A 53361-nucleotide genomic window follows, 5' to 3' on the forward strand; every position below is an offset into this window, starting at 1 on the left:
ATTGGATGGCTCCTGGTTCCTCTGAAAAGTAGAGGACTACCATATCTGCTAGAGGCCAGGAGAAAGAGAAGTTGAGGAAAGTAAAGGTTTGAATTTATTTTGAGTAGGATGGGAGAGTTTACTAAGGAATAAATGATGTAACTAACCACTGGACCACCAGGGAATTCCCAGGAAGCTTTGCCTGTTTTGATCACCCATGTATCCCAAACACTTAGAACAGTGCCTAGCGCATAGCAGGCACTTAATAAATGGAATGCATAAATAAATGTATTTCAAGTGATGATGGAGTTGCCCATTAGTTGTAGACCGTAAGTTTATGGTGGCCACCAACTTACCTATAAGTGTGATTTTATCCAATAATGCTGACCTCTGCCTTCCTAGAGGGCAGTTCTGGCAGAGGCAGAGTTGGGATTTTGCCAGGTGGAAATGATGAAAGGAGAATGAATTGATAGATGTTGATTAGGTGATGAACCATGAAGTCTATCTTGGAGAGGGAGGAAATAAAGGCAAGAGGTTTCTTATGGACAGGGAAAAAAATGGAAAGAGCAATGGGCTAGACTCCTGACAAGGTTGAAGAGTTGGCATTTTAGGACAAGTCTGGAGGTTGAAATCAGAGGGTGATGCAAGACAGAAGGCAGAGTGGTTCCTGATGATGCTGCTTCAGATATGGCCATAGCTGGATTGGAGCAGAGGTAAAGGACTCTGAGATGAAAAGGTCTAGGAATTGAGAGTCTAGGTCATTTAATAGGTTATCCACACAGATGTTTGGGTTTCCCATAGATTTCCCTCCTTCAAGATCTCTGCCCTAGGCCCCATCCAGCCCCTCCACCAACCTTCATAGGATCTGCATTCACATTTTAACTTAAGCCTCAGATCCCAAAAGATCTGGCATGGCTCTGGGCCAGAAAACAGAATGGGCTAGTTAGAGCTATAATGGACATCTCTATTATTTTGTTTTGATACCAGCATGCATACACCTTTCTGGAAACAGGACGTCTATGTTTTCTGGAGGAACGACCAGACCCCCGCTTCTTCAGTCTCAGGCCATGTGCAGATAGTGTTCTTCCCTCCATACCCTTACTCCAAGCATGTGTATGTGACCCAGACCTGCCAGAGGAAGCATCCTGTTCCCCCGTGTACAGTTCAGTGAGTAGTTCAATGATGTATGCATGACCAGCTGGAACCCATAAGCACAATATTGTCATAGCAACACCACATTTTCAGCTTCACTTGAACTTGCTACCACACAATACCTAAAAATAAAGTCAGCACAGAAGACAGAGAGTCAGGGACTTCCCTGGTGGTCCAGTGGCTAAGACTCTGTGCTCCCAGGGACTTCCCTGGTGGTGCAGTGGTTAATAATCTGCCTGCCAATGCAGGGGACACAGGTTCGAGCCCTGGTCCAGGAAGATCCCACATGCCGCGGAGCAACTAAGCCCATGCGCCACAACTACTGAGCCTGCGCTCTAGAGCCCGCGAGCCACAACTACTGAGCCCACATGCCACAACTACTGAGGCCCACATGCCTAGAGCCCGTGCTCCGCAACAAGAGAAGCCACCACAATGAGAAGCCCGTGCACCGCAACAAAGAGTAGCCCCTGCTTGCCACAACTAGAGAAAGCCTGCACGCAGCAACTAAGACCCAACACAGCCAAAAATTAATTAATTTTTTAAAAAAAGATATTACTTTAAAAAAAAAAGGCTCTGTGCTCCCAAGGCAGGGGGCCCAGATTCGATCCCTGGTCAGAGAACTAGATCCCACATGCATGCCCCAACTAAGAGTTCGCATGCCGCAAATAAAGATTCCGCATGCTGCAACGGAGATCCCATGTGCCACAACTAAGACCTGCCACAGCCTAAGTAAATAGATTAATTAATTAATAAATTAAGAAAATAAATCTTAAAAAAAAAAAGAAAGAAAAAGAAATGAAAACTGAATCCCGATGACATCGAATTGAATCTCTGCATCAATCCAATTGCCTGAAGCCAACCCTACCCCTGGATTGTTCAGATATGAGTCAATACATTCCCATTTGTTTACACCAGATTTTTATTTGGATTAAATTGGATTTTAATTTCTTTTTTTAAAATTATTTATTTATTTAGGCTGCACCAGGTCTTAGTTGCGGCACACAGGATCTTTAGTTGCGGCATGCAGGCTTCTTAGTTGCAGCATGCGAACCCTTAGTTGCAGCATGCATGCAAGATCTAGTTCCCCAACAAGAGATCGAATCTGGGCCCCCTGCATTGGGAGCACCAACCTGACCACCAGGGAAGTCCCTGGATTTTAATTTCTGTCACATACAAATGATTCCTCACAATACAAGGGGGTTCTCAATCCCTAACTCTGCCTTCTGGGATATCTACATATCTATGGATATATAGATATAATAATAATGATAATAGTTAACATATGTTAATTTCTTTGTGTCTCAGTTTCCCCTATGTGAAAGAATATAACAATACCTACTTCAAAGAGTTGTAAAGATTAAATGAGATAAATGTTAGAGTATAAATTTGTTCCACAACACTGAAACACAAGAAACATCACATTACTTAATTTTTCTAAATTAAATTAAACCTGGTTCGAAACTCTCATTTACCAGGGTTGGAAGACATCTAATATTAATCATGATTTGGGTTGGGGAAGGGGGCTTTTCCCCTCTTTAATGTGATATACATTGACCAAAAAAAAACCACTTAGGAAAGAAACTTGGGTCTTGATCCTGTCATGGTTGCCACTGGGATGTGCATTATCTAAACTCATACAGTCCATTCAAAGGCAATGGCTCCACAGCATCTCTACCAAGTATATATATCAGCATCTTTTGCTGCAGTTCCCAAGACTATGTACTAGATGTTTAGTGCCCTATTAAATCAGCTCTCCCCATCAGAAGCCCTGCTGCCTCCTAATTGACTTCTGTCACTCATGGAGCCTATTGCAATATCTCTTTTTTCCCAAGTCCCTGAACCCACTGCTATCCTTGGGCAACTTCTCTTCTTTCCACCCAGCATCTCCTCCATCTTCTCCTTCTGAAGAGCACCCAGCTAAATTAAATTCTCCTCCCACACAAGAGCCTGGATAAGGTTGTAGAACAGGTGTATTGCAACTTTAGTTTGGGACTAATAAACTCAAAATCCATTAACTATTCCATGAGACAAGAAACCTAGAATTCCTGGAAGAGAGGAGAGCAAAGTTACCTTTTTATCCTACTGAATGTCTCTTTTGGCAATGAGTAGCAGACAGCAACTTAGTAGATTATCCTGCCATAAATGTAAATTAGCTAGCACAGAATTCAGCATTGCCTTCTCTATTTCCTATCAGAACTCAACTTACTTTGTTCATCCAGAGGTAGGAAACTCAGATACCAGGCAGGTAATGCAAATGACTAAAAATAGGCAAGTGTAAGAAAACAACAAAACCATAGGCACAATGATAAACAGCAACTAGCCCTCAGCCTCGGCTTTAACAAAGAGAACATGGTGAACTGGAAAGCACATGGCCACTAAGGGAGCCCCTGCTCCTTAGCTCTCAATGGTCTTTACTGGGCTTCCCTGGTAGCATAGTGTTTAAGAATCCGCCTGCCAATGCAGGGGACACAGCTTCGATCCCTGGTCTGGGAAGATCCCACATGCTGCGGAGCAACTAAGCCCGTGCGCCACAACTACTGAGCCTGCGCCTAGAGCCCATGCTCTGCAACAAGAGAAGCCACCACAATGAGAAGCCCGCGCACCGCAACGAAGAGTGGCCCCCGCTCACTGCAACTAGAGAAAGCCCACGCATAGCAACGAAGACCCAACGTGGCCAAAAATAAATAAATAAAATTAATTAATTAATTAATGGTTATTACTTTGTGGGAATGAGAGCCCTATGTTGCCAGATTTTAAGCCAAAAATATTATTACGTACAATCTACTAATCTTATAATGTTGACCATTCAAGTTTAAAAAAAAAAACAAAAAACTGCTGGCCACATTGTCTGGGCCAAATGTTAAATATCAGTATGTACCTTTAAGCCGTTTTATGGTTTCAGCTGCTACATATATACTGGTGGCTGTCAAATTTATATCTCCCCCACAGACTACTTTCCCAAGCTTCAGATACATGTATCTATCTGCCTCCTGCCTGACATTTCCTTGTCACAGGAACCTCAAATGCAAATGTCTAAAATGGAACACATTGTCCCCTCACCCTAAATTGGTTACCAGGTTTGTGTTACTTACCTCAGTAAAATGTCACTAACATACACACCCAGTTCCCCAAGTCAGAATCCCTAGAGTCATTCTCAACTCCCTCCCTACTCCACCCTATCCCACTGGTAACTAAGTCTAATCAACTATAACTTTAGAATTCTACTTGAACCTGTTATTCTCCATTCCCACCATCACTGCCTTGGTTCAGGCCTCATCTTTCATTTTGCCTAAACTAAAGCAAAGTTTCCCTAACCAATCTCTTGCCTTCAATCTCTTTGCCCTCAATATAGCCAGAGTGTTCTTTCCAAGACACAAACTTGATCTTGTCTCTTCCCTGCTCAAAAAGTTTCAATTATTTCCCATCACCTTCAGGATAAATTTCCAACTTCTTAGTCCGGTATTCAGGGCCCTTTGTGATCTTGTCTATCCTACTGCTTCCCCAACCCTCAACTAATACTACAGCTGCACTGCAGCACCTTCAATTTCCCTAATGGGACATGGTTTCTCTGACCCACCACCTTTACACAGGCTGTTTCTACTGCTTGGATTGTCCTCTCTTCCCTACACTCTCATTTTCTTGATTCCTCAAACCAAGCACTGGTCATTTCTTCTGGGAAGCACCCCCTGACAAGCAACCCCCTACCCCAAGGTGGTTAGATGTCCTCCACACCCCTTAATACCCTGTACATATCTCTATTTTAATTGTCTATTATTTGACTGTTTCCCTCACTGAAATGGGACCTACTTTAGCACAGAGACCCTGTCTTACTTCTGCCTCCTCAAGCCTGAGCACGATACCTGATCCATAGTAAGCACTTAATAAATATTCTCTGAATGAATAAATCTAGTCCAAATCATGGTAGCCATGGAGAAAACTTTCTTGCCCAAGATTACATGGCCAAACAGTGACAGAGCTAGAAAATCCAAGTCTCCTCAACTTCAGCTCAGCGCTCTTCTACCAGACTAAGCGGGCAGTTGATGGGGGATGGGGTGAGAAGAGAGGCATTGAATTGGACTGCAAAGGCAGATGTTGAAGTTTGACCCTAAAAAGAGGAGTTGACGTGAAACAGATTGGTGGTTTTAGGGAAAAGAGGGGCAAATGAAAAAAAAAAAGGGTCAAGCATGTTTGATTTGTCATCCTTAACATGAATATTTGTGAAAAAGGTCTCGGGCAACCTAAAGACATGAGATGTAAAAGAGGAAACAGACTCCATCTATTAAAGATGGAATGAGGTGTGTAATCAGGAACCTTAAAAGTGATGGAAGAAATTTTCATATACCGAGGTATAGGGAAGTCATTCTGGCTTATATATGATTTGACTTGAACTTTATACTAACTACAAGCCTGTCTTGTGGTCTATCAAACATACATTGCACATCTGCTTTAACCATTAAAGAAAAGCGTGCAAAAAAAAAAAAAAAAAGAAAAGGGTGCATTGTCCAGAAGTAAAGAATATCTGTTATGAAATTAGAGATAAATGCCTTCCTTCCTGGGATGTCAACACTAGTACTCCTTTGACGATAAGGCTCCCTTCCCAGGCACCAAGGTCATACTGACTTGCTGTGTACGAGCTAATCTGTCTTTTTTGAAACGTTGAAGGAATGTACCCCTGTCATGTTTGATGTCCTTTGTTCTGACAAGATATAAAGCTGTGCTGGAAAACAGGCTTCTTGGGAGCAGTTCCTCAGAGCTATCTGAGAGGCTGTCTCCTGGGCTACAGTCTTCAGCTTGGCTCAAATAAAACTCTCCTCTATTCTATTCTTGTTATAGATTGGTTATTGATCATTTATGGCAAAAAAAGAAATAACGTTTTAACATAGCATATACTATGTACTACTCTAAGCATATACATGTTTTCATTTAACCCTCAAAACAACCCTATGTGGTAAGTAATAATATTATCCCCATTTTACAGATGAGATGACTGAGGCACTGAAAGATAAAGTAGTTTGAGATTTCACAGGTAGGAAGTGGCAGAGCTAGGATTTGAATAAGGTAGTTTGATGCTAGAATCCATGTCCTCAACCACAATGCCTGAAGATAATTCTGACCTTGGTAATCAAGACAAAAGGGGAGCACTAAGCTTTCACTGAATAAAGTATGAGTTGTCTGGTGGGCGCAATTTTTGGGCTGTAAATTCACAGAGACTGCTGTTAGGTATGTGGGGGATGGGAGTTCTTTGTTCTGTGATGCAGTGATGACCTCAGGGTAAACTGCCACTAGGCTGAGGAAAATGGAATGGCTGCCAGAGGGCCTGCTTGGGGCTGAGGGGGACGTGGGGCTTCTCTGGGGCCAGTTGACCCATGCCCTGGCCTGCAGACACTGTGGCAGCAGCTGCCTTCTGAGTCCAGGGAACCTGGTAACACTATTCTTGTTCGTGGTTTGGCAGATCCAGAGGTGGTGGCAGCTTGGGAGATGGCGACAGCTTCAGCCCTGGTACTCTGGGGACAAGATGCAAGGCAAGGTGGGTGACATAGGTGTGCAGCTGGGTAAATGACTCACCACATGAGTTCAGGTAAGGAATCATTGACATCAATGTGGGCTCAAAAGAGTGACTATAAGCCTTAAATGTGAGGCTGGGTGAGTGACCATTAACACTAGATTTCAAGCCAGCTGAATGATCATTGACCCTAGATGTGGGGTTATGTAAGGGAATGCCGATCTCCAAATGTAGTTGGGTAATGGCCATTAACACCAGATGGGTAAGTGACTATTGTCCACAGATGTGGGCCCCAGTGAGCAACTGTTCACTCACTGTAGAACAAAGACTGAGGGCTTAACGGTACATCTTGTGTCTCTGACAAAGGCTTCATGCCTGATTGTGTCTTTCTCCACTCCCCAGAAAGATTGTATCTTTCTCCACTCCCCAGGGCCTACCACTTCTGTACCGCGTGGCTTTCCTTGATCGCCTGTGGAAGCAGAAGTCAGGGGAGGAAGAAGAAGAGAAGGTATCTCTGGATCCACTGAAGCCATGTTCTCTTCCCAAAGAGGCTCCTATTGGAGAACAACCCACCACAGCCCCATCCCAGCCATCCTGTGATTCTGAGGGCCTCCACAAGGCCATAGGGACACTAGAGCAAGTACTCACGCAGACCCCAGACCCTTCCAGATCCTTCCCCACCTTTCAGATCTTGACCAACCTGCCTGTGAGGCACAAGACAGCATCAGGGAGCCACCTACAGCAGAGAGAAAGCCAGCTCTTCTGGGGTCTCCCCTCTCTGCACAGTGAGTCCTTGGAGGCCATCTTCCTGAGCTCAGGTGGCCTCTCTCCCCTGAAGTTGTCTGTCAGTCCTTCTGTCTTCTTTAACAAGTTTGCCTTCCTGCCTAGAACCCCAGTATTGCTGCTTCCCCAGTATTGCTCCCCAACCCCACTTCCTACACATGAAGTCCATACTACAGAAGATTTGGAAGGAACGGCCTCTGACCCTCAGCAACTTCCCTCCCCATCTTCCCCTCCTGTCCCATCACTTCCCCTCCAACTTAAATTCTTTCCCATGGACCATAAGAGAGTCCTATCTGGCACTGAGGCAAACACACAGTGGCTTACACAGCAGAGAGAGGTCCCTTGGGTCTCTGAGGATCAAGCCCTGCACCCACAGCCTAACCTCCAAAGAACCAGGCCCTCCAAACTCTTCCATTCATCTGAGGTCTGGTGGAAGGTGCCATGGGATCCTGGCCTCCAACAACACATTCCAGACTCACTCTGTGCCTCCCTAGCAGAAAATCCTGCTAGCCTTCTGGGAGACCTAACTAGGTCTGAGGCCCCATGGAGGACCACGGGGCAAAATGAGGACCCCAAAACCCCTGAGCCAGCAGTGCCAGCTCCCAGCCTAACCCCAACTTCTCTGCCAGAATGCCAAGGAGTCAGCCCTATAGGAGGCCTCTCTGGACCTGAAGCCCTCTGGGAAACCACAAGGCGAAGAGAGAATCCTCAGATCTCTGAGCCTCCGACCTCAGTCCCTTGCCAATCTGTAGCCCCCATGACAGAGCCTCAAGGAACAAGCACCCTGGAAGTTCCACCTGTATATGAGACTCAGTGGGGAACCACAGGACATAAAGAGAGTACTCAAGCCTTTCAGCCCCCAACGCCAGCCCCCTGCCCTCCCCCACATCCCCTGCCAGAACTCCAGGGAGGCAGTCCCCTGGGAGATCCATCTGGATATGAGCCCCAGTGGAGATGCAGAGAAAATTCAACAAACCTTTGGGCCTTTGAGCCCCCAGCCTTGGACGTCGACCCAGGACTCCATGGAACCATGCCTGCATGTGTCCCATCAGGATCTGAGACTCCGTGGAAGGGCACACAGAGTAGAGAAAATCTTTGGGTCTCTGCAGACCCAGTTTCATCTCCCAGCCTTCCCTCAGCCTCTCTGCTGGAGTCCCTAGGAACGGGTGCCCAGGCAGTCTTGTCTGAGTCCAAAGCTTCGTGGGAGGCCGTGAGGCAGACAGACAACCTCTGGACCTCAGAATCTCCAGGCCCTGGCCACAGCCCATCTCTAGCTCCTATTCTAGAACCCCACAGAATCAATCCTGTGGGAGGGGTCACTGGGTCAGAAACTGCATGGAAGGACACTGATCATTCCCAGAATTCCTGGGCTTTTCAATTGCCATCTCTGGCCTTCAGCCCACCCGCAGTTCTTGTACTGGATTCCCTCAGAGTTAGCCCTACGGGGGTCCTGTTTGATTCTGAAGCTACATGTGGGGACATAGAAAGGAGAAAGAACTCCTGGGCCTCTGAGCTCCCGGCTTGCAGCTTACCCCAAGACCCACGTGGAGCCAACGCCTTGGGAGTCCAATCTGACTCTGAGCCTACTGTGGGGCACATGGAGCAGAAAGAAACCTGTTGTGTTCCTGTGTCCCCATTGTGGGGCCCCAGCCCATGCCCAAACTCTATGTCAAAGTCTCACACAAGTGAGCCTACTGGAGACCAATGCAACTGTAAACCTGAGGGGGAAACAGTGGAGCAGAGAGGGAACTGCTGGACCACTGAACTCCCAGCCCCAATCCCCAGGTCACTCTCTGCTCCTCTACCAGATCCACACATTGACCTTGAGTTTGTGTGGAGGAATGTGCAACAAAGAGGGATCCCCCAGGACCCCAGCCTTCCAGCAGTGGATCCCCTCCAGCCAATACCCTGGCCTTCCACCCAAGCTGAAGCTCTAAAGATTGAGTCCAACCAGCCTGGCCTACCCAAGGGAGAGCTGTTCCCAGGGGCTAAGGCAGAGACTCCATCCTCCCAGGGTGAGGCTGTCCCAAAGTTGCCCACACACTCTGGGATCCAGGCCTGGCACTGGAGTAAAGAGTTGGAACTCAGGCTGAAGAAACTACAGCAGAGCCCTGCTTCCAGATCTCTTGGCCCAAGTCAATCATTTGGCAGCTCCCCTGCCCTGAGCTCCACAACTCAAGCCACCCGGAGACTCTCTTCTTGCCCCCCACAGCAGATTCATCCCCTCAGTCTGTGCCCCAACTCTTCAAGCTGTCATCCCCCTAAACCTCAGAGCACAGTAACTCAGCCTGTCCAGGTCCCCCACTCTTATCACTCCCACTCCTCTATCCAACCTCAGCTATGGAAGTCTGGCAGGGCAGAACAAGAGTCTCAGAAAGAGCAAAGAATGAATGTGAAGATGTCATCCCAGGGGTCATGTGTTCACTGCCCAGGCCTGGAAGAGCCCTCATACCCGGAGGTTCCAGCCTCAGGGAAGAGACAGGACAAGGCTTCAGCTCTATCTTCAGCCAAAAAGAGAGAGAGCCCCAGGAAACCCAAAGAAGGAGACCACGGAGAAGGGGATGCAAAATTGGGGTCAACCACAGTTACAGGGAAAAGCCACCTAGCCCAGGCCAGACTAGCAGAGGTCCCTGTAAGCAGACTTTTGCAAAGATCTCAGCACAGGGACCAGAGCTCTCGACACACTGCTCCCTCCCCGCAGCCTCACTCCAAGGCTTCAGGTTCCCAAGATCAGAGAGGGGCAAGGCTGGGAGCTGGTGACATCCTGGCCCCTCGGCACTGTAAGCACTGCCCTTGGGCCCAGAAGCGTCTTTCCTCCCCCACACCTCAGGCTCCCCTTACCAGGGGTCTCCAAAGGATGTTAGCCAAATTTCTGGGTACCCATGGACCCCTGCCCACCAAATCCAGTCAGCAGAGAAAAGGCTGGTAGTACTGGCACCCAATATAAGTACCCCAAGACCTGAAGCCAAACCAGTTGGGGGGTGGAGACCCAAAGGAAATCCTAATAAACTAGCTGAACTAGACAAACCCCACTCATGTCTTTTTTGGAGTCTGGGGTACTGGAAATGACGGTTCCCTATTCTGCTGCAGCTGTATCTCCTCAGGATCAGGTCCCAGAAGTAGAGAGCTCAGGATTCTATAGGCTTAACTTTCTTTTCAAGCTGTTCACAGATGATCAACCTGGAGTCTATAACCTGGAGTCCTCACTCTACAGGGTGAAGCTGTTAAGGCCAGGGGAGCACAGACCAATGCTGCCCTTGAGAAATACTTCACAGCAAGTCAACAGAAGAAAAATTGGTCTGGGTCTAGGCAGCTGCTCTTGGTCCTGGGTATGGTCCCCTTCTTCACATACTTGATACACAAGTTCCCCACATATGTTTCTAGCCAATTCTTGTCAGCCCTCTGCTCTTTTCTCTCTCTAGTTTAGCTCATGCATCTCCAAGGCCACAAAAACAAGTCCCTTTTCATATGTTTAGCGATCGCTGGATTTCTTCTATAATTGCCTGTTCATATCATATACCCATTTTTCTACTGCACTGTTTGCTGGGTATTTTATTACTTTTCTACTGCTGCCATAACAAATTATCACAAAACAACATAAATTAATTTTATTAGAAGTCTCACAGGGCTAAAATCAAGAGGTTGGCAGGGCCGCATTCCTTTCTGTAGGCACTGGGTAGGATTCATTCCTGGTCTTTCCCAGCTTCTAGAAGCTGCCCACATTCCTTGGCTATTGGCCCTCCTCCTCCATCTTCAAAGCTAGCAAAGGCAAGTCAAGTTCTTCTCACATCACTTTTTCCTCCCTCTCCCACTTTTCAGGACACTTTTAATTACATTGGACCCACCTCAGTAATCCAAGATACTCTTCCTATCTTAAAGTAAGTTGGCTAGCAACCTTAATTCCATCTGCAACTTTAATTCCCTTTTGCCATGTAGCACAATATATTCACAGGTGCCAAGGATTAGGACGTGGGCATTGGTCAGGGGGTTTGGGAATGGCATTATCCTGTCTGTCACAGATATTAACTCAACCTGTTAATATGCTGCAAATAGTTTCTCCCAATCTGTAGCTTATTTTCTAATTTTAAAGCGATTTTACCATGCCAAAGTTTAAATCTACCAACATGTTCCCTTATGGATTCTAAAACACTTTCTTCTAGCACCCTCATGGACGTTTGTTTGTTTATTTATTTTTGGCCATGCCGTGCAGCATGTGGGATTTTAGTTCCCCAACCAGGGACTGAACCCGTGTCCCCTGCAGTGGAAGGGCAGAGCACTAACCACTGGACCACCACGGAATTCCCATAGATGTTATGTTTAGATTGTTAATCTAATTTCTGAGTACAGTATGAGGAGAGAATCTAACTCCCCCAACCCCCAAAAAAGATATCCAATTTTACCAATACCATTAAAAACATAGTGTCTTGAACCCATTCCATTAAGTGCCATATTTCAAAACATGGGTCATTTTTTAACCATCTCTAGGCTTCAGGATCCACCTATCTTACCACCTACTAGTATTGTCTCATATACAACCTGTCTAAAACTTACTCATTTTCCCTTTAACCCTGTCCTCCAATGTGCGAATTCCTATTGAAGGGGTGTACAACATCCACCCCAGTACTGAAGCCAGAAGCCTGCTCCTGACTCCTCCTTTAACCTCACGCCCCAATCTAAAAAAGAAAAAAAAAAATGATTATCTCTGGTTATTGGGAATACTATATAATTTTTGGCTGCATTACAGATCTTAGTTCCCCAATCAGGGATTGAACCCGAGCCCACGGCAGTGAAAGCACCAAGTCCTAACCACTGGGCCACCAGGAAATTCCCCCAAATAAAAGTTTTTTAAAAAGTGAATTGTTGGGCTTCCCTGGTGGCGCAGTGGTTGAGAATCCGCCTGCCGATGCAGGGGACACGGGTTCGTGCCCCGGTCTGGGAAGATCCCACATGCCGCAGAGCGGCTAGGCCCGTGAGCCATGGCCGCTGAGCCTGCGCGTCCGGAGCCTGTGCTCCGCAACGGGAGAGGCCACAACAGTGAGAGGCCTGTGTACCGAAGGAAAAAAAAAAACAACAAAAACATGAATTGTTGGAAACTCCCTGGCGGTCCAGCAGATAGGATTCAGTGCTTTCACTGCGGGGGCCTGGGTTCAATCCCTGGTTGGAGAACTAAGATCCCACAAGCCGCACTGTGAGGCAAAAAAAAAAAAAAAAAAAAAGTGAACTGTCAATGAAAAAGAAGTGAATTGTCTATACACAACAATGCACATGTGGTTGACAATACTGTACTGTACACTTGGAAATTTTTGCATGAATTTTACGTTATTTTGCCACAACAAAAAAAAAGTTCTCTAGCCCTGAGATCTGACGGTTACTTTCCTGCCTAAACCCCCAGAGGACCCACAAGATCATTAGAATAAAGTTCACACCTGGCATTTGAGGTTCTTCACAATGTGGTTTGGCCTCTCAGAATTCACCCCCTTGCTAGTCAACCTGATGCTTCTTAAGCATGCTCTGACCCCATGTCAAGCCTCCCATCTTCCTTTAACCCCCAGCTCAGACTGCCTCCACAGCCTTCTCAGATTCTCCTATCTTGGTACGGTTTCCCCTTCTTTGCAGCCCCATAACAATTTATGTCTTGTTGATAGCACTGCTTTCCTGATATTATGGCTATCAAGCCTTTCAAAGACAGTGAGGTTCTGTGAGGTCAAGTTCACACTCCCAAACCAGTGTTCTTCCCAATCTATAACATTCGCTCTACTCTGTATATTTGGTTGAGAAAAACAGTCAGAAGGTACATGCTTCCCTCTGCCTCCTCTCACTAATGTTACTATTCTGTTCCAAAGTTTTATTTAGCCCTAACTTGTCTATAGGGTCTGAGCCCAACTTACCACCTGCTGGCCAGGAGTGGAACTGAAGGTACTTTCCTTCTCCCCACCTATCTACCCCCAGAAAAATAGTCTCATAGTCTCAAAGACAATGCAATTCTTAATTTCCACTTGACATAGGGCCATTTAATGAGTCTATGCAACTCTGAATAGCTTTATGAAACATCCAAGTCCTATATTCTTAAGTCTTTTTAAGCCCTCAGTAGGTTGTAGGGCTGGGCAAGATTAACAAACCATTTAACATTTGTTCAGTTCGGTCAAACTAATGACTGGCATCCTGGGCACTATGTAACCACTACTCTCAGGGCTACTTGCAGGATCAAGATTTTAGATTTATAGTTCCATCTTTGCTTTCGCCTCTGTGGTGAACTGTTGGTCCTCCATGATCTAATTTGATGCCATATTTTTGGTTAGAAACCCATCTTCTAATCACAGCACTTATCCTGTGGGAAGATGGCTACAGTAAGATCACATTCCAATTTCTTTCTGGAAACCCTGTGGGGAGAAAGATGAACTGCCTATACAATTTGCCTCTTGGTTTAAGTATGCAGGCTCCTGCAGGTGCATTTTGACAATAAACAGTCCCTCACACTGCTTTCTACAGTTTACAAAGCACTGTCAATCATTTTATCAGACTAAGAAATCTCGAGGCCCCAGAAGAGCTCCGTGCCTTGTGTGACGCCACACTGCTATAAGCACAAGTGCGAGAAGCAAAACCAGGCCTCTCACAAGTCTGCTCTTATTTTTTTCCTAAAGAATCTATAAAGCTCCAACCATCTTCCCTATAGACACACTTCGTGTTATAAGGGAGTGCAAAGCAATCATTCCAACACAAATTTCTATCACATATCAACCAGTACCTCTACCTATTTTGTGGGATCTTGCCTTCTGTTCTGTTCCCATAGCTTGATGCAGAGGTACCAAATGTCTTTACCACAAAAGACCTTGTCTTTGGTCTTACTGAGGTTAGGTTGCCACAGGGATGAGATAGAGTGACAATGTCCAGAGTAGGAAGACTGAAAGCTAAGCCGTCAGGATACCTAAAATAGCAGGAAAACCAAAGGAGGACCAAAGACAGGATCCAGTGTAGGAAGTGTCACAAGGGACAGTCAATGCAAATCACAAAAGTGCAAGAATATCTATTTCACAGCACATGAGTTCAAGATGCCCTAGTTTAATCACCCCTAGTTTAATCAGACTATCTTGAGTCCTTGTAATTTACCTACCTATGTAGATCAAACCAGAGGCTGGTATAAGTACTAGAATGACTAATTTGACTCAGTGGATTATTTTCTCTGCACCATACTCCTTCTTCGATAAGGCATCGAGGTACTGATCCCAGAAGCACAAAGTGATTACGTTAGTACTTGCTGAACGAAGAGGATACTCTATACCTGGACAAAACTATGCAAGCAATCATCTGAAAAACGAGGAGCAGGGGAGGATGTTTCGTTTAGAAAGAAACACATCCAATACTAGAATTTTATATTAGAAAAAAAGCTATGTTTTCATAATACAAATTACATAAAGGTGGACATAACTGTAAGTGATCCTCAACCAGAACATGAATATATGAAATTTTTAGATGCATCAAGAGAACATCCATCTCCAGACAGAAACTGTATCTTTCTACAACTTTTATATTTTTGGAGGGCACCCCAATTCAGCCTTGGTCAGGAAAAGGGGACTCTGCAGGCCTAATCTCCCCATCCACATCAAATACAGGTAGAGGATCCCACATTCACCACATCTGGAGCTCCATCAGGCTGCTCTCCCTCCACCACAGTCCTATCCAGTGATACTGCAGACACTGGGCGAGGCAGCAGTATACCAATGTTTTATCAGTAGGGGAAGAGGGTGCAATCTTAATTCTAGAATTTCACATTTGGAAGAGTGCCTTGGCACTCTTGGAGTAGCCCAAGGCCCTTCCCAGGAAAAGAAGCAGGCACAGGGGCCAGGACTCAGGCTCCATTTTGACCCAATGTTTATTGTCCTTTTACAACATGTCATTTTGGTTTAGAAACTGCTTGTGATTAGTTTTCCAACATTAACTCAAAAGCATGTAAAATAAGAACCAACCTACTCTCTATATAAACACCCAGCAACTGTAGCCCTTCACCCTCCTACCCAGGTTGGGTAGGGGGAAGAAGGGAGGGCTTGGGCAGCACTGAGTGAAGTGCAGATGCTTTACCGTGGGGAATGGCGATAATGCCTTTGTTCACACCCATAGAGGTCCCCTGCACTGCCCCAAACTACAACAGAAACAGCATGGGCCCAAGGCCCAATTTCTTGATGGTAATTCATTCTCCGCCGCCCAAATGGAAAATCACTTTTATTTTATCGCTTTTGTTTTGTATTTTTTTGCAACAGCAAGCCCCGGTCCAGAATCTGGCTGCGGCTGAACTGTTCAGACCGAGGAGCGGAACAGGCCGTGGGCGCACCCTGGTCCCTCCTGGGCGAGCGCCCCCACCCTCAGGGAACAAGGTCCAGCCAGGCCAGCTCACTGCGCGCTGGCCACCACCACTTAGCCATACAGGTCATCGTCGTTATCTTCCGTGTACACACTGCCACCTGTGCCAGCACCACTGCCCTGACTGGGGCCAGCTCCACCTTGGTTTCCTGAAGGGAATCTGCACGAGAACAGAGGCAAAAAGGAGGGTTAGGGCAGGGCTTGTGTAGGATTTTCACAACTACCCATTCTAGCCCCCTTAGGGCTCCAACTACCTTGGCTGTAGAGTTCCCCAAGACAAATTAAGCACTGCCCACTGAAACCTAGGTACCTGAAGCTGCCAAAGCCCCGACTCTGTTGAAGGGTCTGAGCAAACATCTCATACTTCCTGATGTCATTATCACTGACAGAACGGCGGGCAAAGCGCATGGCTTCCTCAAAGTGATCTCGGCGGATCTCAGGCACTGGATCATCCTCTTCTACCTCCTGCAGGAAAGGTAAACACAGACCACCGGGGCTAGTTAAGGCTCAGCCTGCATTCCTTCCCTGGCCTTCCTGACTCCATTACTGCAGTAGCTTATGGCAGAGGCTTAGAGGATTGGGCCTCTCCAATAAGTTGGGCCTCTCCTGAATAGGTTGCCAGGCCAATCTTCCTAAAACCGAGTCACTGCCCTGCTTAAAAACCTGTCAATGCATTCTGGAAAAGGTAAAACTGTAGGGACAGAATTCTTATCAGTGGTTACCAAGGGCTTAGGGTGGGAAAAAGAAGCTGATTAAAGTGGTATGAGAGGGACTCCCCTGGCGGTCCAGTGGTTGAGACTCTGTGCTTCCACTGCAGGGGTTTGACCCCTGGTTGGAGAACTAAGACTCCGTGTGCTACAAGGCATGGCCAAAAAATTTTTAAAAATTTAAAAAGTGGCACGAGGGAACTTTTGGGGATGATGGAAATTTGTCTATCTCAACTGTAGTTATAGAACTTATATATTTTGTCAAAAAGCACAGAAATAGTACACCTAAAAAGGGCGAATTTTACAATATGTAAATTATACCTCAAAAACATAAACTTTTAAAAAGAAAATGTCAAAGTGCTTATCACATCTAGATTACACCTTACCTACTGGCCTCACTTCCAGCAACATATGATGTCTTCAATTCTACCCAGGTTTTCCCAGTTCCTGTAATCCTACTTCTCAAGCGGGTTATTTGGGTGCCTTATTTCCTTTACCCAAATTCTCTCTCTTCACAGCCCAGGCTCACACCCTATCTCTTCTACTGAGAAGCCACTCAATTGCTATGATTTATGAGACTGCCCTCGGATCAGTGTATCAGTAGTTTATAAGCTTTTTTTTTTTTTTTTTTTGTGGTACGCGGGCCTCTCACTGTTGTGGCCTCTCCCGTTGCGGAGCACAGGCTCCGGACGCACAGGCTCCGGACGCACAGGCTCCGGACGCACAGGCTCAGCGGCCATGGCTCACGGGCCTAGCCGCTCCGCGGCACGTGGGATCTTCCCGGACCGGGGCACGAACCCGTGTCCCCTGCATTGGCAGGCGGACTCTCAACCACTGTGCCACCAGGGAAGCCCTAGTTTATAAGCTTTGATGAGAGGAAGGAGAGATGTCACAGGCCCCCTCTAAAAGGTAAAGAAAGCCATTTATTTCTTTAGTCGCGAAGTCAGTCTCTAACACTGTGCCATGATACAATGGGAAACAAGCAAGATGATATAGAGTCCCTATCTTTATTGAGCTTACACACACACTCCACCAAACTGTGCATTTAATTCAAGGGGTCCATGGAACACCAGGATAGGTCCACAGACACTAGGTTCTTAGCCCTGCTCTATGTGTTTCTCTGCTGATCTCTTCTCAGCCTTTATAATTCCTGATTGAAGGGGTTATATGCTCAGCATTTTCTCTTTGATGCCCTGCTAAACATCTCAGTCAGGTGATCTTTCCAAAATCTTATACTCTTAACTCTAGGGCATTGTGGAGACTGTCCCCTGGCTTCCCACAACTGGCACATCTGGGGAAAGGATGCAGACCCACCATGGCTGATGGGTTGGTCTGCCTCTCCCGTTCTCGCCTGATCTCACTCTCGATCGATTCACGGATGGCCAGCTTGCAAGCACGTTGGCAAATCTCTGTCAAGTCAGCTCCAGAGAAGCCATTAGTCATCTTAGCCAGGAACTCCAAATCCACATCCTAAAAGAAGCAACATATCTATCTTAGCATTCAGTCTCTCCTCCCCTGTGATACATGGATCTTTGGCCATCCAAACATTCCCAATTCCAGTCTGTCCCATCTTCTGCCACCCCGTTTTGTTCCTTATTCTAGATTACCCTAATACCCTCAAACCTTCCATATTCCCTTTTCAACCATAACCCCAGAAATCCCCAACGGAATCTTGTCCAGGAACCAAACACCACTCCACACAGCCTGCAGATTCACAGAAGTCACCACAACCCCAAGACCTTGCACCTGCCTTGGCAACTGGGGACTTGCGCAGGTTGGCCTTGAGAATGGCAACACGGGACTTCTCATCAGGAAGTGGGATGTAGATGAGCTGATCAAGGCGGCCAGGTCGCAGAATGGCAGGATCAATGATGTCAGGCCGGTTGGTAGCGCCAATGATAAACACATTTTTTTTTGTGGACATGCCATCCATTTCTGTCAGGATCTGGTTGATGACTCGGTCAGCAGCCCCACCACCATCTCCAATGTTGCCACCACGGGCCTTGGCAATCGAATCCAGCTCATCAAAGAACAGTACACAGGGGGCAGCTTGGCGGGCCTGTGTGAGGGGACAGATGGACTCAAGCATTAGCACAATCGGATCTCTCAGATGGGAGAAGGAACGGAAGATAAAGTGACCTTCACTGCCCTAGCTGAGCTGCCAGAATGAGATGGTTTTTACTCTCCCAAAGAACAGCCTCCACCCTTAACTTGTCCCCAAGCAAGTGAATTGATAGCCCAGCCACCTATAGCTCACCTTGTCAAAGATTTCTCTGACGTTGGCCTCAGACTCCCCAAACCACATGGTGAGCAGCTCGGGACCCTTGATAGAGATGAAGTTGGCCTGGCACTCATTAGCAATGGCTTTGGCCAGCAAGGTTTTCCCACAACCAGGAGGTCCATAGAACAGTACTCCCTTGGAAGGTGTCATACCAAACTTGAGGAATTTGTCTGGGTGCTCCACAGGATACTAGAAGGAAAAGCAAAGAGGGTTCAGGGATACCTCCATAGTTTGAAAGAAACCTAACCAAACAGAAGCATCCTCCCACACCATCCCATGGTGAAGACCCAGGTTCCCTAAAAGCAGGCTCCTTAGTGCCTCCAACCAGAGAATAGCAGGTTCCTGAATTATGCTCACAATTTCTGCAATGAATGTGACAACACCCCAATATCACCCAGCTCAATTACAACGTACTGACGCAGTGACTCACCCTGGACCAAGCACCCTACCTGGACCAGCTCCTGAAGCTCACGTTTGACATCCTCCAGGCCCCCAATGTCCTCCCAGGTCACCTGTGGTACCTCTACCACAGTTTCCCGCAGTGCTGACGGGTTGCTCTGGCTCAGGGCCCACTAAAAAGGGAAGAAAAACTGGGGATGAGACTTGCCAGGGGAGATCAAAGTGCATGTGTGTGTACCTGAGATATGGGAGAGGCCCTTACTCGGAAGTCATCCATAGTAACTGCCAGGGAGTTCATGACCTCAGCATCGATGGTCTCGTCCTCTAGGTCAATGAGGTCCATCTTCTTGCGGATGGCTTGCAGAGCAGCCTCCGAGCACAGGGCTGCTAAGTCAGCGCCCACATGCCCATGAGTTTCATTGGCTACCTGCAGAGAGAAGATCTTCTTACTATGCTGTCTCTGAGACCTAGCTGCCTTAGGAAGCTCAGAGACAACAGAATCCTGGTCCCTTCCCCTGACTTCTATCTCTGGGTCCTTCCATTTCCCTGAACACATACTAGTGGCCCTTTCATCGGCTGGGTTTTAAGTATTCAAGCCTGGACTCGGGGTCTGGAAATAAAGCTGCCCCCCAAATTCTGGTTCACTCTAATTCAGTGTCAACCAAGAAACATGCCAACCCTAGTTTCCTGGATTCAATCTGAGATCACTTCCCTTCCCCTGCACAAGAATCAAAATCAACTGCCTCACATCTGAAGCTCATGTCCCTAGTCAGTTCCCTTCAACTGCCTGGAAAGAGATATCCTAACTTCTGGCCAGCCCTCATCATCACTCCACCTGCTCAAGGTCCACATCATCTGCCAGCTTCATGTTCTTGGTGTGGATCTGAAGAATTTCCAAGCGTCCTGTAGCATCAGGGATTCCAATATCCACCTCCCTGTCAAAGCGACCTGTGAGACAGTGCGTAAACATAGACAGGAATCATTTCTGGTGCAGAGGGAAGAAAGGGCAGGCCTAAGGTGACCACCCATCCCAGTTTGCCCAGGAATGTCCTGGAGTTAGCACTGAAAGCCCCATATTCTGGGAAATCCCTTGGTCTCAGGCAAACCAGGATGGGTGGTTACCCCAGACATGACATGGAATAAGGGAAAGGAACCCTGGGCCCTAACACTGCAAAGAGCTTCAAGAAATCCTCAGGAATAGGTGACTTAGATGAAGGACAGATGTGGGATCAATGGGATTAAGGCCAGTAGAGCCACAATCTCCCCAAGAGCAAGGACAGCAAAAAAAGAAATTTGGGGTCCTTACCAAATCGTCGTAGGGCTGGGTCAATGCTGTTGGGTCTATTGGTTGCTGCCATAACAATGACATGGGCTCTCTGCTTTAGGCCATCCATGAGGGTCAACAACTGTGATACGATACGCCGCTCCACCTCCCCATGGGTCTGTCGGGACAGAATGTCTGGTCAGAAGTGAAGTCAGGACCTTTCAACACCCCACTATCCCCTCGGGTAAGTTCCTACTTTCTCTCTTTTGGGAGCAATGGCATCCAACTCATCAATGAAAATAATAGCAGGAGCATTCTTCTCAGCCTCTTCAAAGGCTTTACGAAGGTTGCTCTCAGACTCACCAGCCAACTTGCTCATGATCTCAGGACCTGAAAGCATATAGAATGGATACAATGACAAAACTATATCCTTTCTCAATCTCAAAAGAAATCAGCTATCTTGTTCGCCCAGTCCAGAGACAGGTCCTAGGTGAGAATATGGTAATAACCTCTACTTACTTTCTCACAGCCCCTACCAACCATTATCCCAGGGTAGCCACCAAGCCAGGATAAAAAGTCAAGGAGCTCAATACACTTATCGAACAGTTGAGCTGGAAGTATGAAATGATCACAGCAGATGCTATGAGACCTCTGGCCAGAGCAGAAGCAGCACACCAGTTGGACCTCTACCAGCTAAATATCATTTTCAAAGAGATAGCTGATCTCAGCCAGTCTTCCCCCAAACCCTCTCAAATAAGTAAGCATGGACATTTTGAGTTCTCATTCTAACTTACTCCTCTTAAATGTCTTCAGTCTGTCCACAATCTTTCTCAAGGTGGGGACAGATCAGGCGGCACCAGAGTAGAATACCATCCCCTTGATCCTTATCTGTCTGCAATGTACTTTAGAATAAAGTTACTGAAGTATACACAAGCATAGGTATACAAATGAACATGTCCATGAGTTCTCCAGCTCATGAGACTGGGTCACGCTCAGCTCAGAGTTGAGTCCAGCCAAACACAAAGTGAACCAAGGCTCCTACCATTGATCAAAAAGAAGAAGGCGCCAGTCTCATTTGCCACAGCTCGAGCAATCAGGGTCTTTCCAGTCCCTGGAGGTCCATAGAGCAGGATTCCCCGAGGAGGCTGAGGACCAGTACAGAAGGTGTGATTAGGTTCAGACTCCCGCCTTCTCCCAACCCCAGCCACCCTAAAATGGCTTGACAAGGGCTCCATCTAGAGAGGGTGAGTATCAGAGCTCAACTCTGACACCAGTAAGAGTGAGCCCTCAAGCAGCAACTGCTAGGAAGACAGTTTACTTCAGACCATACTCACTTCTCTTAGCAGCAGAGAAAATACTGCTAGAAAGCTGACAATACTTATGAATGCATAGGAGACAAAGAGCAGAGAAACCACACCAAGAGACTCTTAGTGTGACTGAGTCTGAAGTCTGAAGGGACTAGGAAAAGCAAGAGGCCATTAGGCCAAGGGCCTGAATTTAGACAGACAAGAACCAAGGACTAGCTTAGGCATTTAAGAGTGTTGGCCAGAGGCTCACTCACTCCAGTTATCCCAACCCTCCAGGATTTATTATCATGTTGGAGTGCCTTCCCTTACCAACTACCACAAGTATTCCTCTTTGAAGTTGTCTTTCATTTTCAGGGTGTCCCATGATATGGGAATGATTGGGATGTTACATTTCAGACCAGCAGTTCTCAAATATTTTGGACTCAGGAGCCTTCACACTCTGCAAATTTCCTTAACTTCTACTTCTACTGGGCAGCACTGTTCTAGACAGGTTGGCAAACTATGGTGAGATTTTATTTACAGGGTGCATTAGTTGAAAATGGTTTTTACCTTTCGAAGGGTTGTAATTAAGAAAAAAAAAAGCAACAGAGAACTTAACTGGCCCACTCTGTTGTAGATCATTAGCAGCATGAATGAATTTAGAGCCCTCTATGAACTCAAATACAGTACTTCCTCTCTAATCCAAGGCAATGATGAAACACATATATGAAGACATCCTAGAATTAGACAGCAAGTAGCTGTTAATCACCACCCTAGACTATATCCTACAGAGCCCAGGATGCTCACCTTCACACCAATTGCCTTAAAGAGAGCAGGATGTCTCAGGGGCAGCTCCACCATCTCCTTTATCTGAGCTAGCTGCTTCCGGCAGCCACCAATGTCATCATAGCCCACTTCATTCAAAGACTCTTCCTCATCCTGAATATGGAAGAGACAAAGAAAAGGAGAAGGCAGGAATACTACTATCAGCAAAAGGTGAGTTTCTCCAAATCTGATGTAGAGAAATCTGCTGTACGAGAAGATTCTCCTCTAAGGGGATCATGCCTCAAAGGAAAACTCTAAAAATCCCAAAGAAAAGATTTCTTTTGTTTTGTTTTTGTTTTTATTTATTTGGCCGTGCTGTGCAGCTTGTGGGACCTTAAGTTCCCTGACCAGGGATCGAACCTGCACCCTCAGCAGTGAGAGTGCAGAGTCCTAACCACTGGACCGCCAGGGAATTCCCAATTTTTGCTTTTGTTTTATTTTAATTATTTACTTACTTAATTATTTATTTATGCCAAGGCAAAGATTTCTAGCATAGCCTTTCCCTATCACACTGTCCTTAGTCTTACTGGGATGGGCTTCCCTAAGACCTGAAGCTAGAAACTGGGGGAAATGCACAGGGGTCTAGATGCCAGCATCAGCACCACTTCCTCAAAAATTATTCCAACCACTTAGACCTTTTAGGTTCAATCTAGGTTTTTAAAAATTATTGGTATCAGATACTTCCAAGAAACACCTAGGCCCAGAAATGAATAGCTAGGTTTTCCACCTCTGGGAAGAAGCTTAGCTATCAAGTCTGGATATTCTTTGGAACTACCACACAACTGTCCCACTAAGTAATCACAAAGTAGGGTACCGGGATCAGGGAGAGAACTCACCTCTCGTTTGATAGGCTCCCCTTCACAGTGAATCACTGTGTCTGGAGCAACAATACAGTAAGGACTGGGATCTGTCTCCACTACTTTGAACTCTACGGCACGCATTCCACCCCGGACAAGGAAAATATCTCCTGTGAGAGCAATCAGCACAAGAGCAGTTAGAGGTATCTATTACCAGACCAAGTGAGAATTCCTCATCAAAACCTAGAATCTAGAATGCCAAGTTCACTAGATATTGCCCTTTCTCCTTCCCATCCACATCTTATTAAGCATTAGGCAAAAAGAGAAAGTAAACTGTGAAGAGTCCCTCTGCCACTCAAGACAGTGAACAAAACCTGACGTGTCAGAAAGAAGCCCATAAGGTTTTTGACTTCTGGGGTATAGATAACCCAGGCTTTCACGACAACCACCAATGGCAGAACTGTGCTAAATATCAAGTACACTTTGGACAGCCAAAATGGCCCACCTCTTCCTTCAGAGATAAAAGAGAAGACAGCTTACTCTACTGGAGCAAGGAGTGGGAATGGGGAAATGGGGGAGTGGAAGGAAGGGGGGAAGGAGAGAGTACCCATGAGCATGTGTACAGAATGTGTGTGTATAGACACACATATGAGAATGAGACAAAGATATCCCAAGGTTTACTCTTGGGTATCCCTACAAACAATCACCCTTAAGTTCAGTCCCTAGAATTATTTCTCACCTTTCCGGATCGGTCGATAAGCTTCCAGGAAGTACGGCTTAAGGTAAACCTCAAAGAGATTGCCAGTGATGCCTTCCACCGTGTCATCGATGGGTAGTACATGGATACGTTTGCCGTACTTCACATCAGGGCATGGCTGGATGCTGAGGATGACAAGCAGACTCCACGTTACCAACCAAACTGCAGCCCCAAGCACTGGGTGTCCAAAAGGGCCTGGCATAGAGAGCCGATGGCAAGCGAAAGAGAAAAGGCAGGGAATGGCTTTAGGTGAAGAGAGGCAGGAGGGTAGGGTGGGAGTGAGGGAAAAGAAACAGCCAAGCAGAACAGGTCACACGCAGGGTGGGGTAGTAGGGGGAGCCTCTAGAAGAAGATGCTGGGGTGGCCCACTCCCAATCAGTGAGCCAAAAGGAAGACCCACACATCTGGAACCCTCACAAAGACACAAGAGGGAAGGTCTTCAGTGAGAGATATCCAACGATGACCCATTCTGGTCAGTATTGGTAACCCAATGTTACAAAGGGAGACCTTAGTCTGACAAGTGTCAGGGTCAGAGAAATAGAAGTGAAAAAATAATCTCAGTCAAGTGGTCAGAGCACCTTGAGAAAGTGACTAAGCACCTCCAGGAAGAAGGCTACATGAAACCTAGAATCCATGGAAAAGAATCAGAAGCCTGAGATGCTCCTGGCCAAGTGACAGATGGCTGGGTAGCAGTGGCTAGAGATGACTCCAAGATGGGGAAGCCTCTTGCCTAAAGTTAAGTCTAAAATCACTCAGACTGGTGCTATCCTAGGTGTGGCTCAAACTATGCCTCTCTCCTAGATTAACTTGGATCTTTATACAAACCTGCTACGAGTCCACCTCGTAGCCCATACTCCCATCTCATTCCAGCCCCAACAAAAGCCATTAATGCAACCCAGCTGTAAGGTTACTTGGCAGATACAAACACTCAAATGGCACCCTAAACCAGGGTCTAAGGTGTGATAAGTTATACCTCTGGTAGAAAAATATAAAGGTACCAAGAAAGTCATAGAAATGCCAACTTGTCCCAAGGGTCATGCAAAGGCAGGTTTTGAAATCTCAGAGGCAGAACCAAAGCCTAAAGACAACCTACAAACATAAGTCTTCCCATGGCCTGCAAGCTCCCAATATCTGCAGCTGCCAAGGCCTTGGTGGGGGTACTGCCTGTAATGCAGGCTGTCTCTGGCCTCCCATCCCTGAGGGGCCAAGAACCCCACACACACCTGATGACATCCCCCAGGTGTACGCGAAGGTTATTCCGAACAACTCTATTCATTCGAATCTTCTCATCAGAACATGTGTCATCAGAAAGCACAATGCACACAGCTTCCCGCCTCTTCTTTCCTTTCAGCAACACTGTGTCACCTCGGAACAACTGCAGCTCATCCATCTTGGGCTGAGGAAAGAAGGTTAAGGCCTTTGGGTCACTGGGCCAGGGGGTAAGCAGCAGCCCTGGAGGTTGGGATTCCCAGTAAACCCCACTCTATCTGTGGTCACTGCAAGAAAAATGAGAAAAGAAACCTGGGAAAAGCCCTCAGGTTAAGTGCAATAAGCAAAGATTGGACTGTGGACCCAACTTACCTGGGACAAGGATACCACACTGTTGTCCTCATTGATGGCTTCATCAACAATTAACCGATTGGGACGGTTCTTCTGTTTAAGGATGGCTGTTGATAAATCATCACCTTTTGAACTAGAAACAGAAAATGAAGTCAGTTCCAAAACATATTCCAGCAAGGGCCCCACCAGTCTCTACCAGCAATTCTTGGTATTCTGAGTACTGGTATCCTAGCTGTAAGGCCCCAGGTGATCTTGCCCCAGGGTCAGGAAACTAAGAAAACAAAATAAAAGTGGAGACTGAGCAGTATTTAGCAAAATGAAAATAGTCTCAGACAGTATAGAATAGTGATTAAGAGAAGGGGCTCTGTAGTCAGACCTGTTGGGTCTGAATCCCAACCCTGCCACTTAACTGTGATCTTGGGCATGTTATTTAACCTCTCTGGAGGTTGGTGTCCTCTTCTGTAAAATGGGGACTATAGTAGCACCCATCTCAGAGGATTACTGTCTTAAGCAAGATACTGTATACAAGTTCAAAACAATGCCTGACATATGGTATCAACGGCCAGAATGATTAGCACTGCAGAACATAGCACAAGCTCTTTCCTTGCTAACCTTCCTGCAGAAGGAAGCAAGCAAGACAGTCTCCCATAGGGCTCAGGGAGGCCCCAAGCCCCACAGAGCAATCCTGGAACAATGAAGAATCATTAGAATTACCCTTCTTACTGGCTAAACCTGCTGAACGCCAGAGCATTCTATGTACCACAGGAATGCAAAGTATAAAGACAATCATATTTGGAAAAAAAAAAAAACACACAAAACACTAACACATCTGGAACCTTCATCAGAAAGAAGCTCAAGCTCAAAAGGAATCTCAGAAACCTCTGCAAAGACACACAACTCCATGGGGTTGGTTCAAAAAGTTAAAACCAAGAAATGCTGAGACATGGGGCAAAGCCAAATCCCTCTCACCCAAATCAAGGTTGCCTGAGTCTGAACTGAATTTAAACTACCTAAATAGTTTCTACCATTTCCTAGAAGCTAAGATCATTCATCTGACACCAATTTCTCACTTAGCTCATCTCCAGCCTTCACTAACTAGACACAGTGGGCTCTCCCTCTGAAGAGCTACCTCCTCTTAGTAAGGCTCAGGAAAACATGAGCATTAACCAAAATAAGAGGGCCAGACAATGGAAGAAGCCAAGAAATAAATAAAAAGGAACCTTTTCCACGGATTATTTCTTCACTCAACAAATTCACGTGTGTGTGTGTGTGTGTGTGTGTGTGTATACATATACATAAAAAATACATCAGGCATCGTTCTAAGCATCTATCAGTCAACAAAAGAAGACAAGAAAGTATTCCTATTGGAAATACCTTCACAACTTGCAAGAAAAAAGATGCCTATGCTCTAGAATACCAGCTAGGGAGTTACGGGATTTTTTACCTCTTTTGGTCCTGATACATTTAAAAGAAATACAAATCCCATTCATCTAAAAAAGTTGAAAGTTTTCTGCTGACCCTCTCACATAGGCTGCATCTTTATTCATTCCCTTTAAACTAGTTTCCAAGAGTGGAGTTTCCTTAGGTTTAAACTTGCCTCCCCCAACCCCAAAGTGGTGGTCACAATGCTGCATACTCTTCCAATGCTTATCAACACCCTAGAAAGCAAGCATGGTCAATATGAGAGTTGAGGGCAATTTAAATCCATCCATTCTCCCTCTCTCCTGTGCATTAAAATACCCTTCAAGGGCTGCCCATCTTCCATTTGATGTATAGGACCAGGGCTAGAGAAAAACAAAATGCCAGATGCCTCTAGTCATCAGTTTGTATTTTAACCCCAAAGCTGCATCCTAGGAAAACCTCCAATCTGCCTACCATTCCTGACCCCAGCACTGGAGATGAGTGGGATGCTTTTGCCTTGAAGTGAGGACCTTTAATTCCACATCTATCTACTGAGATCAAAGGAAGTAATCTCTAAATGAGGGAATTCAGTTTGATCATGGGCCAAGAGCTGTCCCGGAGCTCTCTGGGGACATCCCACTGGTCTTATGCATGAGTCAGGCCCTTTCCAGAACCCCAATGGGCCACAGGGGACTTGGACAGAGTTCAGGTAAGTCATCAAGATGACCTAGAGATCAGAAACTGTCTATGATGCCAGGTTCCAAGAATTTTGGACTTTTAGTCTTGGAAACTAAAGACTAAGAGACTACTTTCTTTATTAAGCAGTCCTTTTAAATAGGCACCTGAGTAATACTTCATCTCAATTCAGAAACTTGAGAAAAAGGAACACATCTCAAAAAAAAACTAAACTCTCAAGTCAGGAAGGTGATTTGCATAGAAGGGTTTCCATAGGATGAGAGTGTCTTCCCCCCGCCCCCCCCACCAGTATCTAAAGCTCTTAATTCTAAAATAAGTAGAGATGGCCAGGTTTTATCTGATGCTTTTCTGAGTAGAGGGCCCAGGATTGCTCAACATAACTGCTTAGGGAAAGGAACGTGTCTTTGACTAGTTAAGGCATCTCTAACTCTCACACCTCAAAGGCTGAAATCTAGAAAGCTCACAAAATACGAACTGAAGTTTGAATTTTAGCAAGAACCTAATGAACCTCATTTCACAACATCAAGGAAAACTGACTAAAGCCTTCTCGTATGAATAACAACAGGCCTAAAGTATGAAGGCGGCCAGATGCGAAAGGCTGGGCCCGCCTCTCCCCAACAGCCTCTCACCACTCAGGTCGTAGACGATGCCAACCACAAGCCAGGCCGAGCCGGCTCTAAAAGTGGCCGTCGTGAGCTTCCCCGAGCTCGCCAGGCCTTCCCCTGCTCCGGCCTCCGCCTTGGTCTCCGGGCTCCTAAGGCCTTCACGTGGCCCAAAGTCCACGCCCACCGGGCGCAGTTAGGGCGTTGGGCCCGCAGGGCCTGCACTCTCTGGGGACCAAAGGCCTAGAGCGGGTGGCAGGCCGGATCGCAGGTGGGCGCCCCCAGGCCCCGGGGAGCCGCGCCAGCAGTGTGGGCCCGCAGACCTCACTAGGCCGGGACGGCCGCCCAGAGGAGCCAGTCATGCCGGCCCGGGCCTGCATGACACAGCACGATCTGGCCCAGGCCCCGACCCAGGCCCAACGCAAGCCCTGCCTAGGGGGCGCGCGGGGGCGCAGCCGGGCCCAGATGGGTCCGCGGCTCCTCATTAGCCCCCTTCCTCTCCTCTCCTCTCCCTCCTTCCCTGTCTCCACCTCCTAGACGCGCCCACAGCCAGGCCCGGCCGGGCCTACCCAGCGAAGCGGGTCAGCCGGTGCGCGCACCCGCGGCGGGCGGACGGTCGCGCGCACACACTCACTCAGCTCCGGAGGCCATGGCGCGCGCCTCTCCCGGCCGGCGGCTGTGGCGGCCCGTGGGTAACGGCTACAAGGGGTGGCAGGCGACCGACTGTGCCGGGGCTTGGGTCTCCCGGGCAGAGGACGAGTGGAGCGACAAACCCGCAGACGGCCTCCCTCTCGCTTCCTCCCAGCGGCACCAGGGCGGTGGGCGGGCGGGAGACGCTGACGCCTGATCCGCGAGGGGGCAGCGGCAGCAACCACCCAAACGACGGCTGCAGACGCTTCGCTAAGACTGAGCCGAGAAGAGCCGAATCATCGGAAGGAGAGGTGCTCTCACCTCAGCCAATCAGCGCCTGCCCTGGGGACTCCCTCCCGCCTCTCCGCGCCTCTCCCCAGCAACCCGCGGACCGGAGCCAATCAGGAAATTCGCTTGCTGCCCGGCTCCCGCCTCAGGGATGCAACACGCCTAGTAACGCCACGGCAATTGGCCGCAACGCTACGCTTCCTCGACGGATTGGGATTCTCGACCAATCAACGAAAGGAAGAGGGCCAGATCGACTGGCGAAAGGAGAAGCTTTATCCCTGGGAGGCAGGCTCTCCCACTTGGCTCCAGTTCATTGGCTCCTGAGTTTATACTGCTGTTAAAACCTGGCACAATGGATTGAACCCTTGTATTAGTCTAGTCCTGTTGTAGTGATAACCTACACACCCATCTTCTCCCAAAACCTGAGTCTCCACCCTAACCCCTCTCCTTGCTCCTTCAATATGCTGGCTCCAGCCATCTCTATTCTGGACTCTTTGACTAGCATCCCAGCTCTTAATCCACTCTACTTTATTGTCATTGCACCCTTTGGTAATCCTAATCCCATAGGCTTTACAGTTCCTCAGGGCTTAGAGATATATGCTTCCTCTTACCAACAGGTATTAATATTTATGGCTAAACGAGGGAGGGCAGTCAAGTCCAGAGAGGAGTCAATAGGCAACTACAGAACACACAGCAGATTCAACAGAACCCGAAGCAGCAAGAAAATTGTAGGCTGAGACTTGAAGTCCTCGGGCCCAAAATGCCAGCTAGCCCTGACTATATTCAGTAGGCAGCTTTGGGGACCTGTTGACTGAATTCACCCTTTACCCCCTATCCACACAGACACATTTGACTGAGACAGTGGAAATCCAAATCTGGGATGAGGGAGGGGGTGGGGAGTCATTCTGAGAGACTCAGAGGTCTGCTTGTCTCTCTGCTCTAAGAATCAGATACTTGCCCTTCTCCTGAGGGCACCACCTTCCAGACCTAACTCCACTCATTCTGTCACCTCACAAAGGATCCTGGGCTTTGGGGTTTTACTTTTAGGCAACAAGAAGGACTAAATGCACTGCCACCTGAGTAAGGATTCCTGTAGCCCTTTCTCCTGAGGCTCATAAGGTAGATGATGTTGGGAGAAGGTATCATAGACAACCAGCACTCAACTGAATCAGACAGCTTTGTCTTCCCACTCAAGTGTACGTAGTAGGCAGACAAGAGATAGGCATGAAATTTTACTCAACACATGAAAAGGCAAACAGGAAAAAAGGTGCTATGAGCAAAGTCAATGCCTTGTTGGTGGAAGGGGGGCTTCTTCTGGAACCAGAACAGCAATAACCAGACCAAATTTTGGAGAACTACCACCAGCCTCTCCAATGCCAGACTTATATTGGAATGGTCAGCTCCAGCCATGTTCCCCAAGGACGGTATAGCAGAAAGCCCTCTCCACAGATGGCCCACTGAGGCCCCAGCTCAGGTTCTTTGAAACGTGGCAGCTACAGGTCACAAGTCTCCAGCAGAGACGTCCGAAATTCCTCAAGAAGGGTTTCACGGTCAGGGGGATGGATCCAGCCCAAACAGGTTTCTAGGTACAGGGGGAGAGACCTGAAAGCAAAAAGGGTGATGTCTAAGGGAGGACAGGCAGAAGACTGCACAGCCATTCCCTCCCTTTCATTCACCACCACTCGCAACAGGCCCAAGGACTCCAGGACGCCAGCTGCCTCTCAACCTCACCATGCAGCATTCTCCTGTGGCAACTCAGTTTGGGCCTCCAGCCTCCGCCAGAGAGCAGTGGCCTCATCCCTCCGATCCAGCCTCCTCAGAGTCTGAAGCAGGTGAAAGGAAGCGTCTTGATTACCTGTAGCCCCACCCCAGAGTAGAGAGCCTTAGAACTTGACACAAACTTAAGCACCATTTTATAAAAGGGAAAACTAAGGCCTAGAACAGGGAAGTGTCTTGCCTACATGGTACCAGGGGTACATCACTGGCAACCATGCCTAGCCCTGGGTACTGCCTGCCCAGGACAAAGGGCCCAGCTGACCCTGCTCCTGCCCAACACATTCTCAGCACAGTTATGGTCTCTGTGTCTGAAGACACTGGGAAGCCTAGAGAACTCCTGAGAGGCCTTCATACACACTTGTATATGTCTTCCATATGTCTGCACACCTGGATATATCCCTATATATATACAGGCACAACCCCATTCACCCCTCCGATCAAGGAACATCACTCTTACACTAATCCCCAAGTACCTCCCCCACGGCCCTCTCTGTCCTTATGCATCTGTGCATAGCTGATGTCTTGCACATGTACATACCTGGGCACACCTGCACACTGAGAAGGAAGTCCTGTAGGGCTTTGGTATCCTGGCCACTGGCCACCCATTCCAGTCCACGACTAATCAGGGCGGCTGCGCGAAGCTGTTGTAGTGCCACATCTGATGTACACCCCTGCTCACAGCTGGAAGCAGGCCCTGGGGACCACTCCCAAAGTCAAGACATGTGTTCCCAGCCACACTGTCACCAACACCTCAAGTCCCCTCTCTATCTCTTGTGTTTGGAGTCCCTTTCTCTTAAATCTCCTGGTGGGCTAGGACACATGGAAAGGAAGCCACCACCACCACAGAGGAAAACTGAGAGTCTAGATCACCTTGTTCTTTATCCGTGGGTGTGGCCTGGAAGAGCAGCTCAAGGCACCTGAAGTGGGACACAGAGCAGGGGTAAAGAAGAGTCAACCTCAGAAACTCTAGGGTGAGTAGATAAGAATGGAGCTCACCAACTCAGGTCCCAATTAGAAAATTATCCCTCCACATTTCCTGGAGGGTCCTGGTTGGCTTCCTGGGCTCACCGGCTAAATTCACTAATTGCCTCCTTTTGGGCCCCCAGTTGCACCCGAGCGTGGCCCTGAAGCAAATAGGTGGCAGAGACCCAGGGTGAGCAGTGTGGTAACTCTCTGGTTCCTCTTCTGGCATCTTCCCACAGCCGGGGCCTCTTGGGACGCAGGGATGACATGCGGCTAAGCAGCTCCTCACACACGGTCAAAGCATCCTGGGCTCGGCCTGCCTGAATCAGCGCTGCTGCTGCCTCCAAGAACACCTCAGGCACACAGGGCCCTCGGGGGCATGGGGGTGGGGAGAACTGGGGTGGGAGGAGAATGCAGTGTCTTGAAGAGACATGAGCCACCACCCCCAACCTCTTCACCAGGCTCTGTATCATGCAGAGACCACCCATTGCTTGCTGCCCAGATCCCCCGTTGCTCTGGGAACCTTCCCAGTCTGGTGCCCCAGATTGGACAGAAAGAACAGCAGAGGAAAAGTCAGAAAAAAGCAGTCCTGCTCTACTCCAAAGGAGACTCCAACCCTCCCACCCCATTGCAGAGAAACATGACATACCCACCTTTGGCTCCAAGCCATCCAGCAACAGGGCCAGCAGGTCCAGGTAATGTTCTGCAGCATTCTCTGCCCTGAAGAGTCATAACCCATGAGCCTCACCTTAGGCCATAGCAGGGCACTCCAAGGACTTTTAGCTAAGGGCACTGGGGTGTGGGGAGGGCGAGGTTTGGGGACTCCAACACTGGGGCTCAGTATGGATCTCTACTACTTACAGACTGGATTTGGGAGAAGACTTTAGAGTTTTCAAGATACACGAGGTTAGTGTCTGGGTAAAGAATCCTCAGCTCAGGTCCAGCAGCAAGGCAGGAAGCTGAGAGTGGGGAACCATGTCCTGCCCCTGACTTGTCCATTCCCCCCAACCCATAAGAACAGAAGCAGAGTCACAGCACAGGGGAGGCGTCAGAAGTGGGAAGAGGAGCTCAGGTGAGCAAGGTGAACCTCACCTTCCCGTCTGTAGGCATCGGCTTGCCAGCAGGTACTTGGCCTGGCTCTGTGTGCCACAGTGAAGGGGTGAGGCTGGGTCAGGTCGTGGGAGTAGTAACTCTACCTCAATGAGAAGCTGTGGGGCTTCAGGGATATGAGCAACACTCAAGGCCTAGAGAGAACAAAAAGAAGAACGTATATCTATAATCCCTGAGAACCATACTTCCTTCTACTTATACCTTGACTAGTTACCCCAACACAAGCATCTCAGCAGTCCCCGTATCTTCGCCCAACACAGTTCCTTACCTCAACCAGCAGCTCCAGACACTCAATCTCTGCTGCCGTGTTCTCCAGTTGCCGATACAGCCTGGAGGCCTCCAGAAGCGGGGGACCCCAGGTTGATTCCCCTTTTAGGGCTGCAACCAAGTACAGCAGAGCTCTCTGTGGACTGCCCTAGAGTGGTGAGACGACACAAGCCTCAGCTACCCTCACAAAGCAGAAAGCTGCTCCTAACACCCCTGGTTTCCCCAACCCACCCTAAGACTGTCTTTACCATCTTACGAAGACAGGTTCCCAGGGCTGTGTACACCTGGACCAACACAGGCCGTGGGCACAGACCTGAGGCCGCTTCATGCAGGCTGCTCAATGCCCTGGGCAGGTTCCCTGTGATCAGCTCCTGGAGGCCTGTGGGCAACCAGGGTGTGAGCTTAGAGAGGCCAATAGGGCAGGGGGCATGATGGGGAAGAAGAGCACAGAGAAGCTCTACTGAGCTGAAGGGTAGAGGATAGAGAAGACATGAGCCCAGAGGACCCCTTAAGACAGGGAGTGGGGAGGAAGGGACAAGTCAGATTGCTAGCTGGCCTTGGCGATAAGCAAATGCTGTCAGAAGGACACCCCTCAAGTTCTGGGCATCCTGCAGGGTCAACGGAGCATCTGACTCCTCAGCTGGGGGCCTCCAAGTTTTCAGGAGCAGCAGCAGATCCTCAGAGGCTCTGCTCTGGGGAAAGAAGGATGATCAGAGGTTCCAAGCCTGTAACTACCCCTTCACCTATCTCAGTCCACCCTGGCTGGACTTTGAACTTAAGGATCCTCCTGATTCTTGTTCCCTCAATTCTAAGAGATCGATAGCTGTGGGGCAAGGATAAAGGGAGGAAAAAAAACCTGGGGCAGAGATGATCTATTTTAATGAGTCTCCTCACTCAGGATAAGCCCACGAGGACACAGGGCAACGACCATGTTTGGGTTACTGATGAAAAGACTGAGACTGGGAGGTGACTTCAGCAAGGTCATGAGAGCTCTAATTCTACCCAAGATAATCAAGCTCCCAAGAGAATCCCTCCAATGAGGAACAAACCAGAGCAAGGTCACCTAAGAGTCTCTGAGAGAACCTGGGTCTTCTGAACACCAACCCAGCAGCCTTTCCAACACATAATGATGATACTGCAGCTAGGAAGGGTGGGAGGAGGAAAGAGACCTTTAGATCCAGATCACTACCTGAATTACCTGGCTAACATTCAGGGTCTGCAGCAGCAAGGTCAGGTCCCCAAGACGGTCAGTGCTCAGCCAAAGGGCAGCCTGCAGGCCAGCAAGGTGGTGAAGGGCGGGGAGCAGCTCCGGCAGAAGGGAGGAAACATGGAGGACGGAGTCCCACAGCCCCCTGAGCCCATGTTCCAGCCTGGCCTTCAGCTGCTCCTGGGTCTCCAGCACTGTAGAGTATACATACACATACAGCTGAGGTGGGACCTCATCTCTGGCTTTTCTTCTCTGCAGGAGCCCAAAGGTCACAAAGGTGCTCCTGGTCCGAGGAGCACATGGAGGATCAGAGAAGGGCATCTCCGTGGAGGTGACAGATTATGTTGCTCCTCCTATCCCCCTTGCAAGAACTTAAGCCCAGCCTGAGGCTGGCAGGGGCATGGAAGGCAATTTCTGGCCCTCACCTCTCTCTAGGCCCTGCTGGATATCCTGTGCCAGGTCCTCAGTGAAACCCTGGGCCAGGCTTGCCCTCAGGGTAATGAAATTGCAGATGACAGTCAGTTCCAAGGGGAGAACAGAAACAGCCGCAGGGAGCCCTGGAGCAACAAATGCTGGTCTCACATACCACTCTCAGGTGAAAGAGATCACCCCACCCCAACCAAAATGGCCTCAATAAAGAACCCACCCCTTGGAGACTTCCCTGGTGGCGCAGTGGTTAAGAATCTGCCTGCCAATGTAGGGGACACGGGTTCAAGCCCTGGTCCGGGAGGATCCCACATGCCGCGGAGCAACTAGGGCTGTATGCCACAGCTGCTGAGCCTGCGCTCTAGAGCCTGCGAGCCACAACTACTGAGCCCGCGTGCCACAACCACTGAAGCCCACGCACCTAGAGCCCGTGCTCCACAACAAGAGAAGCCACTGCAATGAGGGGCCCGCGCACCACAACGAAGAGTGGCCCCCACTCGCTGCAACTGGAGAGGGCCTGCACGTAGCAACAAAGACCCAACGCAGCCAAAAAAAGAAAAAGAATCCACCCTTTGGACAGAGAATTTGGAAAGGGCAGGTTTTCCAAACAGACCATCCTGGAGACCACTTCTTCAAATGCTGGTGTGTGTGTGTGTGTGTGTGTACCCCCTGAGTGTGTGTGTGTGTGTGTGTGTGTGTACCCCCTGAGTAATCTCCTCGATCCCAGAAATGCAGAAGAGGAACTGGTCTCTGGCTGTGGAGGAGGAGAGTGACCATCCTGGGGAGGGCGCTACTTACCCTGCAGACTATGGAGGAGTCCCCGGAGCCCTTCCAGTGCATCCTGAGCCAACTGCTGTCGCCTCGGAGACAGACCTGAGTCCTGAGCAACCTAACAAATGTGGGGTGGGGTACAGTCCTTCCCTCTCCCCTTACAGCTGTGGCAAGGGATGTCATTCACCAGCCATTTCTGGCTCTTTAGGGGAGGTCACGCTCCTAAAGGGTGCGTGAATCCACTGCATACCCCTTTCCTGGTATTTTGAGGTTGCAAAGCGAGGGTCCCAGCAACCGCGTTACCTTGGCCTGTTGAATTAGTTGGTCATTCTTTTCCCTCCACAGGTCCAGGCAGCTGGCGTGTGAGGCTGAAGAGCCCGGAGGGGTCCTGTGAGCCATGGCGGCCGAGACTGGGCCCAGACACGTGAAGAGTGCCGCTGAAGGGTAAGCCTGGCCCCTCCGACGCCCCACTGAGAGCGGAGAGGCCCATGCACTTCCGCACCCCGCCAAGGTTCCTTTGCCCCCCTCGGGGTTCCAGCCGGGGTGGCCTACCCTTTCCGGGAGAAACGGACACCCCGCTGGCTGCCTGGCGGGGCTTCTACCTCCGCCTCTTCCACCCGCGCCTCAGATTGGCCCGGCCGGCAAAATGCTCGGCTGCGGTTGGTCGTCGTCAAGGGTTACTCCCCGCGGGAAACTGGAAGAAGAAACGAGTCGGGGCCAGACCAGAGGGGAAGGCAGAGGCGGGCCAGAGGCCGGGGGCGTGTCTGAGTGGGTAGGTCACACGGCTCGCAGTTCCGTTGCTCAGCCCTCGCGGAGGCCAAAGCCTTAAGTCGACCTCAAAAACCCGGAACCCGCGGCTCAGCTCTTCCCTTGCAGCCACACAGCCAGGTCGGCCGGGGATCTCCCCCGCCGCGGAGGACTGGCCCGCGCGATGCACGCTGGGAGTTGTAGTACCGCCGGGAGCCGCCACAAAAGGTCCAGCCCCAGAAGTGTCTTCAAAAAGAACTGACCTGAGACCGAGGCCCTCGGTAATCGGCCCATCCTACCTCTGCTCACCATGCAGCACCAACACGCTCACCACAGTCTGCTCAACCACATGCAGTCCGACTAGCTGGCAGCGCAGCCCTGTGCCTGTGCAGCCTGCCCTGCTCAAATATACCTGCCCAGTCCTTTCAACATATGGAGGTAGAATTGGAGATCCGTACGCAAAGAAGAAACAAGCTGCGACACTTGCCATCTATAAAGTCAACTCAAAATGGATAAATTGGACTTCATTAAAATTAAAAACTCTTGTGCTACAAAGACACCGTCAAGAAAATTGAAAGATGTAAGTTAAACTGTTATGCTGGACACCTTAAACTTATCCAGTGATGTATGTCAATTATATCTCAATAAACTGGGAAAAAAAGAAAATTCAAAGATGTCAATTATACCTCAATAAAAAAAGAAATAAAAGAAAACTCAAAGAAAAGTCACAAAGTGGGAGAAATTATTTGCAAATCATATACGTCATCTCTTCCTGTCCTGGGCACCCTCAAACCTCAAACCCCAGTCCTGACCCTTCTCAGAACCTCTTCCCCACTTCTTTGATGGATGTTTCCATGAGGATTTCATGCCAGCACTTCAACATGACACAGGAGTAGTGAGGTGGATGGAGGGCACAGGAGACGTGTGAGGAGCATTAGACTCATACAATTTTGGCTTCAAGTCAGGAATAATCAATGGGACAAGGTGTGTTAGATGGATGAGTAGGTCTGATAAAAGGCAGCATAGGTTGGGAAACCAGGGAAGCCTCCACAGACGTGAAGGGCAAAGGGTGTTCTGAAGTGAAAGGACACAGTTGAGGAGGAGGAGATACAGCACTATTGGGGCTTTAGACAGTGAAAGTCTGTGTGCTCCATGATGCCTGGGCCTGTCTTTTCAGCCATCTCTGTTATCAGCCAAAGCAAAAGAATTTAATAAAATATGTTCCATGGCAAAGGAAAATGGCAGGTGGAATAACAGTACTGATTTGGGAGGAGTTGGGAGAAGTGAATTAAGACAACTCCAACCACCTCCCAGAGTTCTCAGATGTGGCCAGGTCTCCATAAGACGGCTGATCCCATTTGTGCCTGGATGAGGGGAGACTGACCCTCCACATATCCCCTACAGGACAGTGGGGGCTCCCCCACACCTCAGACACACATATTTACATCATTATTTTATTCCACTTCGGAGGCAGCCCCTCAGTCTCTCAGATGTATCCAAAGCAGGAGTTACGGATTAGGCTCCACTATGATTTTGAATTATAAAATAATGAAGTCCCAGATGCCAGTAGATCCTGGCTGCATGGTGGTAAGAGGTGTGACTGAGCCTCTCTTGCAGATGATCCAGCACCCGTATAGACCAGGCTAGAATGTTCTCCAGCTCTCTGCTGGGCCAGAACTAACTGCCTGAACCAGGAGCTCACAGCACCATCCACTCGCATCACCAAAGCTATGCCCAGGCAAAGTCCCACGCTGCTCACAATGAAGCCCATGGCCTCAAAAATGAACCTGCAAAGAAAGGTGGAGAATCTCAAAGGACACAGACAGGAGGTCTAGAGCCTTTTCCCTGCTGAGGCAAAACGTTGTCCACTCTGAATGTTCATTGTTTGCTCCAAGCTTCACCCTCCCCCACACCAATACTTCTCAAGCAAATCCACTCACTTGGGGGCAAACACCTTCCAGACCATGAGATGCCTGCGGAGGATGGAGGCTGCCAAGGCACAGGCCAAAATCTAAGGGAAGAGAGGAGGGGTCAAGTTATTAAGGAAGGGGGGGAGGAAGCAGGTCGTATAGAGAATTGCTGCAGGTCCCTGTGAAGAATGGAAGGGGAAGGAAAGTAGTGTGTGTCAGTGGAAAGAAACCCTGGGTTAGGAGTTAGGAGGCCTAATTCTTTTCCTGGCCCAGCCACGACTTGCAGTGTGACCTTGGGCAAGCACTATTCATCTGTGCTGCTGACACTCAGGCTCTGCCTCCCAGGGTGGAGGGAATGTCAGAGTCACACCTTCTGCCTCTGAAGGAAAGGAAGATCAATGATCACAGATTGGGAAAGAATCCTGGCCATCACCTCAGCTTTTCCAGTCTGTCCACTAATGGAGTAATCCCCAGATGAAACCATCAGGTCCAGATCTAGCTTGTAGAGAGGAAACAATCCAAGACTAGGATGAAGGAGACCTAGGTTCAAGTCTTAATACTGCCATTTGAGGCCACTGGCCTTTGGGCAATCACTTCACTTATCTATACCTCAGTCAAGGCTCTCTCCTAGGGTTTTGGCAAAGTGTGAAAGAATGTGATGTACAGCATGAGAAAAGATCACTAACTCCATGATCTCTCCCCTGCACCCACCTGAATACCAAGGACAAAGAGGTACTTGAGGCCCAGCTGCAGCAGCGCTGCATTGAAGTGGTGAGGCGCATCCCGGAGCCGCATCTCCATCAGTGGCTCCTCCTCCTCCTCAGGCCTGACTCTGGCCTCAGCTTCATTCCCTGGGGGCTGCCGCCTCTTCCGGGGCCCTTGACTCTCACAGAGAAAGGGCCAGAGCAGGAGCAATGGGCAACCTACTGCCTCAGAGGAAGGCAGGGCTAGAATCAATGGAGGACCCAGGGACCAGGCCACCCTGGCCCCCAACTACCCTAGTTGGCTCAGCCTCCAATTAGCAAAGGCCAAGGGGTGCCAAAGATCTAACAAAATCACATTTCCCCACTCAAATCCTGGGGTTTCCTTTCCTTCCACGAAGCCAGAGTAAACAATGGAAGCAAGGGAGGAATGAGGAGGTACCTGCAAAGAGGATATGGGAGGCAAAGGTGTTGGTTCCCACCAGCAAAGCAGACAGCCAGGTAAAGTCATGGCCCTCTGGGACTCCCACGAAGGCAGCATGCCAATGGATAGCTGGAAAGACGGGCTGGTGACCCGTGGAATAGAAGGTCTGTGTTGCCATGAAGGCCCAAGCAGAGACTGCCTGCCAAGGCACAGTAAAAGGACCTGGGGGAAGAGATATGCCTCTTTACAGTCACATCCCACTCCCTAACCCACAGCCCACTGCCCCAAGATCATATACACCTACGACCTTAGTGCTGTCTCTTACACACGAGCATGCCCATCACCCCAAGCTTCTAACAGTCAACACTCTGTTATTCTAATTCCCTCCGTGGCACAAAGCCCCACTGCTCTAATCTGTGGTCAGCCTCTTTCTCTCATATACACACAGCTCACTATGAGTGGTGAATATGCTCAATTCACCACTCTCATCACTGGAGAATCAGGAAATGCGCTCACGAGGATGTAACATTTCCTTAAGAATTGAGTCTTGGAGTACTGTTTGTCTCCCTCCTCCATGAACCCTGCTGGCCCTGAAAGCCAATGGGAGGGATCAATTAGCTTGGCTACAGCAGATAAGAGACAGGACATCAGGAAGACCCTCTCAACTGTTGGGGCGTGAGACCCTGTATCAAGGTGAAGAACCTGAGGAGCAACACCTCCCTGAAATTAAGAGGGGCTGAATTCACATCACTACTGTCCTTGGATGAATCAGGGCTGAGATATGTATTTACCAGGGGTGGTGATGGGTATCCCAGCAGCAAGCAGATGCAGGAGAAGGAAGCTCTGCAGAAACAGAAGCAGGAACACAAGGCTAATGCGCTCTGCATGCAATAGCAGAAGTGGAAAGGCCAAGAGGGTGAGGGCCGTGACCATAGCAGCTGAGTAGACACTCCCCAACTGATAGGCGGCCACCGTCAGGGGGCCCTGAAATTTGGTCCTCTCTAGCCGGCCCCGGAACTCCTCCTGCATGTGTCGGTAGATTTGAGGAACCACATAATCCAGGTCAGCCTGAGAAGTGGGGGGGCCTGAGAAGGGAGTGAGGACAGTCCTGGTCCGTGGAGCACCCGCTGCAGCTTTCACCAGCACCGTCACAGGCCTCCAGAGCAGCAGCATGAGCCCTGAAGCAGCCAACCCGGCCACAGCCCTAGGTAACATAACTGATGCCCCAGCGACCAGGGCCCGGAGACGTGGGGGTGCTTCATCCGCCCCTGATGCCAAGGCCCAGTAGGCGGCAGTGCCTAGCCCCATCAGCGGCAGCCCCCAGCGCACAAAGAGCACAGGGGGCTCAGGGCTCTTGAGATTACCATAGCGGCGAAGCCACAGGCGCACGGCAGCTAACAGGGCCGCCAGAGCCCCCACACAAGCTCCATACCACACATTCTTGGCTCGACCACCCACCATGGATGCCAGGGGACTCAGCCAGGGAGAGGAGCTGCAAGCAGGCGTCTCTTCAGGGCAGCGATGAAAAAGCCCAGCTAGCCTTATACATAAAAGCAACCCAACTCCAAGCCCCAGGGCATGCGTGCCATTGTGACGTGGGGGGCCTGCTGGGGTCAGAAAGCCAAGGCGAGGTATTGTGAGTAGCTTAGGTGGCAGCAGCTTGCCCTCCCAGTGAAGCTGGGCAACCAGGAGCAAGATGAGTGAGATCAAAAGGAAGGGGGCGGCCCTGGCCTCGGCTATAACAAAGCTATCAGAGAAGAAACCAGCAAAGCGAATGAGCAGGAGTAACAGGACAGGCCCAGGCATGGGAAGCAGGGCTGCCAGGGGCCTCTTAGCTCCCCAGCTAGCCCAGGCTTTCCACAGAAAAGGCAGAAGTGAGCCCACTGCAGCCATGGCCCCTAGAACCACTGAATCCAGCTTCAGCCCAGTAGTTGCCAGGAGTCCAGCACACACTAAGGCCCCAGTCAAACCCCAGGCCATGGGTATTAGGAGAGGGCGGAAATAGAAGCCTGGGGATGCTGCCCACTGGGATACCAGTAGGCAAAGAAAGCAGGTAGCAGCCAAGAGAGCAGCACCCCCTGCCATGCGGACCAGAGAAAAACGAGCCCAAGACTCAATGCACATGGCCCGAACTCCCCGGAGGAACTGCTGCAGCTCAGTAATCACAGTCTGTAGTGCTGCCTCAGCCCCCTGGGGGCTCTGCAGAAGCCGCTGGTAGTCAGCAGAAGCTTTGGAGAAGAGGTTCTGCAGTCGATGAAGCTCCTTAACTTGGAGGTCCTGAGCAGCAGTTGAGTAGGTGTGAAGAAATCGGGACACCTGGCAGAAAAGATCAGAGACCAAGGGGAAAAGCTCAGAGACGTGAACTGGGACACAGACAAGGACAAGTATTACCATGTGGGGTACCTAGAAATCAGGGACCCAAACTCCGTCCAGGACAGGGAGAGAGGGCGTACTTGGCTATGGAATGTGATATTAAGACTGAACAAAGGACAACAGAGTGGGTCATTATGCTTCTCCCATGCTCAACCTAACTCTGTCACCTGAAGGCCAGCCCATTACCTACCTGCTGGGCATTGAGATGGAGAGCTGAGGCTTGGGCCAGAGTAGAAGAGTGAGGCTGGGAGTCTTCAACCTCTGAGAACACCTCAGCTATCACCTCCCCGATGTTCCCAAATGGGATGGGCAGGCCCAACAGCAGGGCCAGCGTAGGCACAAGGCTGATTTGAGGAATTACCTCTGGCTCCTAGAGAACAAGGACAGGGGTCAACGGGTTCAACAAAAAGCTGAGGTCAGTTGTTTAGGATGGAAGACATAGGGGCCTAGGTAGGAAATAAGAATGGGGGATGCCCAGGGTTATGAATTTGGGGGCTTAAAATGGAGGGATCCACAAGGATGCTACGATTATGATGCGGACTGAATAGCGGGAAACCACACAAAGCACAGCTCAGGCCTCACCTCTGGTGGGGCGCTGGGGAAGAGGGCTGTGGGACTATACAGAAAAAGTGCAGCTGAGGTCTCCAGCTCACTGTCCCCTCCATGGTTCCCACTCGTGGTCATCCCATGGTCCCCAGTCACTACCAGCAGCGTGTCATTCTCCAGACGCTCCACGAGTCCCCTGGGGGCCAAGAAATGTGTCAGAAGGTAGGGATAATGATTGTTCTCAGGGACTTCCCTGGTGACGCAGTGGTTAAGAATCCACCTGCCCACGCAGGGGACACGGGTTCGAGCCCTGGTCCGGGAAGATCCCACATGCCGCAGAGCAACTAAGCCCGTGCGCCACAACTACTGAGCCTGTGCTCTAGGGCCCGCAAGCCACAACTACTGAAGCCCACGTGCCTAGAACCTGTGCTCCGCAACAAGAGAAGCCACCGCAATGAGAAGCCCGCGCACTGCAACGAAGAGTAGCCCCTGCCCGCCGCAATTAGAGAAAGCCCGTGTGCAGCAATGAAGACCCAACGCAGCCAAAAATAAATAAATTAATTAATTAATTAATAAAAAAAAGATTTTTCTCAGGGGCCCATTCACCCCCAGCCAATTAACTTCCACTAGTAGGGCCTAGACCTCTGGCAAAAAAACACTTCTTCGGTCATAACCCTACTGCCCAAAATCACATGCTAAGTTACTCAAAACGGATGAGGCCCCTAGCTTCAGAAAAAGGCCTAGAGAAGACAGAATTCAGCCAAGTAAGAGTTCCAAATAAAGATTTTTTTTCTCTTGGGACCATATATTATGAGATTCTCAGACAAAAACCCACTACCCCAGCCAATATCCCACACTCACTGGATCACCTGGTCCATTTGGCTAAGTTTCTTGGCCATTTCAGGATGATGAGGGCCATGCTTGTGGCCACAGTGATCCACACCCAGGAAGTGAGTAATCAGCACATCCCATTCACCACTGTCCACTGTGAAGGAGAGAACCTGAGCACAGGGGACTAAGGCCCACTCCTCACCCCCAGCCAGGCTCTGATGCTCCTATGTCCAGGGGCACAAGCCCAGGCCACTGCATCCATGGGAGGTTCAGAATTTGTGGACTGACGTAGCCCTCCCCAGCTCCCAGTCTTAGGCCTGCCTCTGGCCCCGTGCTCACTGATTGGGTAGAGGTGTTCCAGGATACCATTGTCCACTGTGTGTAGGTCTCTAACATCGAAGGACGGGAAAAAGAAAGCTTGGGAGAAAGCTCCAGGAAAAAGATCGTTCCAGGTTTCATCTCCCATGAAGACCACACGCCTTCCTGCAGGGACATGAGTGGGTCACAGCCTGAGCAGGAGTCAGGAGACGGGGAAGAGGAGAGGCCTTTTAAAGATCTATCAGAAATCCCAACCATGCACTATAAGGCATAGCAGTTCCATCCAAACAACTCTTTATCCTTCAAGGCCTAAAATTTCCTGCCAGGAAGCTTTCCCTGGTAACCATACTCCACCCAGACCTTTTACTGCTTATTCCTATAAAAAGCTCTGCTAGTTCTCAGCCCCTGGCTACCTCTGCTGCTCTATTTTTCCTGGGTACATATTGCTTTTTCCCAGTCAGTGAGTGGACGGGGCCTGGACCCTCTGCTCTCTTCTCCACGCTTTTGAAAATACCAGACCCACATTTTCTTTTCGTCTCTCCCCTGCCCCTTTACTGAGAGCTCGCCCAAAGTAAAACCGATACCCCATGCAGATTAGAAACGCCAGAAGGACAGAGCCCGGACCTGAGCTCCCTGCATACAGAGCCAGGGTCTCTTTCTCCTTCCTGTACTCCTAGTCAAGCACGCAGCTGGGCACCCAAAGTTCTGGCTCTCTGACGTCTAAAGAAATTTGCCAAGGTACTCCTGGCCACCAAAGAGGCCTGACTAACCTGTACTGGTAAGCTGCTTAACGAGATTGTCTTCCGCTATGGCGTAGCTGGCAAAATTACTGCCAGCGTCAATAAAGGTAGGCAGTGAGCCGGTAGTGAGGGCCTTGAGGCGCTGCATGGTGGTGGTCGGGGGGTCAACCTTGGACTGGTAGAGCCTGGCATGGTGGGGCTGAATTTCCAGGATCCTCTGCAAGAAGCCCAGTTTGCCCAGGAAGGGCAGGGAGACGGGAGGCTCCCCAGAAACATGTGAGAGCTGGGGCTGGGCAAAGTCAAATCGCAGAGCGTCTATCAGCACCAACACAAGCCGGGAGAATCGGGAAGCCATCCAGCAGGCCCCGGGCTCCCCTCGGCTCCCCCATGGCAGGGACCCAGGGCCTGGGGGCTCTTGGCAGCTGCTATGGTTGGTGAGCTCCAAACGGGTGAGCAGGAAGCCACTGGTGAAGAGAGCAATGCCGGCGTAGAAGAGGAAGCCCACCCAGGCCAGGAAGAGCAGCACTGAGATCTTCCGCATCCTGGTGGTGGCGGGGGAGGGAATTCATAACTGTGAGGCAAAGAACCAGCAGATAGTCTAGTCTCTCAACACAAAGCCCAGCTAGAATCACTTCCTCTTGGAAGCCTTCCTGAAGATAAACAGTCCCATAGCCAACCCAATGCAATGTTCCTCTCCACCAGTTATACCAGAGTTTCTGAAGGCGAGGTGCGCAGACTATGGGTATCAACCTGAAGCAGCTGTTTTAAAATGGTGATTTCCAGGCGCCACCCCAAATGCCCTGAATCAGGATCTTCGGGGGTGGAGCACAGGAATTTGTACGCCAGGAGATCCTAATGATGGAAAACACAGCCCACGAGGGAAACTTATTCCAAGTGGTAGACTGCTTTCTGACAGCCCGTTTCTCCTCTCTCCTCGCCAATTTCAACACCCCTGGAGTGGCCAGGGCTCGCAGCCGCAGGGGAATCCCGAACAGGCTGATGGCGCCGCCTGGTGGGGACCCAGGGGACGAAGGGAAGGAGTCCTACTCCGCTTCCGGACAGCCAGGATCGCCAGGAGACCAGAAGCGCGACCTCCCCGGCGCAGCAGGGCAGAGGTGCGAGGTCTTGAGGCAGTAGGGCCTCGCTGGGACCCAGACGTCCGGATGGCTCTGCCTCCTCGGCCTCCGGCTCGGCACCCTGACCTGGGTAAGGGGCCCGCTAGACTGCGAGCTCTGAGTGGGGTGGAAGGGCCCCCAACTTGAGGCAAAAGCGAGCGCAAGGGGATTTGGGGAGACCCTGGCTCACCTTGAATGGCGCCCGGAAGTGCAGCGTCGGCACCTGCGGCCTGGCACCACAGAGGTGCGTGCGCTGGCTAGAGCCACCCTCGGGGGGGGGGGGGGGGGGGTCCCGATCGCCATCTGCTGGCGCCTCCGAGGAAGTTCGGCAAGGAACGCAAGGCTGGCCAGAGACGGGAGTTTGATGGGAGAGTATAGTAATTTAGAATTGGGAGCAAGGCACTAAACTAGAGGAGTTCAGGGAGCCACTGTCCATTCTTGGTTAAGACTAAGATCTAAGCCTCTGGAACCAAACTTAGCTTGAATCCTAGCCCTGCCACTCACTGTCATTATTGGGCATTACCTCATCTGTAAAATAGGGATAATATTTATTTCCCCCTTTTTGCCAAGCTGACTCCAGCTGATAGATTTTATTATTCATCCTTTCCAAGGATGAATCTTACAACTCAGTAATAAGACAATCCAATTCAAAAATGGGCAAAGAGGCACAACATTGTAAATCAACTATATTTCAATTAAAAAAAAATTTTTTAATGGGCAAAGGATCTGTATAGACATTTCTCCAAAGAAGGCTTTTTAAAATTTTTGGCTGCGTTGGTCTTTGTTGCCGTGTGCGGGCTTTCTCTAGTTGCAGCAAGCGGGGACCACTCTTCGTTGCGATGTGCAGGCTTCTCTTTGCAGTGGCTTCTCTTGTTGCGGAGCACGGGCTCTAGGCACGCAGGCTTCAGTAGTTGCAGCATGCGGGCTCAGTAGTTGTGGCACAAGGGCTTAGTTGCTCTGCGGCATGTGGGATCTTCCCGGACCAGGGCTCGAACCCGTGTCCCTTGCATTGGCAGGCGGATTCTTAACCACTGTGCCACCAGGGAAGTCCCAAAGAAAATATATGAATGAACTATTAACACATGAGAAGATGCTCAACATTATTAGCCATCAGGGAAATGCTGGAGATACCACTTTGAACACAGGAGGATGGCTATAATAAAAAAGATAAATAACAAGTATTGATGTGGGTGTGAAGAAATGTGAACCCTCATAAACTGCTGTTGGAATTGAAAAATGGTGCAGCAGCTTTTGAAAAGAAGTCTGGCAATTCTTCCAAAGGTTAAACGTAGAGCTACCATATGACCAGCAATTCCACTTGTAGGTATATACCTAAGAGAAAAACCTGTGGCCACACAAAAACTTGCACATGAAGGTTCATAGTAGCATTATCATAGTAGCCAAAAGGTGGAAACAACCCAAATGGCCTTCACTGATAAATGGATGAACAGAATATGCTATATCTATACAACAGAATATTGTTTGGCCAATAAAAAAAGGGATGACGTACTACAAGTGGTTACATGCAACTACATGAATGAAACTTAATAACACGCTCACTAGGGGACTTCCGTAATGGTTCAGTGGCTGAGATTCCATGCTCCTGATACAGGGGGCCCAGGTTCGATCCCTGGTCAGGGAACTAGATCCCACATGCCACAACTAAAGATCCTGCATGCTGCAATGAAGATCCCGCACACGGCAACGAAGAGCCCGGGTGCCACAACTGAGACCTGGTACAGCCAAATAAATAAATATTTAAAAAAAAAACATGCTAAGGGAAAGAAGCCAATCACAAAATAGCACGTATTATTCCATTTACATGAATATGTAAATCTAAAGATACAGAAAGTAAATTAGTGGTTGTCTAGGGTTGAGGGGAGAGAGGAGTGACTACTAATGGGTACAGCGGTTTTGTGGCGGGGTGGGGTTGGGGAGCAGTGATGAAAATGTTCTAAATTGTGATGGTTGCCCAATTCTGTGAATATACTAGAAATTATTGAATTTACACTTTAAGCAGGTGAATCACATTGTATGTGAATTATATCTCAGAAAAGCTACCATTTAAAACAAAAAACCTCTCCAATAGTTTCTCATCTCAGACTAAAGCCTAAATTCTTGCAGTGGTTCTACATGGCCCTACAAATCTACACACTGACTCCCCACTTCCTTCTTTGATTCATCTAGCTGCCACTTGTTTCCTTAACTCAGTTCCATCCACTGTAGTTGCTTTGCTCTTCACATTACAAGGCAGCCACGCTCTGCCTCAGGACCTTTGCATTTCCAACTCCTGTCAGCTTTACTCCCAGATGCCCAAATGGGCCGTCCCCTCCTCATCTCCCGTTGCGGAGCACAGGCTCCGGATGCGCAGGCTCAGCGGCCATGGCTCACAGGCCTAGCCACTCAGCGGCATGTGGGATCTTCCCGGACCGGGGCACGAACCCGTATACCCTGCATCGGCAGGCGGACTCTCAACCACTGCACCACCAGGGAAGCCCTCCCTTCCTTTCTTTACTTCCCTCTCTAGTACAAATCATCAGCATCTGAAATACTATACATATTATTAATGATTTGTCCCTTCCAAATAGAATGTAAGCTCATTGAGGGTAGGGAATTTTGTTTTCTTTATTACTATATCCTCGGTGCTTGGCATATAGTTGGGATTCAAAAAAATCATTAAATGGATAAATGAATAAATTCTAATTCAGAAATATGTTGAAATATCCCTCCACCTTCATCCTCAAAGCCCCTTACCTATGTTCAGGCCTCACCACCCTCTCCAGGACCACTGAAGCAGCCTTCTTACTGTCCTTCCAGCCTCCCATCTCTCCTTCAAATCCCCTGACCACATTGCAGCAGGACAGCTCCATCTGAAACTCTGATGTGATTACCTTAATCTTCTTAAAATTCTTCACAGGAAGGGAAAAAACCCTTCATGCCCCCTGCTCCCCAGATAAAGGCCAAACTCTTTCAGGACCCTATCTCCCTGAGATTTGGCCCCTGCCACATAGTCACACCCCCTAACACCCCACCCATCAGCCACAGAGAACAACTGTGAATACTCCAACTTCTCTGGAGCTGTGGGCCTTTGCATATTCCAGTCCCCAACCGTAGCCTGATGAAAGCATTGATTTTTCCAGCCTGAGCCCAATGTCCGAGTTAGTAACCTTGCTGCCCACAAAGTGACATGATCCTCCCCCAAGGATCCCTCAGCCAGAACTTTCCTCCACCTCAGCACTTATCACTTTGTAGCTCTGTTTCCTGTGAAAACAGGGACCATAAGATTTGGGTTCTTCTGTAGCACGGAGCTTGGCACATGGTAGACATCATTGAATGTTTTTATTTTTTTAAATTATTTATTTTTTTACACAGCAGGTTCTTATTAGTTATCCATTTTTTACATATTAGTGTATACATGTCAATCCCAATCTTCCAATTCTTCACACCACCACCTGCCCCCCGCCACTTTCCCACCTTGGTGTCCATACGTTTGTTCTCTACATCTGTCTCTATTTCTGCCCTGCAAACTGGTTCACCTGTACCATTTTTCTAAGTTCCACATATATGCATTAATATACTGTATTTGTTTTTCTCTTTCTGACTTACTTCACTCTGTATGACAGTCTCTAGGCCCATCCACGTCTCTACAAATGACCCAATTTCGTTCCTTCTTATGGCTAAGCATTGAATGTTTTTGAATGAACGAATGAGTGTCCTCAGTCCCTGAGGACCCTTTGAGCACTACTCTACCAGGACAGTCCTCTTTCCCATTAAAAAAAACACCAACACCTGCTCAAATTCACAGCCCTACACTTAGCAAGAGGGGGGACTACACTCCCCAGCTGGCAGTTCAGTAGACATGTGGTTTAATCCTTCCACTGTATCCCACAGCTTCTCCTGAAGACAGGCAGGATGATTTCCCTTTACATGACATTTAGTCTTGCTCATGGAGGAATCAGTCCCCAAGACCTGACAGGACTGGAGGTGGCAGTGGTCATCCAAGAAGAACACCGGTGACTCTCCCAACTTCATTCCCCAATCAAAGAGGACAGTTTTGGTTTGCCATTGGTGAGTTTATTACATGATTAAAGTTCAAATAAAAAAATAATAACCAAAATCTTGGCAGGGAGGCTAGAGCCAGAATCTGGGAGTGCTGCTTCCCTGTCCCCAGCCTCCCTGACCAAGCCCAGCTCCATTAACTCAGCTTGACTCGATCAAGTTCCTCATCAAGACTTGCATCTGTGCTCTGGACATCTCTGCTGCTCCTGCTGGAGACTGAGTCCTGGGCTCCTGGCACCGGGGCTTTGGTGAGGGCCCCATACACACCCATGGCCTGAGGAGAGGGACAGAGAGAGAGCCATGATGACACATGGCAGAAGGCATAACCCAACCCACCAACGGCTCAAAGGAAGAAGGTAGAGCCAGGGCCAGTAAGCTTGTTTTTCCTTTCTCTCTCTCAAGCCTCAGTCTTAAAAGCTTTGGAGTCGGTTCTAGGAATGTTACAAACTACCAGAGCAGGGTCACCCTCAAAATACTAATACAGGCATCTGCAAAAAAAAAAAAAGAAAGATGTCTCAAGAGGTTCCCTATTGCTAGGGATGACTGGGGGTGTCTCGTTCAGGGGATGAAGAGAGATGTAGGTCTCAGGGCACTCTAGAGGACTCGATGGGGAAAGTGATGGTGGTGGTGGTAGCGTCTCAGTCTCTGGCATTGGTGCTCTATGCTGGGTCTTCAGGGTGCTCTAACCTGAGCCACCATACTGGTGACGTCGCCAGGGTTGGAGGGCAGCAGGATAGTGTTGGAGTCCTTGGCCAGTTTAGAGAATGCGCTGACATACTGCTCAGCCACAGTCAGTGAGGCTGCTGCATCTCCATTCTGTGGCCACAGGGAAGATAAAAATCAGAGATCACAGACTTGGATGGGGGCGGGGGAGGAAAGGAAGTGGAGAGAAATCAGGTTCCTAGAAAGAGGATGTGCAGATCACAATACAAGAGATCATGTAATGTGGCTCAATGGAACCAAAAAGGCAGGAATTTCTCCCAAGGGTAGATAAGAGAACCTCTTCTACTGCCAATTCCTGATCCCCAATCCCACCTAGGGGGTCTCTCACATGTTGTGTCAGAGCTGCAGCCAGGATGCGAATAGCTTCAGCTTTAGCCTTGGCCTTGGCCAGAACTGCACTGGCCTCTCCTGGAAGAAAAGAGACAGAGCTTAACCTATGAGGTCAGGGTACCCCAAAAGCTCCTGTCCCAGTACCAAGCCTCAAAGACCCATACCCTGTTCATCACTCAGCCTCTACCCTCTGCTGACCTGCTGCCTGATTTATTTGTTCAGCCTTTTCTGCCTCAGAGGCCAGGATCTGTGCCTGCTTCTTCCCCTCTGCCACGTTGATGGCCGACTCTCGAGTCCCCTCAGACTCTAGAACTGTGGCCCGTTTCCGCCGCTCTGCCTCCACCTAGAAGCCCCCAGCAAGCCCCATCAACAAGAAACCAGAGTAAAAGTAAACTCTTACACAGACCTGCAATTGTACCCATCACAACAGGGAAGGGAGTCCAGGTCCCTATGCAACTGGAGCATCCTGAAGTACTCCACCTCATCCCTCTCTGGCCCCCACCTGCATCTGCATGGACTCTTTCACCCGGGGTGGCACATGGATATCCTTGATCTCATAACGGAGGCAGCGGATGCCCCAGCAGTCAGCAGCCTGGTTGATAGCATCCACGATGTTAGCATTCAGGGACTCCCGCTCCTGGAGGAAGAGAGGTGTAAGCTCCATGGCCTCAACCCAACCTTCAGGGGGCTAAACCGAGAAGGTCCCGGAACTGATCCCCAGAAAGGACTGAGAGTGCCAGGTATGTGTCTTCAAACCCTAACTCTGGCTCAGATCCCCTTACCCGGAAGACTTTGTCCAGAGAGAGTTTGCCGAGCTCTGATCTCATGGTTGTCTGAGCTAGCTGGGTGACAGCATACTCAGGGTCCTCCACACCATAGCTTGCCTGAAAGGGGCATGGACAGTGTCAGTAGCTTGCATGCAGGATTTTAGTGAGGAGAGCAACTCAGGAGCTGAATAAAGCAGAGGACAGGTACCTTGTAAGGGTCCATGATGCGCAGGTAAAGGACTCCATCGATTTGCAGAGTTACATTGTCTGTAGGTGCAGGAGCAGGAGAGAAAGGAGGTCAGGCCTCCAGGTCCCAATCAGCTCTTTCTCCTGCAACCACATCCTAATGGCCTCAGAGCACCCATGTCACCCCGCACCCCTCACCAAGAGTCACGGCAGACTGCTCAGGCACGTTGATGACAATTTCCTTGAGACTCTGCACATATCGGATCCGGTCTAACACAGGGATGAGGATATTCAAGCCCTGGGAAGAGGAGTTACAGGTCTTCAGAAGGATGGGGGGCTGTAGGGTTGAGATCGAAGCTAGGCCTGGAGTGGGTAGGGAATCAACATAGATTCTGCCCAGAAAAACAGAAGGCTTGGGGTGTCACCGGTACGTAAGAATATAAGGATAGGAATGTAAGGCTGGATCTCTGAATGGAAGGGACAGTCAAGGAGATGGGAGCCAGCAGAGTAGCCTTTTCCATGCAGACAGGTGGAGCTGAGAGGATTAATAGAAGAGATTCCTAATGTGGGGCCTGTGGGATGCTAGCGCAATGGGAAAAGGTGGTAAGATGGGTATGACCGTCAGCAGTCTGGGCCCTGCCAGGTCTGGCCTGGGGTGTCAGAAGCCAAAGGTGAAGGCAGGCCCCAACGAGGTCTCACCCCATTCCCCCATGTCGTGAGGGAATTGGGATTCAGGCTGGCCCGGGGTGGGCAGAAGAGGTTCTCACAGGCTCCAAGATGCGGTGGAATCGGCCCATTCGCTCCACCACCCAAGCCTCCTGCTGCGGCACAAACAGCACCACGGTGTTTCGGGGCAATCCAGAGGAGGCGCGGCGCGCAGCGCGGCCAGAAGCCTGCACGGAGCCCTAAAGGGAAGACGAGGATCAGCAGAGACCCAGTCGGCCGGGCACCCCGCCCCTCTCGGTGCCTGTCCCGGAGGCATGTCCCTAAACCGCGACCGTAAAGGGTTCTCGGAAAGGAACTCAGGCGAGTACCATAACCTCCGATCCCAGTTCTCTCCCCACACTTAGAATCTGGCCCCTTCCCAGTTGAAAACCCAGGTGATCTCTGGCCCGACCCTTAGAAAAGGATGCCTTGCACTCACCCTCAGCAAAAGGGCCCCAGACGCCCGCACCGAGCGCGCCAGCATTTCCCACTGCCACAGCGGCCTCCGGAACCAACGAGACGCGGAGCAGAGCGGTCGCTCTAGATGCCCGGACCTGAGCCTTTCCTCCCGTATTTCCACTCCCCCGGATGTACTTCCGGCCTTCCCTTCCCTCTTTCACATTCAGCCAATCAGCGTTACTCGGCAGAAGCGTGCATCAAGTTGCTCGCTGGGAGACGCAGACTTTCTAGAGAGGGCTCAAGCCTGGAGCTTTTTCTTGTTCTCGCTGTTCAAGCCCAAGATCCCGAACACGGTGACCAAATGGAGGCTACTTTTCGCGTGCAGGTGTCCCAGAAAAGCTTCCCACAGAATTCTTTATCCCCACTGTGAGACTCAGTTTACCCTTCTGAGCGTATAATCGCCATCTTTCACCATAGCGACGAGCGATTGGAGCTGACTCATTGCCGTGGTTGCCATAGTGACATTCTCTGGTAGTCCTGCTGTGCTGTACCCAGCCCTCCCACTGGGGACCGACCCCGTTCCCGTTACCATGGTGACTGGGCCTAATATTGCCCGGTGATTGGACTGAGGTTTCCCCCTCCCCTCTTTTCCCAAGGCATCATAGCTTTTTCTTCCTCTACCCCGTCGGGGTCTATCAGGCC

General features: G+C 49.4%; 5 protein-coding genes across 19 annotated transcripts; 1 reads left to right on the forward strand and 4 right to left on the reverse strand.

Annotated features, from left to right (window-relative positions):
- The first annotated feature begins 5914 nt into the window (after window positions 1-5914).
- Window positions 5915-10380, forward strand: SPATA31G1 (SPATA31 subfamily G member 1). Its single transcript, XM_089913378.1, is given in 3 exon segments — window positions 5915-6658; window positions 7065-10322; window positions 10324-10380. Coding segments are annotated over 3 exon segments (3546 nt in total). The 5' UTR covers window positions 5915-6427.
- Window positions 10381-15263: 4883 nt separating this feature from the next.
- VCP (valosin containing protein) lies at window positions 15264-29304 on the reverse strand. 3 transcript variants are annotated; one of them, XM_022600309.3, is made up of 17 exons: window positions 28982-29303; window positions 25670-25781; window positions 25312-25484; window positions 24071-24213; window positions 23371-23501; window positions 22517-22648; window positions 21466-21568; window positions 20680-20813; window positions 20466-20601; window positions 19995-20107; window positions 19422-19586; window positions 19210-19332; window positions 18737-18949; window positions 18230-18538; window positions 17794-17949; window positions 16083-16237; window positions 15264-15932 (listed from the first exon to the last, which is right to left on the reverse strand). In XM_022600309.3, the coding sequence occupies exons 1-17, from the start codon at window positions 28996-28998 to the stop codon at window positions 15827-15829; spliced, it is 2421 nt and encodes an 806-aa protein (XP_022456017.1). In that variant the 5' UTR covers window positions 28999-29303; the 3' UTR covers window positions 15264-15826. The 3 variants fall into 3 exon arrangements, with proteins under 3 accessions (XP_022456017.1, XP_022456018.1, XP_089769493.1); XM_022600310.2 differs by lacking the exon at window positions 28982-29303 and adding an exon at window positions 28917-28935; XM_089913367.1 differs by lacking the exon at window positions 16083-16237 and having other exon boundaries at window positions 28982-29304.
- A 1178-nt stretch (window positions 29305-30482) lies between these two features.
- On the reverse strand, window positions 30483-36909 carry FANCG (FA complementation group G). 7 transcript variants are annotated; one of them, XM_089913369.1, is made up of 15 exons: window positions 36338-36909; window positions 36089-36195; window positions 35813-35903; window positions 35014-35145; window positions 34571-34782; window positions 33938-34073; window positions 33630-33760; window positions 33383-33529; window positions 33097-33248; window positions 32658-32724; window positions 32110-32399; window positions 31912-31958; window positions 31580-31735; window positions 30997-31120; window positions 30483-30867 (listed from the first exon to the last, which is right to left on the reverse strand). In XM_089913369.1, exons 2-15 carry the CDS (start codon window positions 36182-36184, stop codon window positions 30759-30761), a joined length of 1890 nt encoding a protein of 629 aa, XP_089769495.1. In that variant the 5' UTR covers window positions 36185-36195; window positions 36338-36909; the 3' UTR covers window positions 30483-30758. The 7 variants fall into 7 exon arrangements, 6 of the variants coding, with proteins under 6 accessions (XP_089769495.1, XP_089769494.1, XP_022456022.1 ...); XM_089913368.1 differs by having other exon boundaries at window positions 36089-36255; XM_022600314.2 differs by having other exon boundaries at window positions 36089-36401.
- Window positions 36910-37023: 114 nt separating this feature from the next.
- Window positions 37024-45763, reverse strand: PIGO (phosphatidylinositol glycan anchor biosynthesis class O). Of its 6 annotated transcripts, none has more exons than XM_089913363.1 (11): window positions 45681-45763; window positions 44406-44946; window positions 43684-43800; window positions 43348-43471; window positions 42523-42682; window positions 42131-42310; window positions 40359-41883; window positions 39586-39789; window positions 39154-39368; window positions 38473-38543; window positions 37024-38319 (listed from the first exon to the last, which is right to left on the reverse strand). In XM_089913363.1, the coding sequence occupies exons 2-11, from the start codon at window positions 44914-44916 to the stop codon at window positions 38058-38060; spliced, it is 3369 nt and encodes a 1122-aa protein (XP_089769489.1). In that variant the 5' UTR covers window positions 44917-44946; window positions 45681-45763; the 3' UTR covers window positions 37024-38057. The 6 variants fall into 6 exon arrangements, with proteins under 6 accessions (XP_089769489.1, XP_022456012.2, XP_022456013.2 ...); XM_022600304.3 differs by having other exon boundaries at window positions 43657-43800; XM_022600305.2 differs by having other exon boundaries at window positions 43657-43800; window positions 44406-44917; window positions 45681-45735.
- A 3781-nt stretch (window positions 45764-49544) lies between these two features.
- STOML2 (stomatin like 2) lies at window positions 49545-52824 on the reverse strand. Of its 2 annotated transcripts, XM_022600258.2 has the most exons (10): window positions 52700-52817; window positions 52323-52460; window positions 51754-51853; window positions 51578-51636; window positions 51385-51486; window positions 51105-51239; window positions 50801-50945; window positions 50601-50680; window positions 50237-50365; window positions 49545-49823 (listed from the first exon to the last, which is right to left on the reverse strand). In XM_022600258.2, the coding sequence occupies exons 1-10, from the start codon at window positions 52742-52744 to the stop codon at window positions 49686-49688; spliced, it is 1071 nt and encodes a 356-aa protein (XP_022455966.1). In that variant the 5' UTR covers window positions 52745-52817; the 3' UTR covers window positions 49545-49685. The 2 variants fall into 2 exon arrangements, with proteins under 2 accessions (XP_022455966.1, XP_089769503.1); XM_089913377.1 differs by lacking the exon at window positions 50237-50365 and having other exon boundaries at window positions 52700-52824.
- Between the last annotated feature and the right edge of the window lie 537 nt (window positions 52825-53361).

The sequence above is a fragment of the Delphinapterus leucas genome, chromosome 6 (assembly GCF_059928025.1).
Source record: "Delphinapterus leucas isolate spDelLeu-1000000601 "Yukka" chromosome 6, BTC_Dleu_Yukka2, whole genome shotgun sequence".
NCBI lineage: Eukaryota > Metazoa > Chordata > Mammalia > Artiodactyla > Monodontidae > Delphinapterus > Delphinapterus leucas.

What these genes read in the sequence shown, in the direction of transcription:
- STOML2 (XM_022600258.2), bottom strand. Translation starts at nt 52,744, where the DNA reads ATGCTGGCGCGCTCGGTGCGGGCGTCTGGGGCCCTTTTGCTGAGG. An exon ending in TCCACCGCATCTTGGAGCCT is followed by an intron (nt 51,854 to 52,322) that starts GTGAGAACCTCT and finishes TCCTCTTCCCAG; the next exon opens with GGCTTGAATATCCTCATCCC. An exon ending in GCATCATGGACCCTTACAAG is followed by an intron (nt 51,487 to 51,577) that starts GTACCTGTCCTC and finishes TGCCCCTTTCAG; the next exon opens with GCAAGCTATGGTGTGGAGGA.
- PIGO (XM_022600304.3), bottom strand. Translation starts at nt 44,916, where the DNA reads ATGCGGAAGATCTCAGTGCTGCTCTTCCTGGCCTGGGTGGGCTTCCTC. An exon ending in TAAGCAGCTTACCAGTACAG is followed by an intron (nt 43,801 to 44,405) that starts GTTAGTCAGGCC and finishes ATGTCCCTGCAG; the next exon opens with GAAGGCGTGTGGTCTTCATG. An exon ending in TGGAAGGTGTTTGCCCCCAA is followed by an intron (nt 38,320 to 38,472) that starts GTGAGTGGATTT and finishes CTTTCTTTGCAG; the next exon opens with GTTCATTTTTGAGGCCATGG.
- FANCG (XM_089913369.1), bottom strand. Translation starts at nt 36,184, where the DNA reads ATGGCTCACAGGACCCCTCCGGGCTCTTCAGCCTCACACGCCAGCTGC. An exon ending in AACTAATTCAACAGGCCAAG is followed by an intron (nt 35,904 to 36,088) that starts GTAACGCGGTTG and finishes CACATTTGTTAG; the next exon opens with GTTGCTCAGGACTCAGGTCT. An exon ending in GTCTGGAGCTGCTGGTTGAG is followed by an intron (nt 33,249 to 33,382) that starts GTAAGGAACTGT and finishes TGTTCTCTCTAG; the next exon opens with GCCTTGAGTGTTGCTCATAT.
- VCP (XM_022600309.3), bottom strand. An exon ending in GGGAGCCTATCAAACGAGAG is followed by an intron (nt 22,649 to 23,370) that starts GTGAGTTCTCTC and finishes TTCCATATTCAG; the next exon opens with GATGAGGAAGAGTCTTTGAA. An exon ending in TTACTATGGATGACTTCCGA is followed by an intron (nt 19,333 to 19,421) that starts GTAAGGGCCTCT and finishes TTCCCTTTTTAG; the next exon opens with TGGGCCCTGAGCCAGAGCAA.